The 68,259-nt window shown below is 55.0% G+C and overlaps 7 protein-coding genes across 7 annotated transcripts in view; 5 read left to right on the top strand and 2 right to left on the bottom strand.

Moving 5' to 3' along the window:
* Positions 1–958, bottom strand: part of LOC127380176 (olfactory receptor 52K2-like) — a 1,213-nt gene extending 255 nt beyond the window's left edge. The window contains 3 exon segments of the mRNA XM_051608776.1: positions 1–10; positions 266–583; positions 586–958. The exon segment at positions 1–10 is cut by the window's left edge and continues 104 nt beyond it. Of these exon segments, the coding sequence (XP_051464736.1) occupies positions 1–10; positions 266–583; positions 586–958 (701 nt within the window).
* A 9,615-nt stretch (positions 959–10,573) lies between these two features.
* Positions 10,574–11,530, top strand: LOC127394336 (olfactory receptor 51H1-like). The gene has a single exon (XM_051640209.1). It carries the CDS (start codon positions 10,574–10,576, stop codon positions 11,528–11,530), a length of 957 nt encoding a protein of 318 aa, XP_051496169.1.
* An 8,220-nt stretch (positions 11,531–19,750) lies between these two features.
* LOC127380172 (olfactory receptor 51E2-like) lies at positions 19,751–20,707 on the top strand. The gene has a single exon (XM_051608772.1). It carries the CDS (start codon positions 19,751–19,753, stop codon positions 20,705–20,707), a length of 957 nt encoding a protein of 318 aa, XP_051464732.1.
* A 3,004-nt stretch (positions 20,708–23,711) lies between these two features.
* LOC127394264 (olfactory receptor 52R1-like) lies at positions 23,712–24,656 on the top strand. The gene has a single exon (XM_051640108.1). The coding sequence runs from the start codon at positions 23,712–23,714 to the stop codon at positions 24,654–24,656; it is 945 nt and encodes a 314-aa protein (XP_051496068.1).
* A 7,118-nt stretch (positions 24,657–31,774) lies between these two features.
* LOC127394212 (olfactory receptor 52I2-like) lies at positions 31,775–32,722 on the top strand. The gene has a single exon (XM_051640064.1). The coding sequence runs from the start codon at positions 31,775–31,777 to the stop codon at positions 32,720–32,722; it is 948 nt and encodes a 315-aa protein (XP_051496024.1).
* A 3,808-nt stretch (positions 32,723–36,530) lies between these two features.
* On the top strand, positions 36,531–37,490 carry LOC127394205 (olfactory receptor 52K2-like). The gene has a single exon (XM_051640053.1). The coding sequence runs from the start codon at positions 36,531–36,533 to the stop codon at positions 37,488–37,490; it is 960 nt and encodes a 319-aa protein (XP_051496013.1).
* Positions 37,491–45,772: 8,282 nt separating this feature from the next.
* The window catches only part of RRM1 (ribonucleotide reductase catalytic subunit M1), a 23,765-nt gene continuing 1,278 nt past the window's right edge, over positions 45,773–68,259 (bottom strand). Inside the window, exons 3-19 of the mRNA XM_051608681.1 lie at positions 66,008–66,185; positions 65,430–65,530; positions 64,728–64,787; positions 63,412–63,451; positions 62,772–62,934; positions 61,586–61,727; positions 60,236–60,319; positions 57,147–57,308; positions 56,525–56,604; positions 55,313–55,514; positions 53,956–54,105; positions 52,419–52,640; positions 51,848–51,924; positions 50,881–51,016; positions 49,240–49,335; positions 47,757–47,945; positions 45,773–46,990 (exon numbers count right to left, since the gene is read on the bottom strand). Of these exons, the coding sequence (XP_051464641.1) occupies positions 46,802–46,990; positions 47,757–47,945; positions 49,240–49,335; positions 50,881–51,016; positions 51,848–51,924; positions 52,419–52,640; positions 53,956–54,105; positions 55,313–55,514; positions 56,525–56,604; positions 57,147–57,308; positions 60,236–60,319; positions 61,586–61,727; positions 62,772–62,934; positions 63,412–63,451; positions 64,728–64,787; positions 65,430–65,530; positions 66,008–66,185 (2,271 nt within the window). The 3' untranslated portion in view covers positions 45,773–46,801. The remainder of the gene's footprint in view (positions 46,991–47,756; positions 47,946–49,239; positions 49,336–50,880; positions 51,017–51,847; positions 51,925–52,418; positions 52,641–53,955; positions 54,106–55,312; positions 55,515–56,524; positions 56,605–57,146; positions 57,309–60,235; positions 60,320–61,585; positions 61,728–62,771; positions 62,935–63,411; positions 63,452–64,727; positions 64,788–65,429; positions 65,531–66,007; positions 66,186–68,259) is intronic.

Raw genomic sequence — 68,259 nt, 5'->3', positions numbered from 1 at the left:
GAGGGAATGGCTTCAAGTTTCAACAGGACATGATCAGACTGAACATTAGGAAAAAAAATATTCACAGCAAGAGTGTCAGACCCTGGAACAGGCTGCCCAGGGAGGTGGTGGAGTCACCATCCCTGGTTGTGTTTAAGGTCGTTTGGATGTGGTGTTGGTGGATGTGATTTAGGGGAGAACTTTGTAGAGTAGGGATGATGGTTGGACTCGGTGACTCCAAGGGTCTTTTCCAACCTGAATGGTTCTATGATTCATGACTTCAGACAAGCCTCTCTGGAGGAGACACCCAAGACTTCCCTCAAGATCAGCACACAGGAGACAGAGATGAGGACGGAGTCTGAGCCCACCACAGTGGTGGCAACCATGAGGCCGTAGATGCTGTTGGACCTGGCGTCCCCACAGGCCAGCTTCACCACCACCAGGTGCTCGCAGGAGCAGTGGGGAATGAGTTGGGGGCCACAGGAGGACAGGCTGGTCACTGTGCAGGTCGCAGGGGTGATGGTGGGAGCACCGGGCACCGCAGCAGCCAAGCCCAGCTTGGCAACGGCGGGACCAGTCAGGATGGCAGAGCAGTGCAGAGGCTGCAGGTGGCCAAGTGCTGGTCAAAGGCCATGGTGAGCAGGACCCCAGACTCCACTGTGGAGAAGCTGTGGACGAAGAACATCTGGGCCACGCAGCCCTGGAAGCTGATCTTGCGGGAGCGGGTGCAGAAGATGCTCAGGAGCTTGGGCAGGGTGGACGTGGTGAGCAGGAGGTCAATGGCCACCAGCATGGAGAGGAAGTAACACAGGGGCAGGCCTGGGTCCATCCTAGCCACCAGGAGGAGAGTGGTGTTCCCCAGAACTGCCATGGAGTTCATGGTGCAGAAGGGGAAGGGGATCCAGAACTGAGCATCTTCCAGCCCAGGGATGCCCGTCAGGATGGAGGAGGAGGGACTGGAGTGATTTGAGTAGGACATGGGCACTGGTGCAGAGCTGGAAGGGAAGCCATGGGAACACTTGGTATAGACAGGGAGAAGTAGGAGCTGCAGCAAATACTGCTCTGGACTCCAGCCACTTCTCAGGCACCCAGAGCAGTGACCATGTCCTCCTGCCTCTTCTCCCACTACACTTAGTTCCACCACAGGCAAGACACAAACACACATGGTCTCAGGCAAAAAATATGGGAGTTATTTACCTCTCCTCCCACCCTGGGCTGGCCTCTGGCCGTTGTCCCCACCCTCAAACCCATAGTTAGGGAGTTACAAACCAGGTGTTGAGCACATTTGGTGCCATCAGGACAAAAGTCTAAGATGGGAGGCAGGGGAAGATCCAGAACACTTGGAGGAGGCAGCTCAGCAGGACTATGGTCACCAGATACCTCGAGGGTGTGAACCATCTCCTCCTGCTTCCCACCCTGGGAAACTGCAGCAGGTGAACATTTGCCACCTCAAGGTTTGTTGCTCAGAGCATTTTTGCTGTGAGAGCTGAGACCTGTGGAAGCAACACACTGACCTCCTGTGTCCCCCAGCACTGTCACCTGTGGGGTGTCCTGATGGAGCCCCGATCCAAACCACCTTGCTGGAGTCCCTCTGTGAGTGGGTGTCCCACCTGCAGGGTCCCTGTCTCCTGTGTTAGAATAATGAAATAGTTTTTACCTTCAAGATCACCCAGTCCCACTGCTCCCCCAGCCCTGCCAAGGCCACCCCTGCCCCGTGTCCCTCAGCACCATCTCCAGGGCTTGGAAACCCCTCCAGGGATGGGGACTCCCCCCTGCCCTGGGCAGCCTGGGCCAGGCCCTGACAACCCTTGCCAGGAAGGAATTGTTCCCCAGATCCAACCTCAGCCTCCCCTGGCACAACTTGAGGCCGTTCCCTCTGGTCCTGTCGCTTGTTCCTGGGGAGCAGAGCCCGACCCCCCTGGCTCCAACCTCCTCTCAGGAGCTGCAGAGCCAGCAGGTCTCCCCTCAGCCTCCTTTGCTCCAGGCTGGACACCCCCAGCTCCCCCAGCTGCTCCTCACAAGTTCTCCAGCCCCTTCTCCTTCTGCTCCAGCCCCTTCCCCAGCTCCCTTGCCCTTCTCTGGACACGCTCCAGCCCCTCCATGTCCTTCTTGTCCTGAGGGCCCAGAACTGCCCCCAGGACTCCAGGTGCCCCCTCCCCAGTGCCCAGCACAGGGGCACGATCCCTGCCCTGCTCCTGCTGCCCACCCTGTGGTGACACAGCCAGGATGCTGGTGGCCTCCTTGGCCACCTGGGCACCTGTTGACTGATGTTTAGCTGCTGTTGACCAACCCCCCCAGGTCCTTTTCCCCCAGGCACTTCCCAGCCACTCTGCCCCAAGCCTGAAGTGTTGCCTGGGGTTGGTGTGACCCTAGTGCAGGACCCAGCACTGAGCCTGGTAGAACCCCATACAGTTGGCCTGGGCACATGGATCCAGCCTGGCCAGGTCCCTCAAATCATGGATCCAGCCTGGCCAGATCCCTCTGTACATCCTTCCTACCCTCAGGCACATCAACACTCCCACCCAACTCAGTGTCACCTGCAAACTGACTGAGGTTGCACTCAGTCCCCTCATCATGGCCCAGCGTGTCCTGAGGCTGCAGTGCTGGTCCCTTCCATGGGACCCAGGGTGCCTGCACCTCCTCACCCTCAAGCCCTTTCTGAAACAGAGTGGTGCTGTGGATTGTCCCTGTCCCGCCAGGAGGACAGAGGCACAGAAGGGTTAAATCACCCAGCTGGCACTCTGGGAATCAGATGCAAGGTTCTCAGGACACATGCCCTCTGGTTTCCCCAACATCCCAAAGGGCCAGACATCATCTCCTTGGCTTTCCAGACATTTGACTTCCCTGACCCCTAAATAGTTCCATCTCTCATCCCGATGGCTTCACATCCTCCACACAAAACAAACCACGAGTTGCTCCTCGGGCTGTCTCCCAGTCATTGCTGCTTGCACTGGAAGGCCAAAGACTGCAAAGCCAATCCCATGAAATGCTGCCAAGACAATGACATTTATAACAGCTGATGGCCAAGAGGACTCTGTTTGCAGAGCAGCTCCCTCAGCTGTAAACTCAAGGAAGCAAAGCCACAGCTGGCACCAGCCAGTGCAGCAGGAATCGTGTCTGGTGCCACAGGTATTTATCTGGAAAGGGGAAAACGCTTCTCAGATCCTGCACTTGGAGAAACCAGTAGACACTTCCTCCCTCCTCTCTGCCAGGGGAAACTGATCCACAGACGAACGTGCTGCTCTGGGTAGTGTTCCCTGCCCTTCACCTGGTACAACAAAGTTACTCAGATTATTAAATAATGCTGTTCAACATTCATTCTCTTCATGTAGAATGGGAGAATTGTTTCAGTTGGAAAAGGTCTTCAAGATCACCCAGCCCAACTGTTCCCCCAGCCCTGCCCAGGCCACCCCTGCCCCGTGTCCCTCAGCACCATCTCCAGGGCTTGGAAACCCCTCCAGGGATGGGGACTCCCCCCTGCCCTGGGCAGCCTGGGCCAGGCCCTGACAACCCTTGCCAGGAAGGAATTGTTCCCCAGATCCAACCTCAGCCTCCCCTGGCACAACTTGAGGCCGTTCCCTCTGGTCCTGTCGCTTGTTCCTGGGGAGCAGAGCCCGACCCCCCTGGCTCCAACCTCCTCTCAGGAGCTGCAGAGCCAGCAGGTCTCCCCTCAGCCTCCTTTGCTCCAGGCTGGACACCCCCAGCTCCCTCAGCTGCTCCTGCTCAGATTTGTGCTCCAAATTCCCTGCCTTGATCTCACCAACTCCAGCCCCTCGCATGGACCTCTCCCTTCTCCCACCAACCCCAGCACAGCTGCAGCTGCAGCCGATGTGCAAGTGCCATCTCAGGAAGGTCCTGTGATTTGGGGCTGTTTTCGAGTCGTACACCCAACAGGAGGGATGGGAGCAGCACGTCCAGGCTGGTCACTGCTCCCTTCACTCCTGTTGGCACAACTCTGAGCATCTTCTCTGTGCTTCAGTGGCACAAAAAGCTGATCAGGGTTTTTTTTCTGCAATAAATGGTTCATGAACTCGTAGACTGACAAGTTTTGCTCCTTTCAGTAGTCTAAGTCTAGAAGATTCCCTAGAAATGGGGGATATTACCAGGCACCTCACCTGAGCTTGCTGTACCCTGTGAGATTTGTTGTGATCTTGTTGTAGTTTACATTGAAACAGTGAAATGGATTAAAATGCCCTGCTCAGTGGGGAATGAAGTGCAGGAGGAGAGGAACTCTTTGGCTGCTGACACACTGGGAAAGCTTCCCTGGCTGGGTAAGGAGGGAAGAGATGTTGAGATTTTAACTGTTTCCTGACTCATTTTCAGCAGCTCTGCCGCTCTGCTGCCAAGCAACAACCCTCCAGTCCACCAGCTTCCATGCCCTTCACATATAGTGTGGTTCTCAGACGTCGTCAATCTCCCAGCACTGGCACCTCCTTCTGCAAACCACCCGGTGATCAGACTGTGCCAAGAGCCACCCAGCACTGCCAGAGCCTGCCAGGGAGCACAGGTCTTATGAGGAGAGGGGGTGGGAAGGGGTGGGACTGGATGAGCTTTAAGGTCCCTTTCAACCCAAACCATTCCAACCCAAATGATCCATGAACTTGGGGTTTTAAGCAAGGTAATCACCCAGTCCACATCCCCTCCCCAGTACTAGTCCCCTCTGACAGATACATGCAGGACCTGATCCCTTTAGCAGAAACTCTCTGCTTTCCCCAAACCACCCATTTCAGAACATTTTCCTGGCATCAAGCCCGTGTCTCGCTGAAGCTCATGACTTTTGTCCTTTCCATAGGGGAGAAGACCAAATCATTACCTTCCTTGAGCTGTTTTACCATTCTCTTCAGGTTTGTGCCAGAAAGAAGCTCTGGACTAGGGCTCTGATCAGGTAACTGCAGGTCCTCACAGACAGCTGGGTTAGCAGATGTCCCACTGAGGTGCCTACAGCTCGTTGGAAGTTTAACCCAGGAGCAGCTTGCAGCCAATCAATTAGCACTGCTGTAATTAACCTGAGCCAGGAAGCAAACTGAAGTTGCAAGTGTTTCACTTGCAGTTCCCTAAAACAATAATCACTTAATGTGGGATGCCTGGAAGTAATGAAGTAGCTCATTAACTCTATAAGAGACCAAGTTCACTCAGATGTCTCTGGCATTCCTGCAGAGCAGCTTTTCTGGATAGATTGCTTTGTATTCATCTCAGTTTGGCTAAGACTTGACCTTGGCTCAGAGCTTGGCACTAGGACTAAAAATACTTGAATAACATGGGATTTAATGAAAGACAAAAAATAAATGATGTATCTCCCCATCTCACCTGGATGATTTGGACGTGACCGTGTAGCTACATCACCTTCAAACACTGCTTCTCTCTTGCACCATCAAGCAACTCCTCCACCTGCCAAAAGGACCCAAACGGTGAGTTTTGTATGTCTGAAGGAACCTGATCACTCACTGCTGGGACTTCAGAGGCTGTCATCACCCCTGGGGAGAGGCTGCTGCCTGGGAGGAGCCAGGAACAGCAACGGTCTGTAAACACAGGGGTTCCTCTCAGCACCAGGGGGTGTCAAACAGACTTTGGGTCTGCAAAGAGGGAAAGTTTTATCTCTGGCTGGGCAAATATCTGGGGATAGAATCATCCACTTTCAACCTCCCTGCATAGGCAGGGACACCTCCCAGCAGCCCAGGCTGCTCCAAGCCCCATCCAACCTGCCCTTCAACACTGCCAGGGATGGGGCAGCCACAGCTTCTATGGGCAACCTGGGCCAGGCTCTCCCCACCCTCACAGCCCAGAATTTCTCCCTCCCATCTCAGCTCCAGCTCCCTCTGCCAGCTGGAAACCCTTCCCCCTGCTCCCAGCCCTCCCTGCCCTTGTCCCAAGCCCCTCCCCAGCTTTCCTGGAGCCCCTTCAGGCCCTGGAAGGTGCTCTCAGGTCTCCCTGGAGCCTTCTCTTCTCCAGGCTCAACACCCCAACTCTCCCAGCCTGGATCCAGAGCAGAGCTGCTCCAGCCCTCCCATGATCTCTGTGGCCCTGAGAACTTGTAAGAACTCCATGTGCTGGGCCAAACCAGAAGTCCTTCTCACTTGGGATCTGCTCTCCAGCTGTGCCTGTGCTTCTCTGCACAGCTGGCAGGGACCCCCCACAAGGATCCTCAGGGGGTCCTGGAGAATCAGAGATATTCCAGGAGGATGTTGTTGGGAACTGGATGATCTTCAGGGTCCCTTCCAGCCCAAACCATTCTGTGATCCCATGGTGACACATCTGCCTGCAGGAGGACTCCTCACGTTTCCCAGCCTGAGCTCTGAGGACAGAGCAAGGGCAAGGTCAGACCTCCTGCACGTCCCCTGTCCCCCTCCACAGCAAAGGCAGAGCACTGTCCCCATCCTCCAGCCCTGCATGGACCAGGGGGCTCAAGGGACCATCTTCCAGGGTCATGGGGAAGGGCACACCAGGAGGGCTGGGTTTTTTAGCTATTCTTTCAGTTGTGGTTGTCCTCATATAACTCTAGATGTGATCTCTGTTGCCTGAGTTACTCACTGACATGCCAGGCTGCTGCAGCTCTGAGTCACAGGTGGGGGCTGTGGATGCAGCACAGAAAAGCAAAGAGATCCACAACATTTCTGCTGAATTAATACATCTACTTCCTTTATTTTCTCTGAGTCTCAGAATAAGGAACATGTTTTGCTGAATAACTGGCATATTTATAGAAACCACTACACCCTGAAGACATTAAATGAGAGGGAGAAATTCTGGGCTGTGAGGGTGGGGAGAGCCTGGCCCAGGTTGCCCAGGGAAGCTGTGGCTGCCCCATCCCTGGCAGTGTTGAAGGGCAGGTTGGATGGGGCTTGGAGCAGCCTGGGCTGCTGGGAGGTGGCCCTGCCCATGCAGGGGTGGCACTGGGTGGGCTTTGGGGTCCCTTCGCACCCAAACCAGTCTGGGATTCTATGCTCCTAAAGCACTAGAGATGAGGGATTACAGGGGAACGTTGCAGAGCTGAGTGGTGAAGTGACAAACTGGGCAACAAAATTCAGTCTGGATTGATCAAAACCGAGGTGCTCTGGCTAACACAGCCCTCTTTTGGCACTGACAGTGTTGTGCCATGTGCTGTCCATCCCACTCACAAATAGGAACCTTGGAGTTATGACTGGTGACTCCTTGAAAACACCAGTGCTCCCAGTCACTTTGTCACCCCAGGCTCTTCTCCTTTCCCTGTTACCACCCCAGGTTTCACCCTGCCCTCAGCAAGGGCCAGGACACAGAGGTTCCTCACTGCCCCTCCTTCCTTCTCCCTCCTTTCCAATGCTCCACCATGGGCTGATCCATGGGCTGCATTCCCACTAGGAGTGTATCTGTTCCAGTGTGGGACACTCGGATGTCTCCCTGCTCTGGCAAGGGCTCATCCATGGGCTGCAGTCTCTTTGGAGGTCTGCCTGCTCTGCTGTGGGTCCTCCACAGCCCACGCTCCTTCTGGAGTGGCTTTACCATCATGGAGCCCCTCCTGCTGCTCTGACCTTGCTGTCCCCTTGCAGTTTCTCACAGAATCATGGAATGGTTTGGGTTGGAAGGGACCTTAAACATCATCTAGTTCAACCCCTTCACATGTGCAGAAACACCTTGCACTAGACCAGGTTGCTCAAGGTTCTCACTCCTTTTTTGTCCACTCCTCCCCTCTCAGTCTGACATTTTCTGCCCTTTCTGAAATAGATTTTCAGAGTCCACTGGTTGGCTCAGCTTTGGCTCATGGTGGGTCTGTTACTGATCCAGCTGGAACCATCTGTGTGCAGCACAGCACAGAATCACAGATTCATCCTGGTTAGGAAGGACCTTGAAGGTCATCAAGTCCAACCACAACCTAAATCCACCAACCATAACCTCATCTACCCGTTCAGTGCTTCAATCCTGTCCCTAAGCACCACATCTCTATTTCTTTTAAACACTTCCAGGGATGGTGACTCCACCACCTCCCTGGGCAGCCTGTTCCAGTGCCCCAGGACAATCCCAGCCCCCCTTCCTGGCCACCCCTGCAGCCCCCTCTGGTACCCAGACCTTGCCACCTCCACCCAGCCCATCTCCCCACAATTCTCTTGAGCAGCTGCTCACAAATCCTGATTTGCTCTGTGCTGTGTGGGTAATGGGTTTGTTTGCTCCCAGTTTAGGAAATGAAGCTTTGGGTCAGATCTGTGCCCAGAAATTTCTGCTTCCACAAAGTCTCATTTGCCTACCCCACCCCACATTTTTTTTCACGAAATTATAGTCAGTGAATAAATGCAAGAAAAAAGGAGACACAGTGACACAGTTCATATTAGATGGAAGTGCTTTAGACTGTCTGTCCCCATGTCTTCCTGGGGTGCCTCCAGAAAGGAACAAGTCCCAGCTAGAAGGTGACTCCTGAAGGGCTCTGACTGCATCCATGAAGCCACCAACACACCAAGCTTGTGTCTCTCAGGACACTGCTAGTGCTTTAAGGTCTTTTCCACCCAACCCAGTCTGTGAGTCTGTGGTTGTCTTTAGATGTGATGCAGACAGATGGACACATACACAGAGATGAATTCCCTCTGTACAAAGCAGGGAACTGCCCGGAGCACCCAGGAGGCTGAAGGCACCAGCCCTGGGTCTCTTCACCTTCCAGAATGCACAGGTTTCCCACAGCAGGGAAAAACTGGGGAATATTCCAAATACATATTATTTCCTTCCCCCCTCCCTTTTTTTTTCTTCTTTCCTGTCCAGCCAGTGCCCAGAGCTGCCTCCACTCCCATTTTTCCCCCTCTGGCTCTTTTTTCTTTTTCAGAGAAGACAGAAATCCCTGCTTGGCACAGCCCCGTGGGCTCAGAGCCCTGAGGAGCAAAGGAACGAGCTGTGAACCCTGGTGAGACCCGTGGGGTTTGCTCTGCCTGGGTTAAATACAGCTCTGCAGCCACCAGGGCTGCTCCTGGTCCCCAGCCTGTGTCCCCTGCTGTCACCTGGGGTAAGTACAGGGTGGGCTGCCTGGAGACAACACAACAGAGAAGTTCTTCTCGGGGAAGGGTGGTTTGTCTGAGGGTTTGCAGCAAAACCAGGATTTGCAAAAGCCTCTGGCAAAAGAAACTGCAAAGCAGCAGGTTAGGAAAGTGCTAAGATGGCAAATTGCAAATATTAGAGGATCCCAAGCTGGTTTGGGTGGGAAGGGACCTTAAAAAACATCTAGTTCCAACCCCTCTGCACGGGCAGGGCCACCTCCCAGCAGCCCAGGCTGCTCCAAGCCCCATCCAACCTGCCCTTCAACACTGCCAGGGATGGGGCAGCCACAGCTTCCCTGGGCAACCTGGGCCAGGCTCTCCCCACCCTCACAGCCCAGAATTTCTCCCTCACATCTCAGCTCCAGCTCCCTCTGCCAGCTGGAAACCCTTCCCCCTGCTCCCATCCCTCCCTGCCCTGGTCCCAGGCCCCTCCCCAGCTTTCCTGGAGCCCCTTCAGGTCCTGCAAGGCTGTTTTCTGTCCCCTCTGAGAGCAGATGAGGTCTCAGTGTGTGTGTTTGCAGACAAACTCTGGGACAAATCTCAGTCAGTTTGTGCTCCTCAGTTGAGCAGAGACATGGGGGGTTTCCCCACCAGCCGTGGCAAGAGGACGTTCTGCTGGGACCACCAGCTCCTCAGCTGGTGGGTCTCACATGCCAAACTGTGAGGTGCCTTTGCAGAGAAGCCTGTTTGCAGGATTTCTCTGGGAATCTCCCCCGTTTTCCCCAGCCTCCCCTGCCCTGGGATTGCAGCTGCTGGTCCTTGCTCCGGGGGCAGAGAAGCTGCTGGAGACCTGGTGGTTGCTGTTGGGTTTTCTAATGGCCTCAGGCTGATGAAACAGCCCTTTTTCAGCCTCTGGATTTCTTCCTTTCCATTTAACCTTCCTGGGCAGCTGTAGAGCACTCATCCGTTTTCCCTCTGTCAGGGCTCGTTTGGTTAATTGACCCGCGGGTGGAGCTGATAAAGCTCCTGGAAACACTTTGTGTTTTGCCATCCTCAAACAAAACGGGAAGAGATCAATAGAGAGACACATCTAATGGGGCTGCTTGTCCTGTTATCTCCTGTGGTCTGACCACAGCTGGTTCTGCACAAACATTGACCTTTCTTTGCCTTCATCTCTGTCCCCCCCCCATCCTCCCTTTCCTCTCCTGGTGCTTCAGCCTTGCAGGGACCATCATGGCCAAGGCTGCTCCTGCCACTGCTGCAGGGAGCAGCCAGCCCCGACCCCAGGGCTGACCTCCAGGTCTCCATCCCACCTCTCCTCCTCCACCAGACTCGAGAACCTTGGCCCCAGACTCATCCTGTCTGTGCTGCTGGGAAGTTTGCAGCTACCTCCCAAAGGGGCGAGCAGCAAAACCTCCCGAGACCTTCAAGGCTGCGGGGAGGCAGGCTGGGCACGGCACAGCTCTTGTCTCGGTGTCTGCTGCTGTTCAGTGACCCCAGGGCTGGTCCACTCTGACTGTTCCTTGGTCGATGTGATGGACACGGGGGAGGGCAGCTCGACAGGGGTTCCTTGGCTCCTGGGGGCCTGTCCTCCCACCACCATCGAGCAGGGTGTCTCACAGCAGGCCGCTCTGTTGTTTCCAGCCCCTGGACCGTCAGTGCCTGAGATGTCATCTTCCAACAGGACTGAATCCAGCCCCTTGACCTTCATCCTCACTGGCATTCCTGGCCTTCCCACCAGCAGCCCCTGGGCAGCTCTGCCTCTCTGCTGCCTGTACCTCCTCATGCTCCTGGGGAACGGCACCTTGCTCTGGATGATACGGACCGACCACACTCTCCACACACCCATGTACTCCTTCCTCTCCATGCTGGCCACCGCAGACCTGGGCTTGTCCCTCTCCACCCTGCCCACCATGCTGGCCGTTTTCGGGCTGGGGTCGCCCTCCCTCCCTTTGGAGCCCTGCATCGTCCAGATGTACTTCATCCACTGCTTCTCTGCCATCGAGTCTGGGGTCCTGGTGGCCATGGCTTTTGACCGCTTCGTGGCTATTTGCCACCCTTTGCGCTACAGCTCTTTCCTGACCAGCTCCCTGATGGCGAAGGCCGGGGGGCTGATCTGCCTGCGGGGGGTCTCTGTGGTGCTGCCCGTCGCTGTCCTCATCCGGAAGATGCCGTTCTGCGGGTCCCGGGTCCTCTCCCACTCCTTCTGCCTGCACCAGGACCTGCTGAGGCTGGTTTGTGGGGATGTCAAGGTCAACAGCTTGTACGGGCTGATCGCCGTGATCCTCACCAAAGGCCTGGACTCCCTGGCCATCCTCCTGTCTTACACCATGATCGTCAAGGCCATCTTGAGCATCGTCACCCCGGGGGCACGAGCCAAAGCCTTTAGCACGTGCATCTCCCACCTCAGTGCCGTCCTGATCTTCTACATCCCTCTCATTGGCTTGTCCATCACCCACCGGTTTGGGAAGCACCTGCACCCCCTCACCCAGACGCTCCTGGCTGATGCTTATCTCCTGGTGCCACCCGTTCTGAACCCACTCGTGTACAGCTGGAAAACCCAGCAGATCCGCAGGCGGATCCTCCTCCTGCTCTGCTGGAGATGGTACCAGCATCAGGTCTAGTGATGCCCCAAAGCCAGCCCCCTCCTTTCCAAGGTCACCTCCTGGAGATCATCACTCATGCTCCTTCCCTTCCCAGGAGAAACCTCTTCTGCAGCACACCCTTTTCCACCCCATGGAGGGCTGGATGGTGGCCATGCACATCATTCCACCTCCCATTTCAGGAGGACCCCATCTCAAGAAGCCTGCAAGAGGGCAGGAGCTGGTGTGGTCCTGTGGTGAAGCTGTGCTGCCTGCAGCTGGGGGGAGAGAAGGCTGCTGAGAGCAGGAGTTCATCAAGGGCTTCACTGCTAATGGTCACTGAGGAAACACCACCAGTGTCACCAGGCTTGTCCTTGCATTGCAATATCCCTTTATTGGTCTGTTAAGTGAAAGACTCAGTTCCCAGGTTCATAGAATCATGGAGTCCTTTGGTGGGAAAAGACCTTGAAGATCATCAAGTCCAACCATTAACCCAGCACTGCCAAGGCCTCCACATGTCCTTTAGCACCACATCTACGCTGAGGTCATCACTGAGGCTCCTCAGCTTTCATTTTACAAATAATGGGAACCTTTAAGTTCTGGAGGACAAGCAGGAACTGTTGGACTGGAACCTAAGGACTCAAAACCAGACAACTGAGGCCGGGCTCATTGCAGGGTCTGCAAGGTGAGTGTGTGGTTTTAATGTCTCACAGTATCATCTGCTCTGCCTGTAATTCTTCTGGGAACATCACGGAAATCTGTCCCCACCTCCCAGGTTATGATTCCAAGGAGGGCAGGCTGGTCAGGAATGGGGTGCGATGGGTAGGCAACACAAGCATAGAATCCCAGACTGGTTTGGGTTGGAAAGGTCTTTGGACCTTAAAGATCACCTAGATCCAACACCCTGCCATGGGCAGGGCCACCTCCCAGCAGCCCAGGCTGCTCCAAGCCCCATCCAACCTGCCCTTCAACACTGCCAGGGATGGGGCAGCCACAGCTTCCCTGGGCAACCTGGGCCAGGCTCTCCCCACCCTCACAGCCCAGAATTTCTCCCTCCCATCTCAGCTCCAGCTCCCTCTGCCAGCTGGAAACCCTTCCCCCTGCTCCCAGCCCTCCCTGCCCTTGTCCCAAGCCCCTCCCCAGCTTTCCTGGAGCCCCTTCAGGCACTGGAAGGTGCTCTGAGCAGGGGACAGTTGCAGACTGAACTGGAAGATGAGATTGGTACAGAACACAAACACTGACCAGAACAAGAAGCACATGAGGCACCATCTGGGCACCGTTTATTTCCATGTCCCAATGTAGCATCATCTCAGCTACTGTCCCTCCCACTCTGGGAAGGAGACAACTCACCCTGTTTTCTGGGAAAAGGGAATTTTGTGGTGGCAAATGCAGTACGTGGGTACCAGGCTGAGCCAGTGCAGATAAGAGGGAAGGGATGAACAGGTTGAAAGCACTTGTAGAAAAATCGGTGTGTACACGATTGCTTCGGGCAGCCGTGGCTGGAAAGTCAAACAGAGAAGAGCAAACAGCAGGGGTTGGGAAGACGTGTGGCCCTGCCAGTTATGAGAGGCAGCTGGGAAAGGGCTGTGGCTCTGGGACAGCTGGAGAGCAGCCAGGCTTGGGAGAGGCCTCCAGGCAGCCCTTCTCATACCACAAACCTAGATCAGGAGGCACCAGGTCCCTGCAACCTGCAAAGTGGGTGAGGTGTCTTTTAGGATAAATGCAAACTCCAATGACTGAAAATGTGATCACTGGGCACAGAATCATAGAATCATAGAATGGTGAAGGTTGGAAGGGACCCTAAAGATCACCCAGTTCCAGCCCCCCTGCCATGAGCAGGGACCCCTCCCACCAGCCCAGGCTGCACAAAACCTTGTCCAGCCTGGCCTTAAAATCCTCCAGGAATGGGGCATCAACATCCTCCCTGGGCAGCCCATCCCAGCTCCTCACCACCCTGAGAGTGAAGAATTTCTTCCTAATTTCTAACCTCAATCTCCCCTCTCTCAGTTTAAATCCATCACCCCTTGTCCTGTCACCATCTTCTCTGGTGAAAAGCAGAGATGCCCCAGGGGCATCACACAGACCTTTCAGGGCTGCTGAGCACCAGCCATGCTCAGTCATTTGGGGGGACCTGCTGGAGAGCAGCTCTGGGGAGAAGGACCTGGGGGTCCTGGTGGACAACAGGGTGACCATGAGCCAATAATGTGTCCCTGTAGCCAGGAAAGCAAATGGGCTCCTGGGGGCATCAAGAAGAGTGTGGGCAGCAGGTCAGGGAGGTTCTCCTGCCCCTCTGCTCTGCCCTGGTGAGGCCACATCTGCAGAACTGGGACCAGTTCTGGGTTCCCCAGTTCATGAAGCACAAGGAGCTGCTGTTGAGAGTCCAGCCCAGGGCAACAAGGATGATGAAGGGACTGGAGCATCTGCCTGGGAGGAAAGGCTGAGGGAGCTGGGGCTGTTCAGCTGGAGAGGAGGAGACTGAGGGGGGGTCTCCTCAAGGCTGGTCAGTATCTCCAGGGGGGCCAGGAGGGGGGGACCAGTCTCTTCTCAGCAGTGCCCAGGGACAGGACAAGGGGCCATGGGCACAAGCTGGAGCACAGGAGGGTCAAGCTGAAGATGAGGAGGAGCTTGTTGCCTGTGAGGGTGGCAGAGCCCTGGGCCAGGCTGCCCAGAGAGGCTGTGGAGGCTCCTTCTCTGGAGACATCCCAACCCCTCTGGAGGTTCCTGTGGGCCCTGCTGTAGGGATCCTGCTCTCGGGGGTTGGATGGATGATCTTCTTTTAGTTCAAAAACAGTAGGCAGGGAAACCTCCCACCAGACCAGATTGCTCAAAGTCCTCTTTTTTTCCCCCCCAAACCCTCACCTTTAGGGCCCATACCCACATTTGTGGGTCCAGTGACTCGTTTTGGTGGTTTTAATCCCTCTTTTAGGGCTGAAAGCCTCATTTTTAGGGTCTAAGCCTTCCATTTTAGGGCTGAAAATATCTTTTTAAAGTTCTAACCTTCATTTATGAGGTCCAAATACTCTTTTTAGTGCCCCTAAGCCTCGTTTTGATTATCTAATACTAATTTTAGGGTCCCAGCTCTCACTGTAGTTAACAAATCTTCATTTGATGGGGCCAAAGCTTTATTTGCACAATCCAAAGTTACAGCAAAAAACTCCAGAGCTAATTTTAAAGTCCAAAGCCTCATTTCAGGCTCCACAACCTTGTTTCTTGTTACTAAACTCCAATTTTGAGGCTCTAAACCTGATTTGTGTGGCCCAGTGCTTCATTTTCAGGATTCAAAGCCCCATTTTTATTGCCCAAAGGCTCGGTTGCAGTTTCCAAAGTCTCATTTCTAGTGTCCAAAGGCACATTTTTAGTTTCCAAATGCACATGTTCATGCTCCAAAGAGGCATTTTCAGAATCCAGCCCCTTGTTTGTTAAGGTTCAAGCTGCACCTTGAGTTTCTAGAACTCTGTGTGCCCAGAGCTGCCAGCAGGAACTCCAGGCAGCTCTGCACATCTACAAACCAGCCTGCCCAAAGAACCAGTCGTCACCAAATCACTTCTCAAAGCAACTGGAAGGCTGATGAATTCTAATGGCAGTTTTCCCTGCAATCCCTTGGATTACATCTCCAACACTGGACACTCTTCAGATCGGTCTGGGCAGGGTGCTGGGACATCTTGTCTAGACCGTGTTCTTGCCAAGGAAGGTTGGACCAGGGGATCCTTGAGGTGCCTCCAACCTGGTGTCCTGCCATCCTGTGACCTCTGGTTCTCCTTTGGCAGGTATTTTCTGTTGGCTCTGCTTCCACCTCATCTCTCTGACAAGCCCGTGGAGACATGCAATGAGTCCATGAATAAAAAAACAAACAAACTAATCCAAGCCTGCATGTTCATGACTGCACTCAACAACAGGTGCTCATAGGCCAATTATCAAACCCCCTCATAGAATCGTTTTGGTTGGAAAAGGCCTTTGGGGTCACCAAGTCACCCCTTGATTCTTCCCCAGGCCCTTGCCAAAGGGGGGTCACCCGGTGAGGTTTTTCTCAGGTGCCAGATTGATTTTTGCCCAGATTGATGATGTCACAGAGCATTCTTTTGCAGAAACCACTGCAGATTAACAACCTAACTCTGTTACTGCCTCACCTCACAGCTCTGCTCTGGGACTGAGATGCCCAGGGTGATCTCTGCTCCACCAGCTGCTCTGAGGGACGAGGTTGACCCACCTTCCCAAGCTCAACCTCCCGCAGGGAAGGACACCAGGAGGCAGCAAGAAGGGCTGGGGTTGGGTGGTTTGACTATTTAGCTCCTGGACACGGACCTGCCAGATGAGGAGAGGCTGAGAAAACTGGGTTTGTTCAGCCTGGAGAAGAGAAGGCTTCAGGGAGATCTTATCGCCATGTCCCAGTCCTTAAAGGGGGGCTGCCAAGAAGATGGAGACTCCCTGTTGACAAGGAGTCCCATGGAAAAGACAAGGGGTCCTGGGCACAAGTTGCTCCTGGGGAGATTCCCATTGGACACAAGTGGTAAATGTTTCCCCATCAGGACAGTCCAATATTGGAATCGTATCACAAAAGGAAGTGGTGGATTCCCCCACACTGGGCAGTTTGAAGCCTCAGCCTGACATGGTGCTGAGCCACCTCATGTCAACTGGAGTCGTGCCCAGAAAGGCTGGACCAGATGATCCCTGAGGTTCCTTCCAACCTGGCATTCCATGATCCCAAGATTCCATGACTGCACACCAGAGCTGGACCGTTCCTGCCTGCTGCTCCCTGCAGACTGACCAGGGTGGGTGTCTTTGCCTGCTCTGATCTACACGTCTCTGTGCCTGGAACAGAGAGAAAGGGGCAGTGAGGGAACACAGAACCACGAGGTGGTTTTGGGTTGGAAGGGACCTCACAGATCACCCAGCTCCAGCTCCCTGCATGAGCAGGGGCACACACACAGCTGTGAAATAGCAGGGGAAGGGAAGTTTCCCGAGGGGAGCATTCCCAGGCCACGGTTTGTTCTGTGTCCTGCTAATGATGATTTTGATGAGGATCCCCAGGGGACCTGGCAGAGGCTGAAATGCTGTTGAGCAGCCCAGCCCAGCCCAGGAATTCCTGCCTGAGCTCAGCAGCTCCTGGGGTGCAGGTCCCAGCTGCACGGGGGCAGCAGAGATGGGAGCTCTTGGCTCGAAAGGCCTGAGGTCCCGCCGGGCCCTGGGAGCCACTCATGATCAGAGGGAAGATTAAGACCAGGGCACACAGAGAGCAGGCAGCAGGAGAGCCTGGAGAAGGGCTGTGCTGGAGAGCTGCTCAGCGGGCAGGAGCTTTGCCCAGCGCTGCTCCCGGCCGGGAGAATCCCGGAGGGCTCCCTGGATGTCCGTGCGTCCTGGCTGCAGCCACCCTCCCAAACAGCAGGAGCCCGTGTCCCAGCAGGCAGGTGGTTGAGGGGACATCCAGGCAGCAGGGGAGTCGTGGGCACATTGCTTGGCACTGCTGGGGAGCTGGTGCCCTCACCCCAGCTCCATCTGCCTCCACATCTGCTTCCCAGCCGGAGGGTGCGGAGCTCCCAGGATCTGGGAACATCTCCCAGGTACGACCTGAGGAATGTGTGCTCAGCCCTCTGGGGCTGCCTCGGGAAGGGGAAACCTGGCTGCAGCTTGACTCTGTGAGAGAAAGAGGAGAGAGATGAAGCAGTGGGGGCTGTGAATTGCTGCTCTGCGGTGCCCTGAGCTCTGGGCTCGGTGCCGTGGGATCCTTACAGCACTTCCCCATGGATCTGTTCCCTGTGAGGCACAGGGAAGAGCAGGGTGAGACGTGTCAGAGGCACCTCTTGGGGAGGAGGAGAGGAGGGTGGGAAGGAGAGGGGAAGGGGGGGAATGGGAGATGGAGAGAGGGGGAGAGGGGAAGAAGGAGAAAGAAAAGAAGAAAGGTGAGGAGAAGCGTGAGGAGGAGGAGGAGGAGAAGGGCAAGGAGAAGGAGAAGGAGAAGGAGAAGGAGAAAGAAAGAAGGAGAAGGAGGAGAAAGAGGAAGGAGAAGGAGAAGAGGAAGGAGAAGGAGAAGAGGAAGGAGAAGGAGAAGGAGAAGGAGAAGGAGAAGGAGAAGGAGAAGGAGAAAGAAAGAAGGAGAAGGAGGAGAAAGAAGAAGGAGAAGGAGGAGAAAGAGGAAGGAGAAGGAGAAGGAGAAGGAGAAGGAGAAGGAGATCTGGTGCTTCTCGGCCACATCTACATCTATCCTCTCTCTTTTTCTTGACCAGGTTGGCTTTGCTCCAGCCCAGTGGACATTATTCCTACCTGGTGCTGCTTCCCAGTGCCTGCCTGGGCACTGCCTGGGGCAGGGGTACCTGGCAGCAGCCAGGGATGTCCCAGGAGGACAGGACGGGATCAGTGGTGAGGATGGTGGTGGGATGAGGCTCCAGCCACGTCCTGCTCACTTCAGTACAGGCTCAGCTTGTGTGGCACCAAATGCAGCAGAGTCCTGCCTGGCTCAGCCAGGCCCCGGGCAGCTTGATAAAACAGCAGCAGAGCTGCAAGATTTTCTGCTCACAAGTGACACCAAACAGCCTGGAAAAAAAAACAACCAACAAAACCCCAAAACAACCCCCCCACACTTAGATCAGACCATCAGTTCAGATGAATTTTAATTTCTGTTCAAAAATGCTTTGGATCTGAGTGATGTGCTGTGGGTTTGACTTTTCTTCTCTTTTCCCTCTGAAGGAACCTTTTGGCTTGATGCATCCTCTGTGGTTTTATGGTGGGATGGTCAGAGGGCTCTTGAGGGTGCAGATAAATCTATCTATCTATCTATCTATCTATCTATCTATCTATCTATCTATCTATCTATCTATCTATCTATCTATATCTACGTCTACGTCTACGTCTATGTCTATATCTATATCTATATAATTTATATCTATATCTATATCTATACCTATATCCACACACATCTCTCTCATGGCCACATTGCAGCAGGGAGCAGTGGAGAGATGGATTCAGGTGGTGAAGACTGTCCTACTGCTTGTTCCATCCTGGGAAGTTGGTCTCAGACCAGTTTTGGCTCCATGGGACGAGTCTGCTCAAATGTTTATGGGCATTCACTGAGATCAGCTGCTGTGGCTGCTGCTCCTGCTCCCCTGCCTTGGGTGGTTTTACTGTCTGAACATCCTCAGCTCTGGTTAAACGCAGCTACTGGGGCTTGCTGGTGGGAGGGCCACCCTAGGCAGACAAATCCACATTTATTGGTGTTATGAAATCCATGGATCCAGTCTCCATCTCCACAGAATGCAAGGCCAACACTGTGCCTGCTCTTCACCCCACCAGCAACCCACAGCGATCAGCCAAGCCTGAAAATGTTGCTGCATTTCCCCAGGAGCTAAAGAGGAACTGCAGAGCACCCAGGGCTCTGGGGTGTGTGTCTGGCTCCGACAGCCACGTTCCCTGCAAAGAAATGACCAGGGGGGCAGATCTCTGACCATGAGCCTCACACCCACGGCTCCTGGGGGCTGCAGGGAAGCTGCCTCAGGCGCTTGTTGGCAGCTCCTGGAGCTCTTTGTCCACTCACCCTGCAGCCCAATGGAAGAGGTTTGCTGGAAACTTCCCCACTGGAAGAGCTTCCAGGCAACTTGATGGTGACCAGCCCAGCTGCTCTGCCTGGAAACTGGGGTAAAAACTGAGCATGAGGCTCATTTGCTACAGATTTGAGACAGAAAAACCCCGCGTCAGGGAAATAAATCAGGATTGCTATTTGAGGAGCAGGGCTTGGCACAGATGGGCAGTAAAACCCCACACATTTTCACAACCAAATGTTAATTTTAGCTCTGGGGAGACCCCCTGCAGGGCTGGGAAGAGGGGAGCTGGAGCTGAGATGTGAGGGAGAAATTCTGGGCTGTGAGGGTGGGGAGAGCCTGGCCCAGGTTGCCCAGGGAAGCTGTGGCTGCCCCATCCCTGGCAGTGTTGAAGGGCAGGTTGGATGGGGCTTGGAGCAGCCTGGGCTGCTGGGAGGTGTCCCTGCCCATGCAGGGGTGGCACTGGGTGGGCTTTGAGGTCCCTTCCCACTTAAACTAGTCTGTGACATGATATGATAAGATATGATATGATATGATTATGACATGATATGACATGACATGACATGACATGACATGACATGACATGATATGATATGATATGATATGATATGACATGACATGACATGATATGATATGACATGGTATGGTATGATATGACAGACAAAGGTGTCTCTTTGTGTTGCAGCAGCAGATGCCCCGTGGTCTGGCATGACTGCTCTTCCCTCCAGGTGCCATGCCCTCCCCCAACAGCTCTGACCTCAGCCCACCCTCCTTCATCCTGGCCAGCCTCCCGGGGCTGGAGAGCACCCATTTCTGGATGCCCATCCTGCTGTGCTTCATCTACATCCTGGCGGTCACCGGCAACTGCGCCGTGCTCTTGGTGGTGAAGGTGGAGCCCAGCCTGCACGCCCCCATGTACTTCTTCCTCTGCATGCTGGCTGCCATCGACCTGGCCTTGTCCACCTCCACCGTGCCACGTGTGCTCTCCTTCTACTGGTTCAACACCAGGGAGATCAGCTTCAGCGCCTGCCTGGCCCAGATGTTCTTCATCCACGCCCTCTCGGCCATCGAGTCCACTGTCCTGCTGGCCATGGCCGTGGACAGGTACGTGGCCATCTGCCACCCCCTGAGACACCCTGCCATCCTCACCAACGCTGCCACCGCCAAGATCGGGCTGGTGGCCACGGCCAGGGGGGTTCTCTTCTTCCTGCCCCTGCCCTTGTTCCTCCTGCCCCTTCCCTTCTGCAGCTCCCGGGCGCTGTCACACTCCTTCTGCCTGCACCAGGACGTGATGAACCTGGCCTGTGCCAACACCACCCCCAGCATGGTGTATGGCCTGGCTGCCATCCTGCTGGTCATGGGGCTGGACGCCCTCCTCATCTGCCTCTCCTACCTCCTCATCCTCAAGGCTGTCCTGGGGCTGCCAGCCTGGAAGGAGAGGCTCAAGGTGTTCAGCACCTGTGTTGCCCACATCTGCGTGGTCCTGGTCTTCTACGTGCCCCTGATCGGGCTGTCTGTGGTGCACAGGTTTGGGAAGGACCTGGCTCCAGTGGTCCATGTCACCATGGGGCACGTCTACATCCTGGTGCCTGCTGTGCTCAACCCCATCATCTACGGGGTGAGGACCAAACAGATACAGAGGAGGATCCTGAATTTAATTCATCTAAACAACAACAGGACTGCCCAGTGACCTGCCCTGGTGTCCTCCCACCGGCTCATCTTGTTTCACACTGAGAGGCTCTGGTGCAGGACTGTCCTCTGCTTCATGGCACCTGGCATCTGGCAGGAGGCTCCCAAGTGCTGCCACGAGGACTTGTGAGCTCCTTCCAGGAGTGTTTACCCTCCCCCAACTCAGAGAGAATCTACTACAACGATCCAAATCCAACCCCAACCCAGCTGGTAGAGCCACGGGAAGGAGAAGTGGCTCAGGAACCTGCCAGAGATGTCTGGGCATCACAGACATCGTCCCCATCTCACCCAGAACCGCGGCAGAGCTGGGTGAAAGCTGCAGTGGCCTGTGCAGGATTGAGCTGGTTCATTCCACTCTGGCACCTTCACTTGCTCATAACGTCTGAGCAAAACTTCTGCCACAAACTCGGGCTGTAGCAAAGTTCTAAGCACAATGACCCCAGGAAGTGACTGCAGAGAGGCAGGAATGCACCTCAGAAGAAGCCCCTCCAGCTCCCTGGGCTTGCTCTGACCTGTTGGGTGTCTCAGCCTCCTTGTAGCAGGTGCTCTGGGAAAATTGCAGACCCAGAGTTGTTGGCAGTCACTGTGAAAATAATTTAAGTTAATAGTAATAATTATATTAAAAAATGATGACATTTCAAGAGAAAAAATAAACATCATAAAAAATTAAACATCAGTCCCTTCCAACCTGGTATTCTGGGATTCTATTATTTTAGCTCATGACACAGCAGTGCAGCCCTGGTCGTAGAATCATAGAATCTCAGACTAATGGCTCACCTAAATCTCCCCTCTGCCAGCTGGAAACCCTTCCCCCTGCTCCCATCCCTCCCTGCCCTTGTCCCAAGCCCCTCCGCAGCTTTCCTGGAGCCCCTTCAGGCCCTGGAAGGTGCTCTCAGGTCTCCCCTCAGCCTCCTTTGCTCCAGGATCAACACCCCCAGCTCCCTCAGCTGCTCCTCACAAGTTCTCCAGCCCCTTCTCCTTCTGCTCCAGCCCCTTCCCCAGCTCCCTTGCCCTTCTCTGGACACGCTCCAGCCCCTCCATGTCCTTCTTGTCCTGAGGGGCCAGAACTGCCCCCAGGACTCCAGGTGCCCCCTCCCCAGTGCCCAGCACAGGGGCACGATCCCTGCCCTGCTCCTGCTGCCCACACTCCAGCCAAGCCAAGGGTGAGATGTAGCAGAGAAAGGACAATTTGCTGTTGTTTGGAAACTGCTTTGTAACTCGCGCCGCTGCCGTTGGACTTAGTGAGTTAATCTTGAACTGCCCCACAGCTCTGAAACCTCCTCCAAACAAACACACAACTTGAGAACAGACACAGCCCTGGGCAATGTGTCCAAGATGTCATCAGCACCCAGGGGGTTAAACCTCCTCAATTTGTCCCTCTCTAATTGCACCTGAAGCGCAGGGGAAGGCAGAGCTCCCTGCTGGGATTTGTCCCTCAGACAATAAATCAACATCTCCCAGTCCCAGGGTCCCTGCATGGAAACCTGCAGGAGGCTGGTGAGTACCCAGGGCTGGGGCAGCAATTCCTGGCTCTCTGCTGAGACCTTTGGTGCCATCAGCCCCGGGCAGCAAGTGAGGAGCAGCCCCCAGTGAGTGGAGCTGGGAACTCTGATCCTTGTCCCCCTCTGCTCCGTGGGAGAAGGAAGTTTCAGGGGCAGAGGCAGCTGGCAGGACAGAGGTGGGGAGAAGAAAGATCAGTCATGTCCCTTCCTGGGATGTTTAGCAGCCACCTGGCAAAAAAGGAAAGACAAGCCAGGCAATCTCTGCCACCGTGAAGGTGACCCCAGGCCACAGGGATCTGTCAGGTTTCTGCCAGCCCAGCTCCAGCTGGTGACTGGTGCCCGTGCTGGGCTGGGCTGGGGGGCTGGAGCTGTGGGACCTGGCTCCTGGAGCTGGCCTGGCTGGCACCAGCTCCTGGGGAGGAAAAGCCCAGGCAGTCTCTTCTGGGAAGATGCTGCCATCTCCTCTGTCCTTCTGCTCCCCACAGATCTCCAGAACGGGTGAGGTCAACTCCAGGAAGGTTTCTGAGGAGCCTTATCAGGTCAGGAACTTTATAGAATCATAAAGCCATTTGAGATGGAGGGGACCTCAAAGCCCACCCAGTGCCACCCCTGCATGGGCAGGGCCACCTCCCAGCAGCCCAGGCTGCTCCAAGCCCCATCCAACCTGCCCTTCAACACTGCCAGGGATGGGGCAGCCACAGCTTCCCTGGGCAACCTGGGCCAGGCTCTCCCCACCCTCACAGCCCAGAATTTCTCCCTCACATCTCAGCTCCAGCTCCCTCTGCCAGCTGGAAACCCTTCCCCCTGCTCCCAGCCCTCCCTGCCCTTGGCCCAAGCCCCTCCCCAGCTTTCCTGGAGCCCCTTCAGGCCCTGGAAGGTGCTCTCAGGTCTCCCTGGAGCCTTCTCTTCTCCAGGCTCAACACCCCAACTCTCCCAGCCTGGCTCCAGAGCAGAGCTGCTCCAGCCCTCCCAGCATCTCCGGGGCCTCCTCTGCACTCACAGACTCACAAACTGGTTTGGGTTGGAAGGGACCTTCAAGATCACATTGGCCTAATCTGTGCTGGGATCCTTCTTCCAGGCTCCAGGGACAGAAGCTGAGCTGAGCCATGTGCAGGGGCTGAGGGAGCTGCAGTCTTTTTTTGGGGAAAGAAAGGACGTCCCTGCAGAACTTCCTTTGGGAAGGAGGTTCACTTCAGACCAGCCTTCACCTGGTCTCCTGGGCTGGACACCCTCTGGACACTGGAGAGTCTCAGGTGGTCACCTCGGTCAGGGCTCCCGTTCAGCTCAGCCCAGGAGTGAAGTGTCTGCAGGACTGCTCCAGGACCACAGAGCACTTCCAGTGGGAGCGAGCAGCACACCTGCTTCAGAAGTGCCCTCCTGAGCCAGTGCCTGCAGCTGCCCCAGCTCTGGACCAGACCTCCTGCCAGTCCCCTTTGCCACTGCCCCGATCACACCCAGGTGCTTCTCTCCAGGGCAGCGCAGGCAGGAGACAAGAAGAGCTTCATGCCTCCCAACTCCACCACCTTCTCCCACCCTCCCTATTTCCTCCTCGTGGGCATCCCCGGGCTGGAGAAGGAGCAGTTCTGGGTCGCCTTCCCCTTCTGCATCATGTACACCATCGCTGTGCTGGGGAACATCACCCTTCTCCTGGTCATACGGGCAGAGAGGAGCCTGCACCAGCCCATGTACCTCTTCCTGGCCATGCTGGCCTTCACTGACCTGGTGCTCTCGACGTCCACGCTTCCCAAGATGCTGGGCATCTTCTGGCTGGGCCACAGGGAGATCGGCTTCCTCCCCTGCCTGGCGCAGGTGTTCTTCATCCACACCTTCACCTCGGTGGAGTCGGGCGTGCTGATGGCCATGGCCCTGGATCGCTGCCTGGCCGTCTGCCGCCCGCTGCGGCACGCCAGCCTCCTCCCCGCGCCCGTGGTGCTGGCCCTGGGGGGCCTGGTGCTGCTTCGGGGGGTCCTGCTGGTCGCCCCCGTCTGCTTCCTTCTGCACAGGCTGCCCTTCTGCCAGCACCAGCTCATCCCCCACGCCTACTGCGAGCACATGGCCGTGGCCAGGCTGGCGTGCGGGGACACCGGGGCCAACGCGGCTTACGGGCTCTTTGTGGCCCTCGCGGTGGCAGGGACTGACCTGGCCCTGATCTCTGTGTCCTACACCATGATCCTGCGGGTGGTTCTGAGCCTGCCATCCTCAGGGGCACGGCTGAAAGCCTTCAGCACTTGTGCATCCCACCTCTGCCTCGTCCTGGCCTTCTATGTCCCTGCCCTCTTCACCTGCTTCACCCACCGCTTTGGGCAGAACATCCCTCCCCACGTCCATATAATCGTGGCCAGTCTCTACCTGCTGGCACCCCCCATGCTGAACCCCATTGTTTACGGGCTGAGAACCAAGGAGATCTGGCACAGGGTGGTCCTTCTCTTCCGGCGGAAGGGAACCTGACCCACAGGTACGTGCCTCCCACCTGCTCCTAATTCACTGATGATGCTGGTTAATTTAACAAGAGTTATCACAGAGTCCCAGACTGGTTTGGGTGGGAAGGGACCTTAATGCCCACCCATGGGCAGGGACACCTCCCAGCAGCCCAGGCTGCTCCAAGCTCCATCCAACCTGCCCTTCAGCACTGCCAGGGATGGGGCAGCCATGGACCCATGGGCAGTGGGTCTCACAGATTTGCCTCAACCTTCCCTCCCCAGCAGGGTAAATTCATGGCTCCCCAGCTGCTCTTTGTAGCCCTCAGCCCCTGTCATCCCACAGGGACACGTCGCCCCCGATTGCTGCTTTCAGCCTCTGCTTTAGCAAACCCTGTGCAGGTCGTGGTGACCTCCCCTCACCCCTCACTTCCCTCTGAGTCACCTCCTCCATCCACCAGCTTAACACGGGAAAATGAAGCCCAGGGCTCTGCGATGTTTGCAGATTTCTCTGGGCTTGTTTGATTTTCCACCCCTCACACTCAGAGCCGAGTCTGCTGCCTTGGCCACAGGACTTCTTTTCCTTTCTGCATGTTCTGGGCCCCCCTCCCATTGAATCATTTACCTGATGTACCAAGTCAGGCAGTAAAAATGTCAATGTTTGTCTGTACAAGAGCTTCTGCAGGCTGGCCCAAGGATCTCCTGAGTGTTGCTGATGGCAACACAGGAAATTGGTTGACACCACTTCACTTTACCCAAGGTTTTTATGATGGTTTCAATCAAAGACACTATTTTCCTGCTGAAACAGCTCAGCTGGCCTGGCCCCTGGATGAGCTGCAGTTGTACAGGTTCAGAAGTGCCCCATAAAGGTTGATCTGCTCTGCTCCCTGGGGAAGACCACGCTGGAGCAGGATTTTCTGCCTCTATAACTTCTTCCAAGCTCTGGATTGAGGTCACCCCTGTTGTCCATGAGGTGGTGAAGGTAAATCAGACCAGCCTCGGGGTGGCTAACAGAGCTGGAGGCTGTGGTGCTTTGACAGAAGATTGATCTCTGTTTGTAACCACAGAGTGACAGTTTTCCCCAGAGGAGAAAAAGATGGAACCTCAATAGACCTGAGAGGGTCTGGGAGGGCTTTTACCCACATCTGCAGCAGGGTGCTTCCCCCAGGGCACTCACACAGCACCAGAGCCAGCCAAGGCTTCTGGAAGTTGCCCAGAAGTCCTGCACAGAAATACCTGACAGAAGCCACATCAGGGCTTCACCACCTCTTGTAGAACTCCAGACTGGTTTGGGTGGGAAGGGACCTTAAATCCCACCCAGTGCCACCCCTGCATGGGCAGGGCCACCTCCCAGCAGCCCAGGCTGCTCCAAGCCCCATCCAACCTGCCCTTCAACACTGCCAGGGATGGGGCAGCCACAGCTTCCCTGGGCAACCTGGGCCAGGCTCTCCCCACCCTCACAGCCCAGAATTTCTTCCTAACACCGGATTTTTTGCAGCTCTTTTTCTGGATTTTGTTTTTCTTTGTTGTTGTTGTTGGTTCTGTTTTGCTGTTTGTTGTGTGTTTCTTAATTATTTCTTCTTTATTATTAAACTGTCTTTACCCCAACCCAGAAGTCCTTGCACTTTTCTGGTCCTCTCCCCCATCCTGCTGCGTGGGGCTCAGCTGCCTGCTGGGGTCAAACCAGGACAGCCACAGATGCCACCACCCTGCAGGGACCTGCAGCAGGAACCTGCCTGCTGGGCTGTGGGATTAAAGGTTCAACTCCACAAACTCAAAGGAGCAGAGCAACACAACAAGGGAACCCCAATGTCCTCCTCAGAGCCAGCAGAGCCCCCAGCCCAGAAGCTCCCCTGTCTGTCCCAGGAGGATGTTCAGCCCCTGGTCAGGGGTGAGACCTCCAAGTTTGGTCAGTGGCTGTGGGTGTCCCTCCTGCCAAAGCTGGTGGGGTGGGGAGAGGAACAGTGTGGGATGCCAGGAAGAGCAGATTGGGACTGTGCAGCACTCGTGATGGGATGTCCTGGGGAGGAACCAAATGCTGGAAATCATCAAATCATAGTTGGTTTTTGGTGGAAAAGACCTCTAAGATCACCCAGTCCAACCCTTCCCCCAGCCCTGCCCAGGCCACCCCTGCCCCGTGTCCCTCAGCACCATCTCCAGGGCTTGGAAACCCCTCCAGGGATGGGGACTCCCCCCTGCCCTGGGCAGCCTGGGCCAGGCCCTGACAACCCTTGCCAGGAAGGAATTGTTCCCCAGATCCAACCTCAGCCTCCCCTGGCACAACTTGAGGCCGTTCCCTCTGGTCCTGTCGCTTGTTCCTGGGGAGCAGAGCCCAACCCCCCTGGCTCCAACCTCCTCTCAGGAGCTGCAGAGCCAGCAGGTCTCCCCTCAGCCTCCTTTGCTCCAGGCTGGACACCCCCAGCTCCCCCAGCTGCTCCTCACAAGTTCTCCAGCCCCTTCTCCTTGAGCTCCAGCCCCTTCCCCAGCTCCCTTGCCCTTCTCTGGACACGCTCCAGCCCCTCCATGTCCTTCTTGTCCTGAGGGCCCAGAACTGCCCCCAGGACTCCAGGTGCCCCCTCCCCAGTGCCCAGCACAGGGGCACGATCCCTGCCCTGCTCCTGCTGCCCACCCTGTGGTGGCACAGCCAGGATGCTGGTGGCCTCCTTGGCCACCTGGGCACTCTCTGGCTCATAATGGGGAGGTTTAGGATTGGGGCAAAACAACTGGGGACACCAGGGTTGAGAGGATGAAAGGGTCTGGTTACATGTAAACAGGCTGTTGGTCCACATGGGCTCTGTCCATGCCCTCTGCCTGGTCAGGACAGCCTGTCCAGATCCCATCGAGTTCCCTTTCAAACAACCACAGAATCATGGGATGGTTCAGGTTGGAAAGGATCTTCAAAGGTCACCTCTAGTCCAAGCCCTGCAGGGAGCAGGGACAACTTCAACTAGAGATCAGGTTCCTCAGAGCCCCATCCAGCCTGGCCTGCAGTGTTTCCAGGGATGGGGCATCTCCCACCTCTCTGGGCAACCTGGGCCAGTGTCCGTAAACACCTTCTTCCTAATATGTCATCTCAGTCTCCCCTCTTTCCACTTACAACCATGACCCCTCGTCCTACTGCTACAGACCCTGCTAAAGATTTTGTCTCCATCTTCCTTACAGGCCCCTTTAAGTGCTGAAAGGCCACGAAAAGGTCTCCCTGGAGCCTCCTCTTCTCCAGGCTGAACACCCCAGCTCAATTTCCAGCATCCCTGGGGAAGGGTCTCCTGATCTTTGTGCCTGAGTGAGCACAGAGGGCTGAGCACCAGCTGCTGCAGTGGGGACCACTGAGCACAGGGGCCATGAGCCCAGGGTTGGAGACAGCGTGGTGCACCCATGTGGGGCTGGGAACATCCATCAGTGTCCAATCACCAGGAAAACATCCAGCAGGAACAGCCGGAGGGTGGGCTGAGGTTTGGGAGCTGGGTCCCAGCAAGGCTGGAAGTCCTGGGCTGGATGCTGGAGATACCAGATGGTTTGGTTGCTACAGGAAGGGCCAGGGAGGTCCAAGCCACACATGGCAGAGACCATGACCCAGGAATCTCCTGGGTGCAAAAGCAATAAACACACTGACCTGTGTGACCTGACAGGCCCCAAAAGTGTGTGAGAAACATGGGGCACCTTCCTTGGGAAGAGGGTCTTGCTTCGGGTGATCACATCAACCAGAGAAGGGAACTCCAAGCCAAACAGCCCAAATATAAGAGTTCCTTCCTGAAAAGCCTCCTCCCTGCCTGCAGTCTGTGTCCCTGCTCCACCACAGGGCCTGGCCACTGGAGACATTCCCTCTGCTCCACAGGACGTGGTGCCATTTTGTGTGTCTGCAGGGGAGAAATCAGGACATTTTTGCCACCCCATGTGCAGCGACCCATGCAGGGGGCAGGGGCAGGTGAACTTCTGGCTGGTTTAGGTTTGTTCAGGTGTGGAGAAGACACGGGTCCCTGGAGGGAGGAGAGGCCAAGGAGAAAATATGGGCAAGACCATGACAGTGGAGATAATGTTGAGTCCACGTGGAGCTGAGTGATGGGTGGTAGAAACGCCTTGTCCTGAACATGGAATCATGGAATAGTTTGGGTTGGAAGGGATGTTAAAGCCCACCCAGTGCCACCCCTGCATGGGCAGGGACACCTCCCAGCAGCCCAGGCTGCTCCAAGCCCCATCCAACCTGCCCTTCAACACTGCCAGGGATGGGGCAGCCACAGCTTCATCCACACCAAGTGGAGCTGCTGATGTTGCACCAGGGAGGAGAACTTGAGCTGGCTGGCAGGAAAACAAAGGACAAACTCCACTTTGGAATCACGTTCCTCTTGCACTGCTCTTCTGCTCACACAAAGGTTCTCATCTACATTCCCCTTTAGCTTTGTTTTGTGGGTTTTTTTAATAAGCTGAAAAATTAGGGAATGTTACAGATTTATTCCCTAATGAAGTGGCATCCTGGCAATGATCCTGAAAGGCAGGTCTTGCACCCTATGGAAGCTTCCCAGCACCTGTGGCTTCCCTATCCATGGTCAGCAGGCATCACTCCTCACCTCCACAGCGTGTGATGGAGCCAGGGCTCAGGACCTGAGGTGAGATCCCACCTCCCTGGGGCAGTTCTTGCACAAACTCCTTTCAGGGACACATCATAAATTGCTGTTCTGTGTGGAGAGAATGGAAACCCAGAATTTCCAAAGCATCTCTTCAGCCTGGAGAAGAGAAGGCTCCAGGGAGACCTGAGAGCACCTTCCAGTGCCTGAAGGGGCTCCAGAAAAGCTGGGGAGGGGCTTTTCATCCGAGAAGATGGTGACAGGACAAGGGGTGATGGTTTTAAACTGAGAGAGGGGAGATTGAGGTTAGATATTAGGAAGAAATTCTTCACTCTCAGGGTGGTGAGGAGCTGGGATGGGCTGCCCAGGGAGGTTGTTGATGCCCCAGCACTTTTAAGGCCAGGCTGGATGAGATTTTGTGCAGCCTGGGCTGGTGGTTCCCTGCTCATGGAAGGGGTTTGGAACTGGGTGATCTTTAGGGTCCCTTCCAACCTTCATGATTCTGTGATTAATGATTCTATCTCCAGGGGATTTTTCTACACTTCAGGATAAACTCTTAGTTTACATTTTGTGCGTTGGCCTCGTGGGGTCTGGGCAGGCTCTGGAGACCATCGTGCCCCCGAGTACCCAAGGGGGGGACATGATGAGGAAGAGCTGATGAAAGGAGCTGAAGCAGGTTTGAAACTTCCCACCTTCTCACGGGACAGGGAAGCCAACCTCCAAGTCCCCACCTGCTGCCCCTCAGGAGGCTTTGGGAGGGTGGATTGATGCCTCAGAGCTGCTGCACAAAGAGGCAGGCAGAGATGAGCCACTGCAGCCCTCCAGGTGAGACACATCCCTGGGCTGATCCTCCTCTGCAGACCGGGATCCGAAGCCTTTCCTCGGGCAATTAAAAAGCCACTAACAAGGAATTTCCATCCTGTTCCAGCCTCCAGAGTGTCCTGGTTTGCAGACATTCAGGCCAGAAGGTAAGTGCTTCTGTCCTGGCTGGTCTCTTCAGCCAGCAGCTCCTGCATCAACCCCACAACCTGGGGCTCCACTTCAAGTGGAGGGTTCAAAGCTGGCAGAGCTCTGCTCTTCATTTTAGAAGTTGTCTTTCCTCGTGTCCCCCCCACATCTTCTTCATTTATCATAGAATCATTACGGTTGGAAAGGACCTTAAAGATCATCAAGTTTCAACCAATTGCTGCTCTGAACTTGTCCAGCTCCTCCTTCTCATTCTTACCACACAAAGCACTGTCTGATTTAGCCACAAGATTAGACATTTAATGAGTCTGATGGCAAATTCTAACCCCCATGACTCTGTGTGGGGCTGTGCACGGGTGACTTCTGCTCCAGCTTGTCCCTAGCTCGGGTATCCTCAGCCACAAGCCACCCCACAGCTTGCTGCTTGCTCAGAAGGTGGCACTTCAGGACATGGTGTTGTGTTGATGGTTGGACTTGATGATGATCTTAAAGGCCTTTTACCAACCTTAATGAGTCTGTGATTCTAAGAAGCTGCTGGTGGATGATGGTCCAGGCTGATCATCATTTCTCTTACCAAACAGGGACCTGGTGTGGTCACCACCCACCTGTTCTGTGCAGCTGTGTGGGGAGAAGGAGCAGAAGCAGCAGCAGAGTTTTATCACAAATGAACGTGTAGATCATAGAATCCCAGACTGGTTTGGGTGGGAAGAGACCTTAAAGCTCAACCAGTCCCACCAGCCCAGGCTGCTCCAAGCCCCATCCAACCTGCCCTTCAACACTGCCAGGGATGGGGCAGCCACAGCTTCCCTGGGCAACCTGGGCCAGGCTCTCCCCACCCTCACAGCCCAGAATTTCTCCCTCACATCTCAGCTCCAGCTCCCTCTGCCAGCTGGAAACCCTTCCCCCTGCTCCCATCCTGCCCACCATCCTCACATTCTTCTTGTCTCTCCAGGATTGTTTAATGGAGCTTCTGTGCTACCTTCAAGCTTCTCCCACCAGAATAAAACCTCAGAAATGACTCTTTTCCTCTGACCACCACCTAGTTTTGCAGGCTTCCCTCAGGGCTCAGTGACAGAATGAAGGCAGAGCAGGAAAAAGGCATTTTATGTGGCCATATTTAATCTCCCCGAGAACTGAGACCACTTTTTACCCTACAAACATGGAGGAACTTCCCATGTCGAGCCCTTTGCAGGGACACCAGGACTGCTCAGGCAGCAGCTCTGTCTGGGGGACACTGGGTGCTGAGCTGACCCTTTTCTCTCTCCTCCTGCAGCCCGTTTCAAGATGCCAGCTGAGCAGTGATGAGCAACCAACCCAGAAACCAGCCTTTCACAGGCACAGAACTGGGTAGGAGTCCTTGGGTTACCCCTGGTGGCACAACTTGCATCATGAACTTCCCCACCTCACAGGAGCTTCCCAGCCCCTTTCATCCAGCCTTTCTGACCCGTTCCCCCCAGCCACGTGATGCTGCAGCATTCCCACCTCACTCCATGTCAGAACCACGTGGATTCCTGCTCTGACTCTTCCACTGAGGCAGAGTCCCCACCTTAGCCCCCTGGACGTCTCAGGGCTCAAATCTGGGCCCCCCCTTTTGCTCAGCACAAAAGCCAGGTTCTCCAGCATGGCTTCTGATCCCTTCGCCCACCCCAGCAGCCAGTCCTCCTCTTTCACCCTGGTGGGTGTCCCCAGACTGGAAGCTTTCTCCACCTGCCTGGGCATCCTGTTCTGCTTGGCCTATATCATCTCCCTGGTGGGCAATGGTGTCGTCTTGCTTGTCCTTGGGCTGGACACCTCCCTGCGTCTCCCCGTCCACGGCTTCCTGGCCATGCTGGCCGGCATCGACCTGGTGATGGTGACATCCGTCGTCCCCAAGATGCTGGGCATCTTCTGGCTGAACTCTACGGAGATTGGCTACACGTCCTGTTTTGTTCAGATGTTCCTTGTCCACTCCACAACGTCCGAGGAGTCAGGGGTGCTCCTGGCCATGGCCGTCGACCGCTACGTTGCCATTTGCCACCCCCTCAGGTACCAAGCCATCCTGGATCGCCAAACGGTTGCCCAAATAGGCCTGGCCATCCTGGCGAGAGGTCTCCTGTTCATGGCCCCCTTGACAGGGATGGTCACCAGCCTCCCCTACTGCCGCTCCCACCTGGTTCCCCACTCCTACTGCGAGCACGTGGCCGTGGCCAAGCTGGCCTGTGCAGACCCCAGACCCGTCGGGCTCTACAGCGTGGCCGGGTCCTCTCTGATCGTGGGGATGGACTTGGCTTTCATCTCCGTGTCCTACGGGATGATCCTCAAGACTGCCCTGAGGAAGAAATCCTGCTGGAAGGCCCTCAGCACCTGCGGGTGCCACCTCTGTGTCCTGCTGCTCTACTACGTCCCCGGGATGGTCTCCATCTATGTGCAGCAGTTTGGCAGCAGCCTGTCCCTGCAGGCACAGGTCCTGCTGGCTGACCTCTACCTGGCCCTCCCCACCATGCTCAACCCCATCATTTACAGCATGAGGACCAGGCAGATCCGCCGGGCCGTGCTCAGAGTGTTCCGTTCCAGGAAGGTTCACACCTGATGCAGCAGCCACTGCTTTTCCAGGTGTTCTCCTCTAGGCAGAGGTGGCACCAAGTTCATTCCCCTTCCGTGCACACGGTGAGCAGGAGCAGGGAGAGGACTCATCGGCTTAAATGACCACATGAGACCCTACTCTGTGACAAGAACTATTTGGGACTGGCATCGTTAGCAGGGTCCCATCTCCCTTCCTTCTTTCCAGGTGATACAGAGAAGTGAGCAGCCACCTCAGAGTTCTGAGATGCTCTCGATGTCATCAACATCCCTGTCATGATTTAAACCAACATTTCAGGGCTCCATAAATAAACAAATTCTATTCCAGGGGGGGAAATTTCTACTGTGTCACCTTCTTTAGTCCTTGCTGGACAGTCAGGGCCAACAACAGGAGACTTTCACACATTGCAGGTGCCCTACCACAGAGGTTCTCCTCTCTGGGCCTCCCTTGCACAAAAGGTCACGGAGCACAGAGCAGCTTTTCTGGGATTCTGGGTGATGGTGGAAATGGAACATCCTCAGACCTGAGCTCTTCAGAGCACTGTGTCCATCAGACCATTCACACCAGCTGGGTGAGGAAGCTGGGCAAGTGGGGAGATGCACCAATGGCTTTTATCACTGGGTCCAGGTGTTCACACCTTGTAGTGGTGGAAATAAACACTGAATCTGCTCAGGGATACTGACCAGTCCTGTGTCTGCTTCTTGTCATGACCACAAGTCCTTGAACAGCTGAACCTTGCATGACTTGGAGGCCTGAAGGACATCAGGCCATAGTTCTGAGCAGCCTGAGGCAACCCAGACTTCTCTGAGCTGTCTCTGAACCAGCCAGCTGTGTCCCACCAGGACTCACAGGCTCAGTCTGGAGGTTGCAGCACCCAACCATGCTGAGACTTCCCCAGGAGCAACAGTCTTCCTGTTCTGGAAGCTAGAATCCAGCTGGGAATGACTCAGAGAGGTCAGGTCCTCCAGCAATGACAGGTTTTACCTAGACTCTGCAGGCACAAGGACCTGACCTGAGGCTCTACAGAGCATCAGCAGATGGAGAGTCCAGCTCTGCCCTGGGAGCAGCAGATCAGCTCCTGCTCCTCAGAAAGGGGGGATCTCTGAGGGGTGCTCTGCACCTGCTCTGCAGGGACGCTCCTTCTGGGGTCAGCATGGTCCTCCTGGGCTTGGGCTGGAGTCTTCTGGGACCCAGTAACATCTACAGCACAAAGGGTCAATGTTTTGGGGCAAAAAGCAGTAGGTTGGTGAGCAGTTCTGGGGCCAGCAACACCAGAAGGACACGGAGCTGTTGGAGAGAGGCCAGAGGAGGCCCCGGAGATGCTGGGAGGGCTGGAGCAGCTCTGCTCTGGAGCCAGGCTGGGAGAGTTGGGGTGTTCAGCCTGGAGAAGAGAAGGCTCCAGGGACACCTGAGAGCACCTTCCAGGGCCTGAAGGGGCTCCAGGAAAGCTGGGGAGGGGCTTGGGACAAGGGCAGGGAGGGCTGGGAGCAGGGGGAAGGGTTTCCAGCTGGCAGAGGGAGCTGGAGCTGAGATGTGAGGGAGAAATTCTGGGCTGTGAGGGTGGGGAGAGCCTGGCCCAGGTTGCCCAGGGAAGCTGTGGCTGCCCCATCCCTGGCAGTGTTGAAGGGCAGGTTGGATGGGGCTTGGAGCAGCCTGGGCTGCTGGGAGGTGTCCCTGCCCATGCAGGGGTTGCACTGGGTGGGCTTTGAGGTCCCTCCAACCCAAACCATCCCATGGTTCTCTCTCCCAGCACCTGCCACTTGTAAAACCTAATTAGATGTGAGCAAGAACGGAGCTGGGGCTGCAGCTGTGACCATCCAGCCCCTTGGCTGAGGTTGCCAGGGAAGATGCCTGGAGAGGACTCCTGCTCTTGGGAATCCCCACCCAGGAGGAGACTCCCAGTGGCGTCACCTGGGATGATTTATGCAGAGCCCTGCAGCTCTGCTCCCAGCACAGGAAACTTCTCCCTTCTCATCCCGAGGGTCCCCAAGGGTGGCAGATTCAGCCAGGAGAGCAAGGTGGGTGGCTGTACAGGAGGGCAGGGCAGGGAGCCTGCTCCAGGGGTCCCAGGGTGGGAGGCTGGTGGGACTTCAGCATCCCACCCCTGCACGTCCCCGCCGTGAGTCCAGCAGGAAACAGCCAATTGCTGGAAACCCTTAATTTTTTAAATTTATCTTTAAGTTGTGTTTTAAGATGTGAAAGCTCCTCACGAAACCCACCCGCAGAGCCCGGGCTGCAGGTCTCAGAATCCTGATTTCTGGAAGTATTGGGTTTTTTAGGTAAAAGTGGGACTTGAGTTTCAAACAGTCACCAAGGAAATGCCAAACCTTGCAAGCAGAGCCCGGAGCTGGTGGCTGCCCCAGGGTCAGCTTGCTTCTCTTTGTATAAATTCAGCAATAATTGGGGAAATGCACATTTTTCTCCAAACCAAACTGAATTCTCAGCCCCGGGGGGTTGTTCCCCTGCTTGCCAGGCAGGAGTCTGGACAGAAGCCAGGGGCACGTGGCCGGGGCTCCTCAGCGACAGGCAGAATTGGGGCAAATAGGCTGGATTTTGGCACAGGTGGTGCAGCTCGCTCGGGACGGGCTGGAGGGTGGGAGAGGCAGGACCCAGGATCCCACCCAAACCCCCAGTCCAGGATCCCCACCCAAACGGGGGACGTGGCAGCATTTTGGGGAAGTGGCCTGAATGGATGGGGCAGTTTGTAGGGGAGGAACAAGTGCCCCAGGAGGACACTCGGGACCAGCCTCCACAGTCTGGAGCTGGAGCTTTGCCTTTGGAGGTGGTTGAAAGCCTTGGAGATGTGGAGCTGAGGGACATGGTTCAGCACCAGACACCAGAGAGTTGGGCTAATGGTTGTACTGGGTGATCTTAAAGGTCTTTTCCAACTACAACAATTCTATGATTCTATTTGTGGAGAAGGTGCTGGAGCAGCTCTGCTATGAGGACAGGCTGGGAGAGTTGGGGTGTTGAACCTGGAGAAGAGAAGGCTCCAGGGAGACCTGAGAGCACCTTCCAGGGCCTGAAGGGGCTCCAGGAAAGCTGGGGAGGGGCTTGGGACAAGGGCAGGGAGGGCTGGGAGCAGGGGGAAGGGTTTCCAGCTGGCAGAGGGAGCTGGAGCTGAGATGTGAGGGAGAAATTCTGGGCTGTGAGGGTGGGGAGAGCCTGGCCCAGGTTGCCCAGGGAAGCTGTGGCTGCCCCATCCCTGGCAGTGTTGAAGGGCAGGTTGGATGGGGCTTGGAGCAGCCTGGGCTGCTGGGAGGTGGCCCTGCCCATGCAGGGGGGGCACTGGATGATCTTTAAGTTCCCTTCCAACCTTCACTATTCTGTGATTCTATGATTCTATCATGGAGTCCAACCCTTCCCCCAGCCCTGCCAAGGCCACCCCTGCCCCATGTCCCTCAGCACCATCTCCAGGGCTTGGAAACCCCTCCAGGGATGGGGACTCCCCCCCTGCCCTGGGCAGCCCATTCCAGGACCATGGTCCAGCCTTAGACACACCCCGAAAGCCAGAGGTAGATCAGAGGGGCTGGAAGGGGAGGCAGGAGAGAAGGTGGCCCCATGTGCAACAGGACAGCCAGGACCCTCCGGGGATGTGTCCTCTGGGAAGCACTGGCCACAGCTTCAGCTCACAAGCCTGACTGAAGACAAACAGGTTCTGAAGTTTTTTCCCTGAGTAAACAAACCAGAACTGTGAGATGTCTGGACACTGCAGGGGTTTTATCACCAAGGAGGTGGCAGCAGAATCCCCAGTTCTCCATCTCTGTTACAGGAAACTAAAACTGGGAGGAAAGATTCACCTTGGCCCACCTGTGCCATGTCCACCACCAACCAGTCCAACACCAACTCCTTGTCTTTTCTCCTGATGGGCATCCCTGGCCTGGAGGCTCTCCACAGATGGATTGCCATCCCCTTCTGCTTCATGTACCTGATGACCTTGCTGGGGAACAGCCTGGTCCTCCTGACCGTGCGGCTGGACCAGAACCTCCATCAGCCCATGTACTATTTCATTTCCATGTTGTCCATCATCGACCTGATCTTCTCCACTGCTGTCGTTCCCAAGATGCTGGGTGTGTTCTGGTTGGATTCAAGAGAGATTGGCTTTGAGGCCTGCTTCGTCCAGATGTTCTTCATCCACACCTTCACTGCAGTGGAGTCAGGGGTGCTGCTGGCCATGTCCTTCGACAGGTATGTAGCCATTTGCAACCCCCTGAGATACAGCACCATCCTAACAAGCTCAAGGACCATCCAGATAGGACTGATGTCACTGGCCAGGGGAGCTGGTGTCATGACACCTTTGATGTGCCTCCTGACCAGCTTGCCCTACTGCACCAGCAGGGTCATCCCTCACTCCTACTGCGAGCACATGGCCCTGGTGGAGCTGGCCTGTGCTGACCCCTCTGCCAGCGACCTCTACAGCCTCATTGTGGCAACCCTGCTGGTGGGGACAGACTCTGTCTTCATCACCTTCTCCTACGGCATGATCCTCAGGTCTGTGATGAGGCTGCCATCCCAAGAGGCTCGTCTCAAGGCCCTCAGGACCTGCGGGTCCCACATTTCCATCATCCTGATGTTTTACATAGGTGGGCTCCTCTCCATGTACCTGCAGATGTTCTCCTTTGGCTTGGCTCCTCACATCCAGGTCTTGGTGGCTGATTTCTACCTGACGGTCCCTCCCATGCTCAACCCCCTCATTTATGGTGTGCAGATGAAGCAGATCCAGGAAGGGATCTTCAAACTCTTGGGGCTTGGCAGGACTCAGGATCTCACCAGCTGATAAAGACAGGTCGGGTACTGAGAGAGGGAGGCACCACCAGAAAATAACTCATCCCATCCTAGAACATGAGTGAAGTGCCATGAATGAACCCCCAGGAATGTCCAGCTCTCCCCAGTGACCTGAAAGGAAACCTAGGCCAGATGCCTCCTGCTGTCAGGGCAATGGTTTATTGCCATGGAACCAATGGGCCCACCCTGAGGGGTGCTGGGCAGTGCTCTCTTTGGCCAATGCTCTCCTGCTTTCCAAGGTGCCACCAGCCAGTGCTGCAGGAACCAGCTCGGAGGAGGAGCTGAGGATGTGGACAGAGCTCTGAGGAGAAGCAATTGCTGCTGCCTGCCCTGAGCTCAGAAAACCACCAGGAAACCTCCAGTGAAACTGGTTCCTGTTCCTGACATAACCTGGGGTTAGAGGTGCCAGGAATGACCCCAGATCACTCAAAAAAAAAAAAAAAAAAAAAGAGTGACTTCATTAATTTGGGAAGATTTGTCACTTTGGAGGGAGGGTGGTCAGCTCGGGAGGGAAGGAATAAGGAAACGTTGCCTGCAAAATGTGATGGATCCACCCACCCCTCTTCCCTCCTTCCTGCCAAACCTCTGGCAGAAACCAGCAGGGTCCCACTGACCCACATCAGCTGGAAAAACTCGAAGATTGTCAGAGAAGTTCTCAAGTTGGAAGGGACCCATCAGGATCATCGAGCCCAAGTCCCTGCTCCTCACAGGACAACCTCAACCTGCACCACGGGACTGAGCGTCCTCCAGAGGCTCCTTGATCTCTGACCAGCTGCTGTTTGGTGTGTGTGTAACTTGGGCACTCATCTTGGCCATCAAAGCTTAGGTTAGATGTGTCTTAGAAACAGCAGGAAGGTCTCCAGCACTTGAACAGGTTGCTTGGGAAGGAGGTGATCCACCATGGAGAACCTTGGACTTGGGGAGGAGGGGGATCCACCATGGAGAATCTTAGTCAAGCATCTTGCCTGCCCTGCTGCAGGGCAGGAGATAGAGCCAGGTGACCTCCCCAGGCTTCCTGCCCTCTGCCTCAATAACATCTACAGCATGTTTGGTTTTGGCTTTTACCACCAAATAAAATAAAGTTCAAATCTCAGCAGCTCAGTTCCAACAGAAGGCACAGGTGAGCTCTCAGCCTCCCAGCTCCCACCCACAGAAACACTCAGGCCATGTAAGCACTGGCAGAACTTTACCCCAACCGTGTGCATCCAAGTGTCTCACACTGGGGAGCCCAGCACTGGACCCAGCACTCCAGGTGTGGCCTCTCCAGTGTTGAGCAGAGGGAAGAATCATCCCCCTCAACCTGCTGGCCTCACTCCTTCTGCTGTAGCCCAGGACACCCTTGGCCACCTGTGCTTGTGGTCAAACTGGTGGCCAGCAGGACCTTCTCTGCCCAGCTGCTTTCCAGCCTGGGCTTGTTCCTCCCCAGGGGCAGGACTTACTGGTTGAACTTGAGGAGGTTCCTGCTGGCCCATTTCTCCAGACCACCCAGGTCCAGCACACCCACTGGGGTCCCAGTTTCTCCTCCGTGCACTTCATAAGCACAAGCATGGAAAGGCTGCTCCTGGTTGAGCAGGTGTCCTACCAGCTGTGGTCAGGATATGTCCCCCAGTATCCATGATCTTAGTGCAAGGGGTGCCCAAGGGATGGGCTGAATCCATCCCAAGTGCAGGTCCAGGCCAGGACCCATCCTGCCAGCACCAGTGAACCCAGCCAAGGCCACCCCAACCAGGGCTGCCATAGCAGGGATCTGGGGGTGTCCACGTCCCTGGAGCTCAGCCCAGGAAACCAAACTGCTCCTGGTGATGTGATTTCTTCCTTGCTCATGGCCAGGGCAGCTCCTCCAGACCCAGGTTTGTCCACAAGAGCCCCAAGGAAAGAGGCTCTTTTCCTTGTTTACCTGTGAGGTGCCCATGAGGGCCACCAAGATGTTCCCCAAGCACGAGTAATGAGCCTCAGGACACTGGCAGGTAATATTCCATCTCTCCTTGGGGTGAAGAGTCCAAAATAAACAACAGCTTAACCCTGCGAGTGCTGGGCAGGGGTAGGTGTCCATGGGCTGAGCTCTTTGGAGATGGGGACATGTGGGCACCTGCCCTGGCAAAGGCTGGTGGGTTTGTGCAGCCATGCCCAGGTGGCTGCAGGACAAGGACACATGGTGACAGAACAAGGGGGGGGCAGTTTCAGGCTGGCAGAGAGAGCTGGAGCTGAGATGTGAGGGAGAAATTCTGGGCTGTGAGGGTGGGGAGAGCCTGGCCCAGGTTGCCCAGGGAAGCTGTGGCTGCCCCATCCCTGGCAGTGTTGAAGGGCAGGTTGGATGGGGCTTGGAGCAGCCTGGGCTGCTGGGAGGTGTCCCTGCCCATGCAGGGGTGGCACTGGGTGGGCTTTGAGGTCCCTCCCACCAAAACCATTCCATGGTTCTAGGATGACACAAAGGCTGGAGGAGTGTGTGAGGGGCCAAGAAGGCTCTTGATGCAAACAAATCAAAGGTTTGAGCCCAAGGTGCTCCTCAAAGGCCAGCACTGGGGCCCGGGTGAGCACAGCCCCAGCTCCCACCTGTCCTCCTGCCTGTTCACCTCCTGCCTGCACCAGGTCTTTCCACCAGATCCCATGTTCCAGGTCACTCCCAAAGTGGATGTCTACCTCAATGCCAGCAGCAGTTCCTTACACCCTCCTTGGGATCTGCAGCACAAAAGGTGCCTTTTGGAAACACCACCCGAGCTCCAGCTCCTGGCAGTGGGTGCTGGAGGTGCCACTGGAACAGACTTTCTCATTTTTCTCATTCACTGGCCTGGGCTGCCCAGGGACGTGGTGGAGGCACCATCTCTGGAAACACTGATGGTCAGGTTGGACGAGGCTCTGAGCAACCTGCTCTGGCTGAACAGCAGGTCCCTGCTCACTGCAGGGGGGTGGGACTCGATGACCTCTAAGGCCCCTTCCAACCCCAACCATTCTCTGTTTTGATTATCTTACCCTGGCATTTTTAGCCCCTAAAACCCTCCCAGCCCCGGGGCTGGATTTGGGGGAGGCTGGAGCTGCTCTTTACAGACCTCTGAGAAGTTTGGTCTCAGTGGCTGGTCTTCATGCCAAGCAGCTGCCCCAGGGACCCAGGGGACCTGCAGGAAATCAGAGCATGGGGCACTGGAGCAACCCCCTGGGCACCAGGGGAGGGTCTGGGGGGTCCCCATGGTTCACCCCAAGAGAGTCCCTGCCTGGGCACAGCTGGCAGCAGGGGACAGGGAGGCACAGCTGCCCAAACACCCCCCCCTGCAAAGGGACAGACCCCCAAGGGGACAGAGGGGTCCCAGTGCCACCAGTGCCACCCTGCAGGGCTGGTGGGGCCTGTTGAAAAGAAGTTAATTAGCTGGGGGCTGGGGGGGGTTTCTGGGAGGAGAAACCAGGGTCCTGTGGCTGGGTCTCTCCCCACAGTGTGGTGACCAAGGGGACACAGGGACAGCCACCCCCACCCCCCAGTGCCACCAGCCCTGCCTCTGGCCAAGAAAACAACGCAAAATCCTCAGTGAAGCATCATCAGTGACAAACCTGCTAATTGGCCCCTGGGCAGCAAGCCAGGACCCAGGGACACAGCAGCACAGCCACCAGCAATCAATCCTCCCCGTCAGCCCGTGCTGCAATTACCATCCAGCTCGTTAGCACTAATTGGGCTGCACCCGGGAAGGAAAAAAAACCAAAGTTCAGACGCTTTTGCCTTGGACTCGTTCAAAAGCACAGGGAAGAAAATCAGTCCCAGGGCCCCAAGACATCTCAGAGGGATGGTCCTGCCCAAAACCTCTGCCCAGGACATGGGGACAGTGCCCGAGTCACCTGCTGAGGCTGCTGACAGGTCCCCAAAGCTGCCCCAACACCAGGAGGTTGGACTTGATGATCTCCAGAGGTCCCTTCCAACCCTGACGACTCCTGTGACTCTATGATCAGCTCCAGCCTCATCAGGCCTTGGCTGAGCTGCTTCAAGGCCAGCAGAGCAACCAAGCTTTGGAGTGGCCCAGGGTGGGTTTGTGCAGGACTATGGAGGTGGCAGCAGGAGCTGAGCACACTGGTGACAAGTCCCTCGGTGCCTGCTCCCTCCTGTTCCCATCCCAGCGGGTGGACTGGGACAATCCCCAGCAGGTGCAGGCAGCTGAGAGCTGGCCACTGGGACAGGACTGGAGTGGCTGTGGTCAGGGAGACAGTCTGGATTGAAAAACACCCCATTCTCCTGGATGCCCTTTCTGCTCTGCTGAGACCCCCCTGCAGGGCTGGGAGCAGCTCTGGGGTCCCCAGCACAGGAAGGACACGGAGCTGTTGGAGAGAGGCCAGAGGAGGCCCCGGAGATGCTGGGAGGGCTGGAGCAGCTCTGCTCTGGAGCCAGGCTGGGAGAGTTGGGGTGTTGAGCCTGGAGAAGAGAAGGCTCCAGGGAGACCTGAGAGCACCTTCCAGGGCCTGAAGGGGCTCCAGGAAAGCTGGGGAGGGGCTTGGGACAAGGGCAGGGAGGGCTGGGAGCAGGGGGAAGGGTTTCCAGCTGGCAGAGGGAGCTGGAGCTGAGATGGGAGGGAGAAATTCTGGGCTGATTCAGAGCCTGAAATCATCCAACCCCAGACTGGTTTGGGTTGGAAGGACCTTAAAGACCATCCAGTCCCACCCCCTGCCGTGAGCAGGGACACCTCCCACCAGACTAGGTTGTCCATCCAACCTGCCCTTGACAGCTCCACAAGGTGAAGGTGTGGGAAGTCCCTCACCTCTTGGGGAAAACCAGCATGTGGCTTCCAAAGGTAAAAATCATAAAATCACATAATCATTAAGGCTGGAAAAGACCTCTAAGATCACCAACCCAACCCCACCATGCCCACTAAACCACGTCCCTCACTGCCACATCCACATGTTTTTTGAACACCTCCAGGGATGGGGACTCCACCTCTGCCCTGGGCAGCCTGCTCCAAAGCCTCATTACTCTTTCTGTAAACAAATTCTTCCCAGTATCCAATCTGAACCTCCCCTGGTGCAACTTGAGGCCATTTCCTCTTGTCCTACCACCAAATACGTGGGAGCACAGACCAACCTCCCCCTGGCTCCAACCTCCTGTCAGGGAGCTGTAGAGTGAGGAGGTCTCCCCTCAGCCTCCTCTTCTCTAGAATAAACGACAAGGACACCCAGCAGCTCTCCTCCCAAGCAAACCCTTCCCAGTTCCTGTCTGCACCCCTTCCTACCAGGCTGGAAGGTGCCTTGCAGACAGAGAAGTCCCTGGGGAAGCAGCAGGGGGGTGAGGGTGGAGCTGGGCTGGGGACAGACCATGACCCCAAGGAGCCAGAGACTCCACGTCAGGGCCAGAAAAGTCTCATTCTGAAGCTTGGGAAGAGCAGCAGCACAAACCAGACACGGGGTTATTATCAAGCTCTGCTTGCTACCAGTGGGGCCTCAGCCTGGTGCCACCCCAGGGCTTGGGCCCTGAGGTCTCAGCCAGACAGACAGAAGCAGAAGGAATCCATGAGAAGCAGAAAGCACAAGGAGAGCAGGGCAGGGAGGGGGTTTGCCTGCGCGGGCAGGCTGAGCCCAGCTCTGCAGGGGGAGGTTAAGAGGCTTTGCCAAAAGAGCAGGGATTTGTTTCTCTGGGCGACTACCAGAGGAAGGATGAGGAGCTTAGTTTGCAGCATCAGTCATTCAGCTGGGACCTGGGGGAGCTCTGAGTGACAGTAATGAGGCACCAGAAGCTGGGAAGCCACAGAGCAGCCTTTACAGAGGCTTTGAGGAGCAGGTTAAATGAGCAGCTCCCTGAAATAAGCCGGGGCCTGGCACAGAGCACTTCATGAGAGGGGGGCCAGTGCCAACCTCATCGAGTTCAACAAGGCCAAGGGCAAGGTCCTGCACCTGGGTGGGGCAACCCCAAGCACAAACCTGGGGTGGGCAGAGAATGGATGGAGAGCAGTCCTGGGGAGAAGGACCTGGGGGTGTTGGGTGAGGAGAAGATCAACAGGAGCCATCCAAGCCAACCATGTCCTGGGCTGTGTCACCAGCAGAGTGACCAGCAGGGCCAGGGACGTGATTGTCCCCTCTGCTCTGTTAAGACCACTCAGCTTCTCCCCCTGCTCCAGGAAACACAGAGTCACAGGATCATGGAATCACAGACTGGTTTGGGTGGGAAGGGAGCTTAAACCCACCCAGTCCCACCCTGCATGGGCAGGGCCACCTCCCAGCAGCCCAGGCTGCTCCAAGCCCCATCCAACCTGCCCTTCAACACTGCCAGGGATGGGGCAGCCACAGCTTCCCTGGGCAACCTGGGCCAGGCTCTCCCCACCCTCACAGCCCAGAATTTCTCCCTCACATCTCATCTCCAGCTCCCTCTTCCAGCTGGAAACCCTTCCCCTCAGCCTCTCACTTGGCACAAGTCCCTCTCCACCCTTCATGCACTCATGTCACCACCAGGCTGGATCTCTAGCATTTAAATCCCTTTTTTTTTCCCCTCTTTGTAGCTCGGAGCCATTTCCTAGAGAGCAGCAGCACCTGGCTGTCAAGTGGGGAGGTGTTCAAGAGGAAAACAGTTTTGTGATGCTTTAGTCCAACCACAGCCAGGGTAACAGGAACCTACTTCAGAAAAGGACCAAAACTAACCTGACCCCACCAGGCAGTGAAAGAGCACCTCCCTGGCTGGCCAGGGCAGCTGGGGGGGTAAGGAAGGAGCAACAGGAATATCAGAGTCCCAGATTGGTTTGGGTTGGAAGGGACCTTCAAGATGATGTAGTTCCAACCACCTTACCACAGGCAGGGACACCTCCCAGCAGCCCAGGCTGCTCCAAGCCCCATCCAACCTGCCCTTCAACACTGCCAGGGATGGGGCAGCCACAGCTTCCCTGGGCAACCTGGGCCAGGCTCTCCCCACCCTCACAGCCCAGAATTTCTCCCTCCCATCTCAGCTCCAGCTCCCTCTGCCAGCTCTAATCCATCATCCTTTGCACTCTCACTACATGCCCCAGTAACAAGTCCCTCCCCAGCTTCCTGGGGCTGGTGTTTAAGGAAAGTGTTTGTGAAGCAGCACAGGCAGCAGGAGGCAGCCCCAAGGCAAGTGGGAGCCAGGGCAGTGGTCAAGGACAAACTGCACATGGGAAAGAGATGGTGGCTCCCAAGACCTCCAAAAGGAGCATCAGGATTCAGTGCAACTCCAGCCCCCTCAAACCACCTCTCCTCTGTCCAGCAGGAACTAAACCCTCTTCACTCTTCCCCCAGGAGACCAGGCCAGGCAGGATCACTGATTCCAACAGCACTTGGGTTCAAGAGAGCCTCAGAGACAGAGGAGTCTGGAGTGCAGGGTCCCCCAGGAGCCACTGCTGTTTACACAGGGGCTCACTCACTGTGTGTCATCCCCTTACACCCAACCCCAAAACCTCCTGGGGATGCTCAACCAGCAGATTTTCACCTCTGCCTTTCCATACAGCTGCTGACAGCCCAACACCTCACTTTGCCATTCCCACTAAGCTGCTCCACCCAACCACGTGGAGGTTGCCACGTTCTGTGAGAGGGACCCTGATCCTGCCCTTCCAACTTGAGAACTTTCCAACAGCTGCTCAGAAAAAGGACTTTTGTCATCAAAAGGCTCTGTCCCCTCAATCCTTCTGGTGAAACTTCTTGGGTGGCACAGCCACCAGGGATGGTCATTAGGGCTGACCATGTGAGCTGGCAGCCCAGACATCATCCATGTCCTGGGCTGAGGGAGAAATTCTGGGCTGTGAGGGTGGGGAGAGCCTGGCCCAGGTTGCCCAGAGAAGCTGTGGCTGCCCCATCCCTGGCAGTGTTGAAGGGCAGGTTGGATGGGGCTTGGAGCAGCCTGGGCTGCTGGGAGGTGTCCCTGCCCATGCAGGGGTGGCACTGGGTGGGCTTTAAGGTCCCTTCCCACCCAAACCAGTATATGAATAGAAATCAGCAGAACATGGGAAGTGCTGCACTACAAAAACAAGACACCAGAGTTGCAGCTTTAGCTCCAGCAGTCCCAAATCTACCAAGTTCAGCACAGCCCCTCTGCACAACAATGAAACAGACCTGGAATTACTTCAGCCACTTCCTCATCCTTCCCACAAGCCCAAATCTTCAAAACAACCCAAAGACACCACGACCCTCCTGAGAAGAGCCCCAGCACACCCAGGGTTCTGCTCACGTGCCTCATGTTACACAGGAGCCTTTGGACTGGTCTCTGGAAGCACCACTGTGCAGGGCTCACACACGAGGCCCCAGCTGCTACAATTCACTTTTAATCAAAAAAAAGCATTGCCAAGATACCACTGCTCATTCCTGTGACATTCCACATTTTATTGAGTTGGGCTGGATATAAGAGTTAGTTGTATGGTACCTGGATTCAATAAATATTGGAGACCTGGGTGATGGCTGCAGCCCCGTTGCCTCAGAGCAGGGAGTTATGTGCACAGGGAAGTACAAATGCATTATTTTTAAAAGATCTAATAACTAGCTGGGGTGGATAAATGCAACTCAAAAGAAAAGATGGTCTGTGCACTTCAGAAGGCTTTCAGGCCAAGGCCAGCATGGAAGCCCCTGACCTGAACACTGGCTGCTCAGTTAGAGTAGGTTTTTAACAGAGAATAAAATGTTCTGCAGCAGTTCTGCCACATCCTGGTTCAGGCCTGCAAAGGAACATTTCCCAGGCACAATGTCCTGCCCTGCCAGGCAAGATGAGCTCTCCAGTTAGCCATGCTCCTACCACCCAGTCTGCACGACTAAAAAGCTTTTCCAAAAGGGAGGAGGAGAGGCCAAGGAGAGCAAGAAATGGTGGGAGAAGGGTCTTGCTGGTAGATGTGCACACACTTTCCAAGCTGAACAGAAACTGCTCCTTGGCATGACAGACAGCCTGGCCAAGCAGAACACACCCAGCCTAGGGAAGTTTTCCTGCTGCCTTATCACAGCAAAGGAAAAGTTATCAGCCAGGTCTGCTTCCTCCCCTGAAGACACAAGTAACAGTCTTTAATAAACGAGAATTGCCTGAAGTCCCCAGGACAGATCTTTAAGCTAAGTGGTACTAGCACTCCCCCTGTCTGTTCAGGAGAAGTCCTGCCCACGGGGCTCCACATAAGACCATGCAAGAGCACTTCTATTTCCAGGAAACCCAGCTCCTAAATGTACAAACTCCTTATGCACCCTGCCCAAACCTGTGCACCAACCCCTGCCCCATGGGGAAGCTACAACACTCCTGCCATCCCTCCTCCTGCCACAGGCCCAGCAAGCCTCTGCCTCCTGAAGCTACACTAGATGCTTCTATTTCAGGACTCCAGGCTGGTGGAAGGGCTTTGCTGGCACTGCTGGGAGGATCCATTAGGAGCCACACATCAGACACTCATCCCGGTTCTCCAGGGAGCAAACCATGGCTGCTTTATTCCTCTCCTTCTCCTCCTCCTCCTTGGAAGCCTTTTCCCGCTCTCTGAGCTTCTCTTTGTTCAGGGTGAACTGGATGGGGTTGGCAGCTGGTTTTGTCCTCAGGTAGTACATGCCAGTCTTCAGACCCTGCAGAGCAGAACCACAGACTCAAGGAATGGTTCGAGTTGGAAAGGACCTCTGAGGCTGATCTAGTCCCACCCCTGCCACAGGCAAGGACCTGTCCCACCAGATCAGGTTGCTCAGAGTCCCATTTAACCTCATCTGGAATGTCTCCAGGGATGGGGCCTCCAACACCTCTCTGAGCAACCTGGGCCAGGCTCTCCCCACCCTCACAGCCCAGAATTTCTCCCTCACATCTCAGCTCCAGCTCCCTCTGCCAGCTGGAAACCCTTCCCCCTGCTCCCAGCCCTCCCTGCCCTTGTCCCAAGCCCCTCCCCAGCTTTCCTGGAGCCCCTTCAGGCCCTGGAAGGTGCTCTCAGGTCTCCCTGGAGCCTTCTCTTCTCCAGGCTCAACACCCCAACTCTCCCAGCCTGGCTCCAGAGCAGAGCTGCTCCAGCCCTCCCAGCATCTCCAGGGCCTCCTCTGGACTCTCTCTAACAGCTCCATGTCCTTCTAGTGCAGCAAAAGACCGAGCTGGAAGCAGCAGGAGGCCAGACAAGCCTCAGAGCCCACCCCCACACTGCTGAGGCCCACCTCCCCTTGCCCACCACTCAGGACTAACAGGAGCAGCACCACAAGCATCCACTGTTTGATGGCTCAGGAGAGATGTTCCACTAGCAAGAGACTGGATTCTTGGAAGGAAGTGACCATTTCCCCTTCTGAGAACCAGTCAGACCATGAAGGAACTTATCAGCCCCCAGTCACTATCTGGCCTGGACAAGCCCCCAGGCACCTGCTTCCAGCCATAGAAGTGCATGCTGGTGAGCTTCCCGTAGTTGGGCTCTGCGATGTGGATGTTGAGAGACTGGCTCTGGTCGATGAAAGCTCCCCTGTCTGCTGCCATCTTCAGGACGGTTTTCTGGGAGATCTCCCACACTGTCTTATACAGCTGCTTCAAGTCCTCGGGAATCTCAGGTATGTTCTAAAAGGAATGGGAAGAGTTTTCCAGGGCAGTGTCACCAGGGGCTGCCCAAGTGTTTGTATTAAACATCAAATTCTGCACCACCTGCAGAGACTGCAGCAACCCTGACTAGAAGGAGGGCTTTCTGCAGCTGAACCTTGTCACTGAATCCAAGCAACCCTGCACCACCCGAGCATCCAGAAACCCCAGCTTATCCTGGGGAATTAGAGAGAAAAAGCTGTTTGCAAACAGGCCAAGGCTGTTTTGCCCTGAAGGGCTGGGAAGTCCTACAAAAAGCACTCCATGAGCTGGCACCCACCCCAAAATCCACTACAAGTGGGATGCCCTTTCTTGGTCTGCATAACTCCAAGCCCAGCAGTCACAACAGCATTTCCACCTCCACAGCAGAAAGGATTCATCCCACAGACTCTGCTACATGCAGCTCCTGGATCAGAATGTTGTTTACTCCTGTCTCAAGCCTACTCCCTGCTATGAAGTTACCCCTTTATGATCTTTATGGTAACAGGAATCCAAACATCTGAAGAACCTGCATAAAGCAGCACAGCCTGACTCAGTATTTGCTCAGCAATAATCAGTTGTCCAGCAGTCCATTTCCACTGGCCTTCTCCACAGCAGAGTCCAGCAGGAACCAGTCACCCCTTAGATCAGACACATCCCCTCATATTTTTAATGGAAATGCCACAAATGCCACTTTTTATAGAAACATGGAATTGTTCTGGTTGGAAAAGACCTCTAAGATCACCCAGTCCCACTGCTCCCCCAGCCCTGCCAAGGCCACCCCTGCCCTGTGTCCCTCAGCACCATCTCCAGGGCTTGGAAACCCCTCCAGGGATGGGGACTCCCCCCTGCCCTGGGCAGCCTGGGCCAGGCCCTGACAACCCTTGCCAGGAAGGAATTGTTCCCCAGATCCAACCTCAACCTCCCCTGGCACAACTTGAGGCCGTTCCCTCTTGTCCCATCCCTTGTTCCTGGGGAGCAGAGCCCGACCCCCCTGGCTCCAACCTCCTCTCAGGAGCTGCAGAGCCAGCAGGTCTCCCCTCAGCCTCCTTTGCTCCAGGCTGGACACCCCCAGCTCTCTCAGCTGCTCCTCACAAGTTCTCCAGCCCCTTCTCCTTCTGCCCCAGCCCCTTCCCCAGCTCCCTTGCCCTTCTCTGAACCTTCTCCTCCCCAGACTAATAGAGTCACTCCCAGCCAGCACAGCTCAATAGCCCCGTGTGACACATCAACCCCCCCACCTGCACTTCCCAGACCAGCAGGAATCCCTGTGCCCTCCTCCCTGGTTTTTCACCCCTACCTGGATAGAACCATTGTGGGCAATGATCTGGTTCTTCATCTCCTCATTCCACAGGCCCCGCTCCGTGAGATCTTTCAACAAGTGTGGATTCACAACCTGCCAGGGGCGAAGGCCAAAGAGTGAAGCTCTGTGTGTTCTCCTGCCCTTCCCAGAGTATTCAGAGAACCAGACTGGGCCCAAGGTTAAAAAAATGAACAAAGCAACAAACATGAGGCACTGCAGGACACTGCAGGACACTGCAGGCTGGCTGCAGTGCCTGGCTGGCACCAGCCTGGGGCTGCACTCACAGCACAGCAGTAGGAGAAACCACTGGACAGCACAGATGTGGAAGGGGGTGTCTGGAGCCCCCCTGAAAAAACGTGAAAAGGAGAGATCTTGGTTTACCAGAGCCACTGACCCCAGTCCTGAACCACTAAAGGGTGTAACAGTCATCAAGCCTGGGGCCGTGACACAGACAGGAGTGGAAGGTCCTAAGGCTGCTTCAAGAATGACTGGCAAAACATCAGGAAAAGGTGATTTTAATACAAACGAATGAAAGGGCAACTGACCAGTTCAATGGCAAGGTTCTGCCAGTGACTGTGGGAGGGGTGTGCAGGGGTTAGAATGAGACTGGAGTGACCTAGATGGGGATCAGGGGAAGTGATTGATACAGGGATAGGGGAGACTGAGTGAGAGACAGGCTGACTGATCTGCACAGGGATCAGGGAGAGCATGAGGAAGGCCCTTCTGCTGAGTGACAAGGTTAGAGAGGAACCCCTTGCTCTCTAAAGTCCTTCTCAGAGCAGTCTGGGTGCTGCTGGATCCACTTCTAGTCCCAGACTTGGTCACTGCTTTATGTCTGAAGGGTTTTGGTGTAGGGATCTTAGTGAGAGGTGGGAAGGGGAATGAGCAGAGTAGGGGCAGGCTGTTCACATGGGAGGAAAAATGCAGCAAACTCTGGCTTGGTGGGACAGGGGGTCCCTGTGCAGCAGCCTGCACCTGAGGACACAGTGAGACAGGTTAACAAACCTGCTGCTCTGACATGGCTACACGTGTCTGGTTTCATCCTGCCAGCAGGAGGAAACAAAGTGCTTCCCCTGACACTGGTGAGGGGACACCTCGCAGGGGATGGACAGACCACATGCCCCTTGTCTCACAAGAGCTCTCTGCTGACCCCAGCCTCCAGAACCCAAACTGTTCCATACTCTTCCCCAAGTAACAAAGCTCTCTGCATCTGTAAAGCTTTTACACACCTCACCAGATCTCTCCAGAGCTTTCCCTACAGCTCCTTCCTCAGGACTGTGCAAAGCAGCACTGAGGTCTCACTCTCTCCTCCCATGGCATCCATGTCCCTTCAACAGCTTCACTAACCATTCAGCCAGTCAGTATTCCTGCAGGCCACCTTGAGGCTTCTTAAAGGCTTTTTTGCCAGACAAAACCAGCACTTTTGCATTGTGCATGACAGCTGTGGAACACATCATCCTGTACTACTGCAGACCTAAGACAGGCTAATATGTTCCCCCGGGTGCTTCTGGCCTTCAACATAAACATCTGACTGGACTGAGCTACCAAGTGTGTGGCCTCAATCTTTTCTCCCTTAGCAGTGAGTGTCATCAAAGATGTGACCACAGAAAAGCTCCTTCCCACAGCTGCCTTGCTTACCTGGAACTCTCCTGAGAGGACCCTGCGTGTGTAGATGTTACTGGTGTAGGGCTCGATGGACTCGTTGTTGCCCAGGATCTGAGCAGTGGAAGCAGTTGGCATGGGGGAAAGGAGAAGGCTGTTCCTGACACCGTATCTAGTAGGGACAGTCAAGGGTTAGAAAGTAGCTCCAACCAAGTGAGATGAGGCAGGAAAGACCCAGAAACAGCCCCGGTGAGGCAATGTCTGCTGAGAGATGCCAGGGTCAGTGTGAGGAACTCTCAGCTCACACACAGAAATCCCACTTCAGGGCAACCTGCAAACCCTCAGGTCACCTGCAGCTCCACTGAACTTGTAACGTGGGTCAACACAGAAGTGCAGCTGGTAATTTTGCTATTTTTATCGTTAATTAGAGGCTTTCCCAAATTATTTAGTCATGAGAAAGTGTGCATAGAAAAAAAAGAAGTGTCTGCCAGGCACTCCACAACTCCACAGCACTCGGGCAAAACCAGAAGGGGCAGCCCAGGAAGAGCCTGAGATCACAGCAGACATATTTACATTTAAAAAATCAGACCTATACAAATTGAACAACCTCATGACAGGCCCTGCATACATCAACAATTCCCACCTTCAGGATGTTCCAAGGCTGCTTCTCCCTGTCAGATCAGAGGGTAAAAGAGTCCCCAAGTGTCTTCCTCAACACTGCACTGGTTTAACAGGGACACAAACCACTCTGCTGATGCACTCTGCTGATGCACCCCAGAACAAGGGCTTAGCTAGACCAGAGTCCAGGGGATGGGCTCTCTCTGGCGTTTAGGAACAAAACTGGAAGCCAACCATTCAGAAAACAGCTTGGAAGAAAGATCTGCTGGGGCAGGGAGGAAACACACAGGACCACTTTACACTTACTCCCAATCTTTTGTTTTCAGTCAGTCAGAACATACAGAAAGTGTTTTACAGCTAATGCAAAGTGTGCAACACGACTCACTTGGCAATCTTCTCCTTTAAAGCCTTCCAGTCCCAGAGATCAGATGGGGTGACGTTCCACATGTCGTACTGTAGAATCTGAGGAACAGAGGGGAATGAGGCAGGGTGCTCTTTTCTCCAGGTATTATAAATCACATTGTATATTATACACTCATAGACTGGTTTGGGTTGAAAGGGACCTTAAATCCCATTCAGTCCCACCCCTGCATGGGCAGGGACACCTCCCAGCAGCCCAGGCTGCTCCAAGCCCCATCCAACCTGCCCTTCAACACTGCCAGGGATGGGGCAGCCACAGCTTCCCTGGGCAACCTGGGCCAGGCTCTCCCCACCCTCACAGCCCAGAATTTCTCCCTCACATCTCAGCTCCAGCTCCCTCTGCCAGCTGGAAACCCTTCCCCCTGCTCCCAGCCCTCCCTGCCCTTGTCCCAAGCCCCTTCCCAGCTTTCCTGGAGCCCCTTCAGGCACTGGAAGGTGCTCTCAGGTCTCCGTGGAGCCTTCTCCTCTCCAGGCTGGACACCCCAGCTCTCCCAGCCTGTCCTCATAGCAGAGGTGCTCATGTTCTGGGTACTTACTCCTTTGCTGACAGGAGAACCCTCATAGGTTTCATAGGGCCCTTGCTCCTTGGCCAGCTCACAACTGGCTTCCAAGGCACCGTAATAAATGGTCTCAAAAATGTGCTGGTTCAAGCGCTGGGCCTCGGGGCTCTCGAAGGGAAACCTCATCAGGATGAAGGCATCAGCCAGGCCCTGCACCCCGATGCCGATGGGCCGGTGGCGCCGGTTGGAGCGCTCGGCCTGCGGGGAGGAAAGGGGACACCAGAGCCACAGGGGATCAGTCCAGCTGGAAAGGACCTCTCAGGAGAACTGCCACCAGTACCACCTGCACTGTTATGGGCCATCCATCCTGCAGCAGTGACCCAACTCCCAGTCCTGCCCAGCTCCCCACTCTTTGGTGGGGCAGGAGTCTGAGGACCCAGACTCAGCTTGTTAGGAGTGAATATTGATTTTAATTCCTCAACCTCACACCCAGAGGGAGCCATGATTTAGAAATTAACACTAAGCACCTTCTGGAATAAAAAACAAACCAAGACAAAGTAGGCCTGTGAAGACATCTAAACTCATGGAGACAAACTGTACACGCCAGAAAGATCTGATCCTCATCAGGTTCGGCTTCACACTTAGGCCACATGTTTATTTCCTCCTCCAACACAATCCAACAGCTCTGCAGCTTGGTTTTCTATGTCCCTGCAATGCAACAAATGCTGCTCCCATTCCTCCTCAGCAAACACCAACACTCACCCCACTTCCACTCCAGAAAGCAGTCCCAAAAATGCATAAAACCAACAAGACCAAGTTTCGCTTTCTCAGGATGGTTGCAGGATTCTTCTCACTCTACTCCCAGTGCTGTTCTGTGCTTTATGGGAATCAGAGTCACAGAGTAGTGGGGTTGGAAGGGACCTCTGGAGGTCATCCAGACCAACCCCTGCCAGAGCAGGGTCACCTCCAGCAGATCCCCCAGGAACACCTCCAGAGGGGTTGGGATGTCTCCAGAGAAGGAGCCTCCACAGCCTCTCTGGGCAGCCTGGCCCAGGGCTCTGCCACCCTCACAGGCAACAAGCTCCTCCTCATCTTCAGCTTGACCCTCCTGTGCTCCAGCTTGTGCCCATGGCCCCTTGTCCTGTCCCTGGGCACTGCTGAGAAGAGGCTGGTCCCCCCCTCCTGACCCTCCTGGAGATACTGATCAGCCTTGAGGAGACCCTCCCTCAGTCTCCTCCTCTCCAGCTGAACAGCCCCAGCTCCCTCAGCCTTTCCTCCCAGGACAGATGCTCTAGTCCCCCCAGCATCTTTGAGGCCCTCATGAAAAAATTCCAAGTGCAGACCCAGCTCAAGGGGAGGCTTTTTCTGCAAATGCTTCACTAAGGAGCCTTCTGGGTTGATGCTGAAGCAGCCCCCAACAGCAGGTCACACCTGCCAACCCGCAGCTCCCAACTCTTTGCCAAAACAGATTGACAAAAAAATCCCTCATGGGTTCCTTCTGTCTCAGCCTGAACTGGGATGGCTCCAGAACAGGCCCTTTGCCACCAGAGCCCCAGCAGGGTTCAGCACCCACCTCTGGCACAGGGTAGTAGTTGATGTCAATGATTTTGTTGAGGTTTCGGACAATGACCTTGGTGACCTCAGCCAGCTTCTTGAAGTCGTAGGTGTGCTCCGCAGTGACGTACATGTTGAGGGCGATGGAGGCCAAGTTACAGACTGCCACCTGGGGAGAGACCACCCTGAGAACAGGCCTGCCAGCCAGCACCCCCTGCACCACACCCCAGCTCAGCTTCCAGGGCATGCTCTCTACCCAGAGAACCAAGCAAGCTGTGAGGCTGGGAAACGCACTTCTCACTTCTCTCCCTTCCTGTGGGCTGTTAAAAAAGGGTAACAACAATTCCAAAAGGTTCTGCAGAAATCAGTATCACCATAAAAATTCAGTCCTCTGGCTTGGACAATCCTTACACAAACCCCTTCCCGTGCTGCCAGAACCAGCAGCTGATCTCAAGATCCAGCCTACATTAGGACACCTTCTGGGTGACTTTGCAACACCCTTTCCATCCCCAGGAGAGTTTTAACAAGTCAGCTAAGATTGCTTCTGCAGTGCAGGCAGGCAGGATGGCTCTCCACCTCCTCTAGACCACTCATGACTTGATGAATATGCCAAAGAGTGCGAGCTAAAGAGCTTCCCAGCAGCTTAGGCAGCAGAAATTGATAACTTCAGTCACCATGGCCTTAGGAGCCTCCCTGCACTGGAGATGCGCCATGATGCAGCAGCACCACCTCTTCTCTACATCCTCCCTTTGCCTTTCTTAACAATGCTGTGGTGCAAACATCCCCACAGCACCAAGATCAGGGTGGTACACAGGGAACTTGGGTGAAATTGCTCCTGAAATGAAAGTCTCGGGGTGAGAGGGGCCTGGCTTTACCACCATCAGCTGAAGAGATGCTGCCATCAGCTACCAGCAGGACAGAGAGCTCCCGTCTCCCTCAAGCTTCCAGGGGTTTGCTTTGGTGGGCATCATGTTTTATACCCAGAAGTGGGAAGGGAGGGGAAATCCACCCCCAGAGTCAGGGCAAGAGCTCAAAACATTCCCAGAGTTTTCTTACCTGCCTGCTCCTTTCCCCAGCCAGGAGTCAGGCAGATTCTAGAAAGCAAAAGGAGCAGTCGCAGCTTTTCTAAATTGGATCTGGGGAACAATTCCTTCCTGGCAAGGGTTGTCAGGGCCTGGCCCAGGCTGCCCAGGGCAGGGGGGGAGTCCCCATCCCTGGAGGGGTTTCCAAGCCCTGGAGATGGTGCTGAGGGACACGGGGCAGGGGTGGCCTCGGCAGGGCTGGGGAAGGGTTGGGCTGGAGGATCTTGGAGGTCTTTTCCAACCAAAGCGATTTGAGGATTGTATAAACGCTACAAGTTCCTCTCCTCCACCCACCTCATCCTTGCTGGTATACTCCACGATTTCTGTGCACAGGTTGCTGCTTTTGATGGTCCCCAGGTTCTGCTGGTTGCTCTTGCGGTTGCAGGAGTCCTTGTAGAGCATGTAGGGGGTGCCCGTCTCGGTCTGCGACTCGATGATGGCGTACCAGAGCTGCTGGGCCTTCACCACCCGCCGGGCACGGCCCTGCTGCTCGTAGCTGCAACAGGGCACATCAGCATTGCCAGCCTCCCCAGAAACACCAGTGACACACAGTCCCTTTGAACACAACAGCAGGTTGTGGGGCAGGCAAGAACCTGTTCACTCCTGAACTGTGTGAACTCTGAAAGGTCTCTGAAAGCTGAATCATGGAGTGGTTTGGGTTGGAAGGGACCATAAAGATCATCTAGATCCAATCCTCCTGCATGGGCAGGGACACCTCCCAGCAGCCCAGGCTGCTCCAAGCCCCATCCAACCTGCCCTTCAACACTGCCAGGGATGGGGCAGCCACAGCTTCCCTGGGCAACCTGGGCCAGGCTCTCCCCACCCTCACAGCCCAGAATTTCTCCCTCACATCTCAGCTCCAGCTCCCTCTGCCAGCTGGAAACCCTTCCCCCTGCTCCCAGCCCTCCCTGCCCTTGTCCCAAGCCCCTCCCCAGCTTTCCTGGAGCCCCTTCAGGCCCTGGAAGGTGCTCTCAGCTCTCCCTGGAGCCTTCTCTTCTCCAGGCTCAACACCCCAACTCTCCCAGCCTGGCTCCAGAGCAGAGCTGCTCCAGCCCTCCCAGCATCTCCAGGGCCTCCTCTGGACTCACTCTAAGTTCCATGTCCTTCCTTTGTTGGGGGCTCCAGATCTGGACACAGTTCTCCAGGTGGGGTCTCACAAGAGCAGAGCAGAGGGGGACAATCACCTCCCATGACCTGCTGCCCACATCATCCTGCCCAACTCATTCAGATCAATTCCATCGACCACTTTAAGCAGGGATCACTTGATAATTCCCTCTAACAAGCTAGAACAATCACTCATACTCAGCTCTGTCTTGAGCAGGTCACAGTTTGAAGCAAACGGAAAGTCAACATTCCCCATTTTTGTCCTTTTATCAGTTGATAATGGAACTTACTGACCACTAAGGAGCCAACACCACAGACCTGAGCTCTGGCTCTCAGACACCACACAAGGGCTGTTCTGTGAACAACCAAGCACCACTTTAAAAGTCTATTCACTTTTCTTACCTTTCATAGAGTTTCTCAAATTCCTCTCCCCAGACCTCATCGAGGCCAGGACACTCATTGGGACACATCAAGGACCAGTCCTGTAGGAAGGAAAAATACTCAGAGAAGATCTTCAGGCCCCCTGTTAATTGTGACCAGGAACATGCAAACTGCTCTTCCCAGCCTGGAAAACAAGGAACCAGCTCTGCCAGCAGGGGAAGGTGCTCAGCGGACTAGTCAGATTTATTTAAAATCCATTATGTGAACATTTATGACCAAACTGCATTTTCAGTCCTGAAATGACTGGTTCTCAAGACAGAGCCCACATCACATCCAAGACGTCACGTGAAGGGCAATTGCCTGAGAAGATCTGGGTGTTTTAAGGCAACTCCAGAGTGAAAATGTCATGTAACTGCACATAAGTCACAGGTTGCAAGATGAAGCACTGAGGCCAATTATCCCACTGAAGTTCTCCATTCTGTTCTCTCCCTGCACAGTCTGGTTCTCAGATAAGGTGCAGCAGCTCTTTCTGGAGGCTCCTTTGCTGCCAGGAACAAACTGCAGCCCTTTGTGACCTCCATCCCAGGGCAGGTCACTGTGTTCTCCATTAACACACCCACTCTGAACCCACCAAGCTCCTCACCTGGTTGGTCTCAACTCGCTTCATGAAGAGATCAGGAATCCAGAGGGCAAAGAAAAGGTCTCTGGCTCGCTGCTCTTCTTTCCCAGTGTTCTTCTTCAAGTCAAGGAACTCAAAGATGTCCAAGTGCCATGGCTCCAGGTAGATGGCAAAAGCCCCAGGTCTCTGGTATGTAAAACATAGTCAAGATCTAAATAATTTGCCCTTGACAGTAAGATCTCCTGCCCCACTCCTGAGCACACACAGTACCCCAAACTAACTGGAGCTTCGTCTCACAGCCTCACTGAGGCACCTCCATGAGCTGCTTTGCATCACTGTTGCTCCCACCTACTGACACTGGGCCATGTTACTAGTTCCAGGTTCTCCATAAAAATTATTTTGCACCAAAAAATGTATTCCCTCTGTGTAAACAGGACCTTGACAAATCTTAGGTTCACTTATCATGTCACAGAATCCCAGATTGGTTTGTGTTGGAAGGGACCTTAAAGATCATCTAGTTCAACCCTCTGCATGGGCAGGGACACCTCCCAGCAGCCCAGGCTGCTCCAAGCCCCATCCAACCTGCCCTTCAGCACTGCCAGGGATGGGGCAGTGTCATGGGTTTGGCCAAACTAACAGAGAACCTTGTGGCTGCTCACTCACCATCCCCCACTGAGGGATGGGGAGGACAAAGCCCAAGGAGAAGCTTGTGGCTCCAGACACAGACAAGGAGGGTTCACTCACTCACCAATTATGGTCAAGGGCAAAACAGACTCAACTTGGGGAAAAAACAATAATTTAATGTATCACTAATCAAATGCACAAGGACACAGATAAAACAAAGCAGAGTTTAAATACCTCACCCCACCCTTCCCTTCTTCCTGGGCCCAAATCCCTTTGTTCCTGGTTTCTCTCCCTCCTTCCCCCCAGCAGCACAGGGGATGGGGAGGGGGATTTAGAATCAGTTCACAGGCTGGTGGCTCCTGCTGTTCCTTCCTCCTCAGGCAGAAGGATTCCTGACCATCCTCCCCTACTTCCCCACAGGTTCTCTCCCATGGGAGAGTCCTCCATGAACCTCTTCTCCGTGAGATGAGTCCTTCCCACAGGTGCAGTCCCTCAGGAGAAGGTGCAGCTTGGGCTGCCCACAGAACCACAGGCTGCTTGGGGAACAGTCACCTCCCCTGGTGGGGGGTCCTCATGGCTGCAGATCCAAGTCCACGGGCTGCAGGTCCACATTTACCCCACCATGCTCCTCCATGGGATGCAGGGGGACAATCTGCCTTCTCACTATGGGCTGCAGGAGAACTTCTTCCCTCTCTTTCCTCACCAACCTTCCTAACTTCTGCTCCAGCACTGCTCTCCCCTCTGCTCCCCTCTCAGGGTTCCTGCTTTCCTGTGTTAATCACGGAGGTGCATCCATTGTCTCTCTTAACAACCAGACCTTGGCCCAGGGTTTGGAGCTGGTGGAGCTTTTCAGCTTCTTATATGGGCCACCCCTGGGGCCCCTCCCTGCTGCCAAACCCACCCCACATCAAACACCAGCAGCCTCCTCAGGCACTGGAAGGTGCTCTAAGGTCTCCCTGGAGCCTTCTCTTCTTCAGGCTGAACATCCCCAGCTCTCCCAGCCTGGCTCCAGAGCAGAGCTGCACCAGCATCTGGATCATCTTCGTGGCCCTTCTCTGGACTTTCTCCTTGAGCTCCATGTCCTTCTTTTGCTGGGGGCTCCAGAACCAGATACAGTTCTCCAGGTGGGGTCCCAGCAGAGTGGAGCAGAGGGGACAATCCCCTCCCTGGCCCTGCTGGTCACACTGCTGGTGACACAGCCCAGGACACGGGTGGGTTCTGGGCTGCAGCACACGGTGCTGGCTCATGTTGAGCTTCTCATCCACCATCACCCCCAAGTCCTTCTCTGTCCTGTTTTTGATCCATTCTTTGCCCAGACTACTTGTGCTCAGGATGCCCCGACCCAGGTGCAGGGCCTTGCACTTGGTCTTGTTGAACTTCATGCATTTGCACAGTCCCACCTCTCCAGCCTGTACAGGTCCCTCTGCATGGATCCCTCTCCTCCAGCCTCTTACCTCACCACACAGGCTGGTGTCACCAGCAAACTTGCTGAGGGGGCATCGATCCCAGTGTCCATGTCACCAACAAAGATGTCAAACAACATTGGTCCCAGCACTGACCCTTGGGGAACACCATTTGTCACAGGTCTCCACCTGGACATCGCGCCGTTGATCACCACTCTTTGTGTGGGACCACCCACCCAGTTCCTTACCCAATGAGTGGTCCATCCATCCAATCTGTACTGTTCCAGTTTCATACCAGGAGGGCGTGCAGGACAGTGTCTAAAGCTTTGCACAGGTCCAGGGAGATTAAATCAGCTGCTCTTCCTTTGTCCACCGATGCCGTGACCCCCTTGTAGAAGGGCCACCAAATTAGTCAGGTAGGATTTGCCCTTGGTGAAGTCATGTTGGTTGCCACCAACCACCCCTTTGCTTTCCACGTGCCTCAGCAAAGCCTTCAGGAGGATCTGCTCCATGATCTTGCTGGGCAAAGAGGTGAGATCAACTGGCCTGTATTTCCCCAGGTCTTCCTTTTCTCCCTTCTTGAACATGGGGTTTATGGTTCCTCAGACTTCACCAGACTTCCAAGACTTTTCAGATATGATGGACAGAGGCTTTGCAACTTCATCCACCAGTTCCTTCAGGAGCTGGGGATTAATTCCCTTGGTCCCATGGACTTGTGCACTATATCATGTCTCCAGTGACTTCTGAACCATGTGAAAACAAGGATCAAGAAGCCTTCTACAGTCTCACACCTGAATTCACCACAGGGCATTCAAGGAGGGGCTAATAACGAGCAGAAGAGGCTGACAGAACACATGGACATCAAGCAGCAGACACACACCAACAGACATTCCTGCATGACAAAATGCACAAAGGTGAACTCCAGAATATCAACAAGAAAGAGGGAGATGCCCTATTTTCATTCTGTGTCATCTCCAACCACTTTATCAGCTCACTGGTGTGACCAGGTCCACCTTTCACAGATGTGGAACCTCTCCCTCTGAACTGAGGTTCCCTCAAAACAGGAAGTCAAAGGAAAGCCAGTACCTTGTTTCCACCTTGATCCACGTAACGGGCAGTGTTGTTGTAGACCCTCAGCATTGGAACCAGCCCATTGGAGTTCCCATTTGTCTGCAGAGGCACAGAAAGACCATCAGTAGTGAAAAGCAACTACCTGACAAGATGGGGCTGATTTCTGCAGCCTGCAGAACTCTCAGGCTGAAAGCTGGGAACAGACCTCCCCAAGCACTTTTTTGGTAGCCCCTTTCCCCATCTTCTTTAAATTGACAAAAAAGTATATATCAGCTATTAGCCCTAGAGCTCATCAAATACCAGACTGGTTTGGGTCACAGGGACCTCAGAGCCCACCCAGTGCCCCCCCTGCCATGGGCAGGGACACCTCCCAGCAGCCCAGGCTGCTCCAAGCCCCATCCAACCTGCCCTTCAACACTGCCAGGGATGGGGCAGCCACAGCTTCCCTAGGCAACCTGGGCCAGGCTCTCCCCACCCTCACAGCCCAGAATTTCTCCCTCACATCTCAGCTCCAGCTCCCTCTGCCAGCTGGAAACCCTTCCCCCTGCTCCCAGCCCTCCCTGCCCTTGTCCCAAGCCCCTCCCCAGCTTTCCTGGAGCCCCTTCAGGCCCTGGAAGGTGCTCTCAGGTCTCCCTGGAGCCTTCTCTTCTCCAGGCTCAACACCCCAACTCTCCCAGCCTGTCCTCATAGCAGAGCTGCTCCAGTCCACCAAAAAAAGTTAATCAAATGCTAATAAAAAGTGAATAAATGTACCTCCTGACTTATTTCTTCTACATAATGTGAGCAAAATGGCAGGGCTCACACGCACTGTGACAAAAAAACCCAAACGCATCCAGAGATGACCTTGAGCACTTAAACATACAAAAAGGAAAAGGGCTGATACTTAAAGGCTGCCATGACACAAATAAGCTGGAATTGTCTGACCAACCAAAAAAGATCCTCTTTTTGGAAAGACTTCCACTAGGAAGTCAAAACACTGAGGAAAACCACCCTTCTTGCCCCAGAGCACACTGACTGGGGAAGGACTCTGGAGCTGGACTGAGTGCTGAGTAAAACTGACTCGGCAGCAGCAGCTTTGGTTTGGCAGCTGAACTACAGAGATTTCCTGAGAGCAGAAGGTGAAGCCCTGCTGGGGGCACCCTCACCCCAGCAATCGTATCATTTCGTATCTTATCATATCACATCATAGAATGGTTTGGGTTGGAAGGGACCTAGAAGATCATCTAGTTCTAATCCCATTGCATGGGCAGGGACACCTCCCAGCAGCCCAGGCTGCTCCAAGCCCCAGCCAGCCTGCCTTTCAACACTGCCAGGGATGGGGCAGTGTGGCTGCCCGTGGGGAAGCCCTGCTGGGGGCAGCCTCACCCCAGCAATGTAGCTGCCCGTGGCTCGGATGCAGCTCACAGCCAGGCCAATCCCACCAGCAGACTTGGAGATGAGCGCGCACTGCTTCAGGGTGTCGTAGATCCCCTCGATGCTGTCGTCCTTCATGCACAGCAGGAAACAACTAAGGAAAACAAACTGCCTTAGCACACAAAGGCTAAAGGGAAGAAAAGCCCAGAGGTGTTTCAGCAGGGGTAGACACTGAACTCTTGCCATGCTACACAAAGCAAATGAATGAACAAACACAGGCTGCGAAATGGAACAAAGAGAAATCATCATGAGCAACAGTTGTACCACTGGTACCTGTGGTCATGGAATCCCAGACTGGTTTGGGCTGGAGGGACTTCCAGGATCATCCAGACCTGGACACCTCCCAGCAGCCCAGGCTGCTCCAAGCCCCATCCAACCTGCCCTTCAACACTGCCAGGGATGGGGCAGCCACAGCTTCCCTGGGCAACCTGGCCCAGGCTCTCCCCACCCTCACAGCCCAGAATTTCTCCCTCACATCTCAGCTCCAGCTCCCTCTGCCAGCTGCAAACCCTTCCCCCTGCTCCCAGCCCTCCCTGCCCTTGTCCCAAGCCCCTCCCCAGCTTTCCTGGAGCCCCTTCAGGCCCTGGAAGGTGCTCTCAGGTCTCCCTGGAGCCTTCTCTTCTCCAGGCTCAACACCCCAGCTCTCCCAGCCTGGCTCCAGAGCAGAGCTGCTCCAGCCCTCCCAGCATCTCCGGGGCCTCCTCTAGACTCTCTCCAACAGCTCCTTGTCCTTCCTGTGCTGGGGACCCCAGAGCTGGACACAATACTCCAGGTAGGTGGCATTATCAAAGCAAAAGATTTTTAAAGTTCTATCAGTTATCTTTGCTACTTTCAGCATGTTTTAGGAAACAATTTCCAGGATTACAAAATCAATCTACAGAAGACTATGCCCATCAGTCAAGACAGCCATGGCAACATTTCCACCTGCTCTAGAAGCTTGGAAGACACCCATGTGTTCTTCCCCAAGGACTGCACAAGCTCCACGTGACAGCAGCTTCCCCAAACTTCAGAAAACTACCACCAAACCCCAGCTACTGCCCTTAACAAGTTTTGGCAGCACGTCCTTGGAACAGGCCCAGTCCCCAAAGCTTCCCCTCTGTCCAGTTCTGCAGCCAGCATAACTGGAAGGCAAAGGTACCTGGAGAGCTGGGGCCGGTTGGTGCCAGCGTTGAAGAGGGTGGGGGAGGCGTGTGTGAACCAGCGCTCAGACAGGAGGTTGTAGGTCTCGATGGCAGCGTCGATGTCGTGTTTGTGGATCCCCACAGACACCCTCATCAGCATGTGCTGGGGACGCTCGGCCACTGGGCACCCACAGCCAGGGGGGGAAAGAAAGTCAGGAGGACAGAAATGATGAGAGCAGGCAGGGGTGGAGGCGACGGCCACGAGCAGCGCGCAGTGGGGGGCAGGAGAGCCACAGTTTTCAAAGAAATACCAAATAATTCCAGGCTGGAAGGAACCTCAAGAGGTCTTTAGTGCCCTCGCCTGGCCAGGGAGTCATAGAATCATGGGATGGTTTGGGTGGGGAAGGACCTCAAAGCCCACCCAGTGCCACCCCTGCGTGGGCAGGGACACCTCCCAGCAGCCCAGGCTGCTCCAAGCCCCATCCAACCTGCCCTTCAACACTGCCAGGGATGGGGCAGCCACAGCTTCCCTGGGCAACCTGGGCCAGGCTCTCCCCACCCTCACAGCCCAGAATTTCTCCCTCAGCCCAGGACATGGATGATGTCTGGGCTGCCAGCTCAGAGAACCACACGTGGGCTGAAACAGGCAGTTCTTACCTTTTGAGTTGATTTTCAGCAGGTAGGAGCGCTCCAGAGTCTTTGAAAAGAGAGAAAGCATTTTAGTAGACGGGCAGGTTTCAATTTAAGAAAAAAGTCCCATTAAATCCCACAGGAGCCCACAGCCACAAGGGTCAACACTACCTTCCCACCCCCAGTGAATCAGGAATCATGGAATTATTTTGTTTGGAAAAGACCTTAAGGAGCATTACCCAGCCCTCCCAAGGCCATCACTAACACGTATCTTTTCCAACCTGGAGAGTTCTATGTCCCTCAGCACCACATCTACACGGCTTGGAAACCCCTCTAGGGATGGGGACCCCACCACTGCCCTGGGCAGAAGCCAAGGCTGCCCTGGATGCCAAGGCAGTGCTTGTTCTCCACAGCCCCACCACTCCTCATGGGGTTATTAATCACCCCAGGATAATACTTTCCAGACAGCCCATCCCACAACTGGCTGTGTTGGGGGTTGAACACACAAAATGACAAATATGGTAAAGCTACAACTACAGGAGATTTGTTCCTAATGGATGACAGCAGTAATTAGAGGAGGAGTGGCAGGAATGGCAGATTTATGCACATACAGGAGCACAAACCCCTCTCCAAGGTCCCCCTCCCCACCCTGGCCTGAGCTGTCTCCGCTCTTTCCAAGCACGAGTTGTTTCCTCACTGCAAACTCCTTCCCCTGGAGCAGAAGGCACCACCTCAGGAGTGTGGATGGGAACTCCAGGCAGAGCCCCCCAGAGATCCACCAGAACCACCTGAAGAGCTACGGAGAAGCCAGCCCTCTGGAGAGCCCTACACAACTCAGCAAGGAACAGCACGGGAGCAGATGGTGGGGGCACAGCAGCCTGGACTGACTGTGGGGGAGAAGCTCCAGCAGCGTGAGAGAGGACAAAGGGGTGGGATGACATGCTGAGAACAGCCCTGACACAGAACAATGGGAAAACAAACACCAAAAAAAAACACCCCTTTTTGGTTTCTGGAGAATCAGATTATTTCCTTGAGGAATGGCACGAGCTGGGGAGCCTTCAACAACACTTGGTGCTGCAAAACAGAGCCCGACAGCTAAAATATTCCAGAGCCACGGGCAGACAACGGAGCCCAGATGGAAGCACATGATTCATCCAGCCAGGCAACTGCTTCAAGCAGGAACTCTTGGTTTTTTACAAACCCACTAATGTCCCACCTACCCCAGAGCCCTCTGTGCCCAAATCTGGATGGTTTTCCAAGTATTCCCACCCTTCCCAAAAGGCTCAGCTGCAGAGCAATGCCCCAACAGCAGTCCCTGTCCTCACGAGCAACGAGCTTTTCACCTTAAAACCAAAATAGTTGTAGGAGAAGTCTCTGTCGTAGATAATGGCAGAATTCAGGCGCTGAGAGGGAAGAAGAGAGAGAAAAAAAATCACATTCACAATCAGATTTTTGGTGCCCCCACATTAAGGTGTAACAATGCTAACTCTGTCTGGCACTTCTGGCCTCAAAGACCTAGGGAGGAGGGATCAGGGAAAAGCACGAAGAGCACTCAGCTTGGAACAACAACCTCACCCTTTGAACAGGTTCATTCCCCAAGTACAAAGCACAATTGCTGGCTACATCTTACTGGAGTCCAACTGGACACCAGGAAAACACCAGATAGAATCAGAACAGAACGTGACTTCCCTGTGAGAACACAGACCTGGAGCTACTTGAAATCAGACACCAGAGCTCACCCCTCCCTTCTCTGCACACTAAACAGGTTGCTACACCAAAAGGTCATTTTTCCCACATGAATTAGCTGTGCTGCTCATGACTATGAGGACACCCAAGAAAATAGATCCTGCAACAGGAACAGCCTTGCATGAAGGAAATTCCTCTATTCTTTGACTCTGCAGAACAGAGCAGCTGCCACCTGCAGTGGTTTCTGCACTGGCTTCTTTTCCTAAAACAAACATGGCTTACTCAAAAATAAGAAAAAGAAATTACCTGACCTAGTTCACTGAATTTTTAAAAACTTGGAAAAAACCCACTTTACGTACATCTTTGTTGGCCAAAACTATGTCTAGAGTTTCTTTGGAGATCATGGGGGAGTGCTTCCCGTTGTGAGGGTTGATGTAGTTGTAGAGATCATCCATGACATCTGCAACAGAAAGGTGTTTCAGCAGGACATGCACCAGCTGCCCTTTGTCTCCAAGGACTTCAGAGGCAGGACCACCCGTCCCCTGACATCAGCCCTCAGCTCAAGACACGCAGCTGCTCCTGGACCTGCTCAGTTCTATTACCAACCCATTCAATTAAAATGCACTTCTCTTACAAGGTTGGGATTTTTTTATAGAATCTGTAACACGTGATACATAGGAAAGGAAGTGGGTGCAGCCTAATTCCAGTCAGTTACATTCTTCATCAATCTATTTATACAGATGCTTCTCACAGAACAGGCCATTTCATTTCTCCCTGTGACACGCCCGGAACTCAGGCTTTCCATCTCCATGGCATCTCCAGTTAGCCTGGGTACTTGGGAGCTCCCTGCTGCAGAGATTTTCATTTTTACATCCTCTTAAAACTCCCGCTCCCTTCCTGATTAACTGCTCCCCGGGTGCCCCCCAAAGAGCCTCACCACTGAACACTTTCTTGGTCTCCTTGTGCAGGTTGGAGACGGCGATGCGGGCGGCCAGGATGGCGTAGTCAGGGTGCTTGGTGGTCAGGGTGGCAGCTGTCTCAGCAGCCAGGGTGTCCAGCTCCACCGTGGTGACACCGCTGTACAGCCCCTGGATCACCTTCATGGTGATCTGGGCCTGAAAAAGGGACATTTATGGAGGTTACCTGCCTGTTGGGGGGGGGTGGGGTGGGAAATAAATCCTGATGTTTCAGTCATTCCAGATGTGCTGGGCTGCAGGCAGCACGAGGAGGAAAGCAAATTAAAATAGCAAACCCCCCTGGGAAGCACTGACTCCTGAAACCTTAAGGTGAGATGGGAGCAGGAGGGAGAGGGAGGAAAGAGCACAGAAAGCAGAAACTGTCAATCCAGAATCATTGATCATCGTTTAAAATCATAAACGCTGATCAGTGTCTCCAGGTGGGTCAGGAGGGGGGGACCAGTCTCTGCTCAGGGGTGCCCAGGGACAGGACAAGGGGCCATGGGCACAAGCTGGAGCACAGGAGGGTCAAGCTGAACACAAGGAGGAGCTTGTTGCCTGTGAGGGTGGCAGAGCCCTGGGCCAGGCTGCCCAGAGAGGCTGTGGAGGCTCCTTCTCTGGAGACATCCCAACCCCTCTGGAGGTTCCTGTGGGACCTGCTGTAGGGATTCTGCTCTGGCAGGGGGTTGGATGGATGATCTCCAGAGCTCCCTTCCTGCCCCGACAATACTGGGATTCTGTGACAGTTTTTTTCTCTGCAGAGATGAGACCCTGTTCTCTCAGACTAGAACAAAGTAGGGCAGCCCTGAGGAGAATGACTTGGGGGTGGGAGGAGATGAGAAGCTGGACATGAGCCCCCAGTGAGGGCTGGAGCCCAGAGGGGCAATTGTGTCCTGGGCTGCATCACAAGAAGTGGGGCCAGCAGGGCCAGGGAGGGGATTCTGCCCCTCTGCTCTGCTGTGACCCCCTGGCGTGTTGTGTCCAACTCTGGGGTCCCCAGCACAGGAGAGACATGGAGCTGTTGCAGAGGGGCCAGAGAAGGGCCATGGAGATGATGGGAGGGCTGGAGCAGCTCTGCTCTGGAGCCAGGCTGGGAGAGTTGGGGTGTTGAGCCTGGAGAAGAGAAGGCTCCAGGGAGACCTGAGAGCACCTTCCAGGGCCTGAAGGGGCTCCAGGAAAGCTGGGGAGGGGCTTTTCTCCAGAAAAGGCAATGACAGGACAATGGGTGATGGTTTTAAACTGAAAGAGGGGAGATTTAGGTCAGACATCAGGAAGAAATTCTTCCCCAGGAGGGCAGGAAGGCACTGGAACAAGTTGCCCAGAGAAGCTGTGGCTGCCCCATCCTTGGAGGTGTTCAAGGCCAGGTTGGATGAGCTTGTGCAGCCTGGGCTGGTGGGAGGTGTCCCTGCTCATAGCAGGGGAGTTGGAACCTGATGATCTTTAAGGTGCTTTCCAACCTTCTATGATCGTATGAAAACCCAGAGGTATTACTTGGAAAGTCAGCAGATTGGGTTGAGAGGGGGGATTTAGTAACAGCCTGTAGAGCATCTGGCACTAGGAGGTACAAGTCCAAAAGGAGAAACCCATTTCCAGGGACATGTCCCACCCTACTGCAAAGAATGCATGTAAGATCAGCTTCATTATTAAAAGAGGTATATTAGGAGTCAGGAATCTTGCTTCTGTCTGTGTCACTGAGTTCACTCTGTGTTTCAGGAACCAAGTCACTCACGCTCCTCCCCTGTTCTCTCTGTGGCTGAAGAGCAGGAGCTGCTGCTGCAGAACGAACATCACACATGGTACAGATGCAGCTCAAGCCACAAAAACACCCTTTGATATTTGAGATGGGAAGGGCCTAAGTTGGCAGCTCTGAATGAACTGACTGGGTCTGCACACCTGAGGAATCATCTCAGAGATCAGTGGGGGCAGAGCACAGGGCAGCAGGGGGAGGGAAGGGGCAGAGCACAGGGCAGCAGGGGGAGGGAAGGGGCAGAGCACAGGGCAGCAGGGGGAGGGAAGGGGCAGCAGGGGGAGGGAAGGGGCAGCAGGGGGAGGGAAGGGGCAGAGCACAGGGCAGCAGAGGAGGGAAGGGGCAGCAGGGGGAGGGAAGGGGCAGCAGGGGGAGGGAAGGGGCAGCAGGGGGAGGGAAGGGGCAGAGCACAGGGCAGCAGAGGAGGGAAGGGGCAGCAGGGGAGGGAAGGGGCAGCAGGGGGAGGGAAGGGGCAGCAGGGGGAGG

This window comes from Apus apus, chromosome 1 (genome assembly GCF_020740795.1).
Source record: "Apus apus isolate bApuApu2 chromosome 1, bApuApu2.pri.cur, whole genome shotgun sequence".
Taxonomy (NCBI): domain Eukaryota; kingdom Metazoa; phylum Chordata; class Aves; order Apodiformes; family Apodidae; genus Apus; species Apus apus.
The sequence above is the reverse complement of the archived record's forward strand: the minus strand, read 5'-3'. Positions and strand labels throughout refer to the sequence as shown.

Coding starts and splice junctions, on each gene's coding strand:
- LOC127394264 (XM_051640108.1), top strand. CDS start 23,712: ATGCCTCCCAACTCCACCACCTTCTCCCACCCTCCCTATTTCCTCCTC.
- LOC127380172 (XM_051608772.1), top strand. CDS start 19,751: ATGCCCTCCCCCAACAGCTCTGACCTCAGCCCACCCTCCTTCATCCTG.
- LOC127394205 (XM_051640053.1), top strand. CDS start 36,531: ATGTCCACCACCAACCAGTCCAACACCAACTCCTTGTCTTTTCTCCTG.
- LOC127394336 (XM_051640209.1), top strand. CDS start 10,574: ATGTCATCTTCCAACAGGACTGAATCCAGCCCCTTGACCTTCATCCTC.
- LOC127394212 (XM_051640064.1), top strand. CDS start 31,775: ATGGCTTCTGATCCCTTCGCCCACCCCAGCAGCCAGTCCTCCTCTTTC.